This window comes from Zingiber officinale, chromosome 10A (assembly GCF_018446385.1).
Source record: "Zingiber officinale cultivar Zhangliang chromosome 10A, Zo_v1.1, whole genome shotgun sequence".
In the NCBI taxonomy this organism is placed as follows: Eukaryota; Viridiplantae; Streptophyta; class Magnoliopsida; order Zingiberales; family Zingiberaceae; genus Zingiber; species Zingiber officinale.
Window position 1 is genome coordinate 29,315,762 of NC_056004.1, and position 72,089 is coordinate 29,387,850.

Consider the following 72,089-nt stretch of genomic DNA (forward strand, 5'->3'; position numbering starts at 1 on the left):
TAGTACAGAAGTTTATCCAAACAATGCCTATTTATTGAGCCCAAAGCTAAACCTGAATCTAACACCAAGTTAAACCAAATCCTATAATTGAACTTAATTCATCTCACAAAATTAAAGGATTCCCTGATTGAAAATTTTAGATCGGGTGAGATGTCTAAGAATTAAATTAATCAAATCAAATTAAATTAATTAATTTAAAATTTTAAAAATTCTATTAAAACTTATTTTAAAAAATCTTTTAAAACACATTTTAAAAATTCCTTTAAAACTTAATTAAAAATCTTTTAAAACTTATTTTAAAAATTCCTTTAAAACTTAATTAAAAATTCTTTAAAACTTATTTTAAAAATTCTTTAAAAACTCATTTAAAAAATTCTTTCAAAACTAATTTAAAAATTCTTTTAAAACTCATTTTAAAAATTCTTTTAAAACTCATTTTAAAAACGCTTTTAAACTCATTTAAAAATTCTTTTAAAACTCATTTAAAAATTCTTTTACAACTTATTTTAAAAATTCTTTTACAACTTATTTAAAAAATTCTTTTAAAACTTATTTAAAAAATTCTCTTAAAACTCATTTAAAAAATTCTTTTAAAACTCATTTAAAAATTATTTTAAAATTTATTTTAAAAATTATTTTAAAAATTATTTTTAAAACTCATTTAAAAAATCTTTTAAACTTATTTTAAAAATTCTTTTAAAACTTATTTAAAAATTATTTAAAACTCATTTAAAAATTCTTTTAAAACTTATTTTAAAAATTCTTTTAAAACTCATTTAAAAAATTCTTTTAAAACTTATTCAAAAATTCTTTTAAAACTCATTTAAAAAATTCTTTTAAAACTTATTTTAAAAATTATTTTAAAACTCATTTAATTTTTTTTTAAAACTTATTTTAAAAATTCTTTTAAAACTCATTTAAATAATTCTTTTAAAACTTATTTAAAAATTCTTTTAAAAGTTATTTAAAAACTCTTTTAAAACTTATTTAAAACTCTTTTAAAACTTATTTAAAAAACTTATTTTAAAAATTCTTTTAAAAATTATTTAAAAATTCTTTTAAAACTTATTTAAAATCATTTTAAAAATTAGTTTTAAAAAAAACATTTTAAAAATCTTTGTCAAAATCATTTTAAAAATATTTTAAAAAATCACTTTAAAAATCTTTTAAAAAATCATTTTAAAAATATTTTTCAAATTCATTTTAAAAATATTTTTCAAAATCATTTTAAAAATTAGTTTAAAATCTTTTTAAAATGATTTTAAAAATCTTTTTGAAAATCATTTTAAAAATTACTTGAATATCATAAATCTTATTTACTTCTATATCATTTCAAAAATCCTATTAATTAATCATAATTAATTTCGAAAAGTTAATTATTAAGGTTCAAATGACAATTAATTTCAAAAGGCTATTTAATTTCAATCAAAGTATTAATAATTTTAATTTTAAAATTCAAAATCATTATCTACGAAATTATATTCAGAGTCTTAATGATAATTAATTTTCAAATTATAACTCAATTTTCATAATTTTAAATGTTTACTCGTTTGAAATTCAAAATTGCAATTTCAATACGTTGAGATATTAATTAAATTAAAAATAAAGTTAACTCCATCTCGCACTCACTCATAAGACGACCATATTTAATAATTTAGAATGGGTGAGATGGAAAATTAGGAAAATATAAAATAACTATTATTATGTTTTTTTTAATTTACATGCTTGGACTTTAGGACCCGGAGATTTTTTTAAGGCATTAATTAAGGGGGAGTGATTTTGAGCTGGTTTTAAAGTTAGGTTTTTTTTAAGTTAGTTTTTCTTTCAAAAAAAATATATATATTTTTGACTTGGTTTTTAAATAAAAATTATCTTTGACTTGACTTCAAAATTTAAAACTATTTTTGACTTGTCTTCAAAAATACAAGTTATTTTTAACTTAGCTTTAAAATTTAAATTATTTATGATCTGACTTTTAAACTATAACTCCACTAGAAGCTAAATGTTTTCAAAGCTAAGTACTTAAACTAAGCCTTTATGTAAAACCTTTTAAGCTAAGTATATACTTAATCAAGTTTTCTTTGACTTAACTTAAGTAAATTCTTTTCTAAACTTAGCTATTTGGCCAAATGTTTTCTCAACGCAATCATTTTTAAGCTGAAAATATAGCTAAGTATTTCAAATTTAGCTAAGTAGTATTTTTTTCAAATTTAGCTAAATATTTTTCAAAAGCATTTAGCTAAGAACTTTTTAAGGCATTTTTTTTTAAAAAAAAATTAGCTAAGTGTCTCTTAAAGCAATTGTTTTCAAAAGCTAAGTTTTGTTGAAAACGCTAAGAATTTTCCAAAGCACTTTCAAAACTTTAGCTAAATGTTTTTCAAAACAATTTTTTGAAAAACTAAGTCTTTTTAAGGGTAAATACTTGACAAAACTATTATCTTCAAAAGTTTAGCTAAGTCTTTGATAAAAGTATTTTCAAAGTAAAATTTTATCTCTTTAAGCCTTTCAATATTTTTTCAAATTTAGCTGAGTTACTTTTCAAAGTCAAAATAATATTCTTTGGCTAAAGTCATTTTTCAAACTTAATCAAGAATATTAATTTCTAAAAGTTAAAAGTTACACTTAGCTAAAAGTTTTACAATAATATTAACTCCTAAACGCTAAGTGTTAAAAGCCTTTATCTTTTCTAAACATGTTTGAAAAGTTAAAAACAAGCTAAGGCCATGAATCACTGTTCCTTTTTTACTCCCTTGTTTATTTTGATATATGACAAAGGGGAAGAGTAGGAAAATTCATAGCAAACGGGGAACTTTGTATGTGCTTATGCTTTATTTATGCTTGTGCGTATTTATGCTTATCTTAATTGTATTTTTTACTTAACTTTAAATTTTGATTGTCATAATCAAAAAGGGAGAGATTGTTGGTGTAGAAAGCATCCGACGATCGAACCCGAGTTTTGATAATGGCAAAGGGTTCAAAGTTAAGATTATTTATTGTCTAATGTACTTGAATAAGTACTTCAGGAAAGTTCTAATTGTGGTTAGGCAGGTGAAAATCCTAAGGGGTGGTAACCTTAGGTCCTAGGGGGTGGTAACCCTAGGTAAAGGAAAATCCTAGGGGGTGGTAACCCTAGGTGGAGGAAAACTCTAAGGGGCGACAACCTTAGGTCCTAGGGGGTGGTAACCCTAGGTGGAGGAAAATCCTAAGGGGGGTAACCTTAGGTCCTAGGGGGTGGTAACCCTAGGTGGAGAAAATCCCTAGGGGGTGGTAACCCTAAGTCCTAGGGGGTGGTAACCCTAGGCGAAAAAAGTTCAGTCGATCTGGAGGATCGTTCTGGCATCAGGTAATCTCTCCTGAGGGGAGTAGGTGAGGAAGCATTTCCTGGAAGAGGGAATAGTAGGCGTCGGTTCGACCTAGGGTTTCTGGTCAGAAATCCGAAATCAGAATCGGACAATCCGGAGACTATCAAATACTGCTTTTACTATATTTTACGTGTGCTAACTTTGTCTTGCAGGGTATGTGTGTGTTTTGTGAACTAACATGCTTTGCAGGGATAAATGAGCAAGGCCAGTCTCAGATGAACAGTGTCCGAGGCGCCTCCATGGAGCTTGGAGGCGCCTTAGGTGCAAGGCAGAATCAGGCTGCGCAGGAAGCTTGGAGGCGCCTCAGACGAAGCTTGAGGTGCCTTGGACCAGGGCTTAGAGGCGCCTTGGAGTGGCCATGGAGGCGCCTCAAGCAGAATAAGAGACGAACTTTTCAGCACTGATCCACGCGGTTGACTCGACGTGTTGGAGGTGCCTTGAATGGTGTTTGAGGCACCTCCATCACTGTTTAAAAGGGGTGTTCGAGCAGCAGGTTAAATCAACACATTCCAAGTAAATTCAAGAAGTTAGCATTGCTTCAAGTTTTCGCTGTGCAAACCAAGAAAATCAATAATTTGAAGTGAGCTATTCCCCCCCCCCCCCCCCCCCCCCTCTAACTCAACTAGTCCTAACATTTTCAACCTCTTGTACCACCTCCTAATAAAAATCAATTACAAACACCACCCCTATGAGAAGCAGTAATCCAGAATCCTCCACCTGCCCGGGGAATGATTAATATTATTTCTGGAGATATCATTGATGGTGATTCCAATCGATATCATAAAAGACATAGTCGAAAGAATGCATGATTGTTCATGCCCCTAAAGTTGAAACTGGTCATATTTTAGGGTTTGGTCCTAGTGACTTGAAAGGTGTCATCCTTCCACACAATGATACTTTAGTAATACATGTTGATCCCGTCTGGAAGCTGAGTCAGACGGATCGTCGGGTGAGGTGGATGGAATGTTGACCGAGTCGTGACGTCCCGGAGGAGGGGTGTGCTGAGATGGCTTCTGTGTTAACTAAGTCTTCAAAAGTCCTTTGGTCAACGCTACCTATAGCTAGCGACTGGGTCTCCCCTAGTCCCTGCTATCCCGAGGCTCGAGGCGGATCCAACGAATATATGAGTAACAGACTAATAATGAAATAATAAAATAAACAAGGGATGAATACGGAAAACATACCCTGGCCCAGGGGCACCCTCGAATGGGACGCTGCTCGAGTTGTTGTGACCTGAAAGAGCAGGCGAACGGGAGTCAGATGTGGAGTTGGGTCTGGCGGCACGGAGCTGAATGCGGCTTGGATCCTAAAGACAATACGTGGACTGGGAATCAAGATCGGCACGCAGGCTGGGAAGCGAGATCGGCACGCAAACCGGGAAGCGAGATCGGCATACAGGCCGGGACACGAGATCGACACACAAGCCGGGAAGCGAGATCGACACGCATACCGGAACACGAGATCGGCACGCGGGTCAGAAAGAGAGATCGGCACGCAGGCTGGGAAGTGAGATCGGCACGCAGGCTGGGAAGTGAGATCGGCACGCAGGCTGAAATAATACACTATCGACGCACAAGCCGGGACACGACACACAAATCAGATCAATGCAAAGGTCAGGACATAACATACACAAATTGGCACGAAGTCCAGGGCATAATGAAAAGGGAACGCCACCAGCTCAGTCACCATAGTGTTGGGTTTTTTGGGCCGCGAAAATCGCTTTTCGCGTCGCGGAAACCCCGAATCACCCAAAGCCGTAGATCCGTGCAAAGAAAATCAAAAGAAAAATTACGAGTACGAGTTTCAAAATATCTAGATCTACTCCTAGATCTATGTGTTAAGAATATACCTTGAAGCGTGCCCTTTCGCGTTCCCGCTCGTCCAAGGAGTTGTCGGATCTCTAGACCGTCAAGCGTCGGTCCTCTAGAAGTATCCACACGGACACGTAGGTGGAGAAAACCTCACACAAAGGTGTGCTAGCACCTTGGTGAGATTCGGCCAAGCAAGGAGGAGAGGGAGAGGAAGAGCTTCAAAAGGAAGAAGAAGAAGATACACCACTAGAATGAAAAATTGAATTCTCATTCAAACCCAAAGTGGCCGGCCACTCTCAATGGTGAAATGTAACGCCCGAAAATTCTCAAACTTGCATTAGAATTATTCTATGATTTTTCTGGAATTTTTAGATATTTTTCCGAAATTTTCCGAGTAGCGGAAGTAGCAAAAATAATTAGAAGAATAAAAAGGCTTAAGCGGGAATCGAACCCGGGACCTCTCGGGTCCGCTAAACCTTTAGTTAACCTTAGTAACCGGTGAACCCAGCAGGGTCGTGCTGAAAGGAAAGGAGAATCAAATATATTTATATTTAAGTTGTGCCTAGTTATCCACTTAATATAAATTAAAAACTTAAGTTGGTTTGGGTTATTTTTAATTGGTTCGGCAACTCCTCCCTCTCCAAACCCTCACCGACGCCACCTCTCCCTCTCTCGGCGCCAACCACAAGGAGAACTAGGGTTCCATCCCTAGGGTCCCAAGGTCACTTTCCGGCGACGATTTCAGCACGAGGACGTTCCCCTCCGCGAGTAGAGCACGTGGACGCGAGCGAATCGTCGAGAAGTCGCCTCCACCGGAATTTCTAGCGAATATATTTGTAAGAAATCTAGCACACAAGGTAAGAAACCCCTCACCTGCGGTATAAGTAGCTCCGTTTGGTTTTATACGCACTAGTTTAGCTATATGCAGTTTTTATCGACGCATAGGGTGAATTTGACCCTCCTCGCAGATTTAGGGATTTAGTGAGTACTTCTAGATGGGCCGGACACGTATTCCCTCTTTAGTGGGAGTTCCTAGACGTTGTCGGGTGCCTAGAAGTGGTCTCCCTAATAGAGGGGAGAGTTGGGGAACACTAGGTGTTCGATAAAATAGCTAGTTAAGTTAAAATGTAAATTAGGCATTTTAATAGCTCAGTTAAATGCATTAGAAGCATTTAAATCAGTAAATTAGTTTATTTTAGCTTATATGGGACTACGGTCCAATGGGTGGGCTCCCACAGTCGCCTCTAGGTTTAGACAACCTAGTTCTAGGTTCAGATAACCTAGATTCAGCAAAATAGTATTAGTTATTTCAGTATTTTATTTTCAGTGGCACTGTACTGGATCAGATATCCATTGGGTTGGACTCCCACAGTCGTCCCTAGGTTTAGATAACCTAGTTAACCCTACTAAATTCGGGACTTGCAAACCCGGGTCTAGTTAGGGATGCCGGGCCCAAACAGCATGATTATGTATTTTCACTTATTATGAAATAGCTTTCAAAGCTCAAATTAGTTATGTCAGTTGAGTTGGAATTCAGTATCAATTTAGCTACAGTTTAGCTTATTATATGTTCAGTTCAGTTATCTTTATTGATTCATATGATTAGTTGACATGCCATGATTGTATGCTTATATGCCATGCCATGTTAGTTTATTCAGTATACTTAGCATATCCTTTCAAACAGCATGATTTCAAATCATATTTGCATCGTATGCATGTTTTAGTGAGGTAGATGGTTTCTTACTAAGCTTTTTAGCTTACAGATACTATTTTCCTTATACTGCAGATACAGGTAAAAGGAAAATGGACTAGCAGAGGAAGCTGGGGGCCAATGCAGAGATGGTGTGTGTGGCAGGAACTGGAATAAAAGATCCTTAGGGGACTTAGCAAGTTTAAACTGTAAAACTCTTTAGTGTTTTACTTTCATGCACGTTTAGTTGTGTAATGCTATGAACCAGTGAACTATGTGTCATGTTAAGTTTAGAATACTAGTTTTATGTTATTAGAATGTTTCTCATGTAGTGTATAACTCATATGTGAGATTTTGGCACGCGTCTGAAATCATAGTTTCGTGAAATCGAGTTTCCGAAATCGAACTACGATCGGTCTGACCGATCGAGGAGTGTCTTCTTTGGATCGGTCACCGATCTATCGACAGAGTTGGCCTCTGTTTTGGATCGATCAGCCGACTGATCCATTATTCGAACAGAGAGCACCGACGCTCACCGATCGGCCACCGATCGGTGAGTCTATCGATCGGCCGATCGATCGGTATGGATCGGTGCTAGACCGATCCAGCCGCATACAGAGGCGAGGGAGCATATGGATCGGTCTGCCGACCGATCCAGAGAGTTGTTCCGTGCCAGTAACAAGCTGGATCGATCACGGGATCGATCCGACAACCCAATCGATCTATAGATCGATTGAAGTGCTTGATTATAGCTAGCAGGTCATCCGAGAGGCATAGATTATCTTACTTTACAGCATTTAGTTCAGTAAAATTTTAAATTAGCCAGTTTTCATTCCGCATTAATAGTCCAGCACAGCATAACTGTAGCGATCGACCTCGCAGCGTAGTCAGTAGGAGGCGGGTCGTTACATGAAAACTCCCAAATTAATTGCATTAATTGCAATTAATATGAAGCCATTAAAGAGAATGACTTTGTAACTTCCATGAGGTGACACCCATGATGATGTGGAGTATCATCATTGGTCCACCTAATGCCAACTCACCAATGAGGTGGCAAAAGGTCAAGTCAAAATTAACCTTTGGTCTTCCTTCTTAAGTCAAGTCAAACTTGACCCAATCTCTTCCATGGTTGATCTAATCTAACCATTTGATTCAAGCCAACTTAATATAATGAATCTAATTCATTTAATTAAATTGATTCAATGAGTCAAAATCTAAATTAGACTCATCGAACACATGAATCAACTTGAGTCGAACTCAAGTTAGCTCAATTAGGATTACTCTTAATCCAATTTGATTCATCAAATGAATCTAATCCTCTTGGTTCATCATATGAACCTAATCTCCACCTAATTATCCTAAGTGTGTGACCCTATAGGTTCTTGTAACGTTGGCAATGCCCTAAACCCATTTAGGAGCATAAGTAATGAGCGGTATCTAGCAACACATCATTACTACCCAAGTTACAAGAATGTCGAGATCCGACATCACCTTGTGACTACTAATTGTGACTCCGCACAATATGTAACATTGTCCTTCTATCCTAGACATCTAGATTGATCAATGTGAGGCATAGACTGTGTCATCCTCTAATCAATCTAAATCTTAAACTCCAAGTAGACTCACTCAATCAAATGAGCTCAACATCTCATGTTGACTCACTTGGGCATGGCCATGCACTTCGTGGTCTAACTCTATCAAGAATATTGATGTCGCTCCCGTCATATGGGAGGGATAGATCCCATCTACATCACTCACATCCCTCTACATAATTTGTTACATACCCAGTAATCGCCTTTATAGTCCACCCTGTTACGGGTGACGTTTGACGAAACCAAAGTACATAACTCCTTATGTAGGGATCCATGGTGACTTCAGGTCAAAGGACTAATAGTCATACTAATAGCCACATGAGAAAGTATATGACACTCATATAACGATCCATGATACTTTCTCATGGCGGGTCATTCAGTATATATTCTCCAATGCATACCCATGTGTCAACTTGATATCTCCATATCCATGACTTGTGAGATCAAGTCATCGAGTTGACCTACATGCTAGTCTTATTGCATTAACATTGTCCCTGAATGTTAATACTCGACTAGGAATGATTTAGAGTAGTGTTCCCTATATCATCTCACTATCGATTCAACTAATCGATTGATATAGGTATAAACATTCTACTCAAGGACGCTATTATACTTAGTCTATTTGGCACTAATATAAATAAGTATAATAACCAAACAAATACCTTTATTAATATACAAGAATATGATACAATTAGTACATACAATTATCAAATGATTGGCTCTAGGGCTCTAACTAACAATCTCCCACTAGCACTAGTGCCAATCAGTATAGGCTCTAAGGCCTAATGACCTAGTATGACCATCATGCTTTCTCTGTGCCAAAGCCTTGGTCAAGGGATCTGCGATGTTAGCCTCTGTAGGTACTCTGCAAATCTTCACATCTCCTCTATCGATAATCTCTCGAATGAGATGGAAGCGCCGTAGAATTTGGTCCTGGTGTGAGCGAGGTTCCTTTGTTATAGCTCCATTGTTGTCACAATAGAGCTCAATGGGGTCAAGAATGCTAGGAACCACCCCAAGTTCTGATGAACTTACGGATACAACCGCCTCCTTCGCCTCGATGCGAATGTACTCGCTTTGTTGTAGAATCGCCATCGTATCCTGCTTCGAACTCTTCCAGCTGACAGCACCACCATTAATGCAAAATACGAACCCCGACTACGATCTATCATCATCCTGGTCGGTCTGGAAGCTAGCATCACTGTAACCCTTTACAGCTAGCTCATTATTGCCTCCATATATCAAGAAATATTCTTTAGTCCTTCTTAAGTACTTAAGAATATTCTTGACCGCTATCCAGTGACTTTCACCTAGATCTGACTGGTATCTACTCGTCATGCTCAAAGCATACGAGACATCAGGTCGAGTACATAGCATAGCGTACATGATCGATCCTATGGCTGAGGCATAAGGGATCTGATCCATGCGGTCTCTCTCCTCTCTAGAAGAAGGACCTTGAGTCTTCGAAAGACTCACGCCATGTGACATCGGCAGAAATCCCTTCTTGGAATTCTGCATGGCAAACCGAAGGAGTAGCTTGTCAATGTATGTACTCTGACTTAGGCCAAGCAATCTCTTAGATCTATCTCTATATATCTGTATCCCTACAATGTGGGATGCCTCACCTAAGTCCTTCATTGAGAAGCAACTCCCTAGCCAGGTCTTGACAGACTGAAGCATAGGGATGTCCTTCCCAATGAGTAGTATGTCATCCACATACAATATGAGGAAGACAACTATGTCTCCTACAACCTTCTTGTAGACACAAGGTTTATCTTCATTCTTGATGAAATCAAACTGTTTGATTGCATCATCGAATCGAAGATTCCAGCTCCGAGAAGCTTGCTTTAGTCCATAAATGGACCTATGCAGCTTGCATGCTGTGGATCTACAAAACCCTCAGGTTGTGTCATGTACACATCCTCGAGTATGTTTCCATTCAGAAACGCGGTTTTGACATCCATCTGCCATATCTCATAATCATGGTAGGCTGCAATAGCAAGCATGATCCGAATGGACTTAAACATCGCTACTGGAGAAAAAGGTTTCATCATAGTCAATACCATGAATCTGCTTGAAACCTTTAGCTACCAAGCGACCCTTATAGATAAGTTCATCCATGTCAGTCTTTCTCTTAAAGACCCACTTGCACCCTATGGGTTTTACCCCTTCAGGTGGATCAACCAAAGTCCATACTTGGTTGGTGTACATGGATTCCATCTCGGATCTCATGGCTTCTAGCCATTTCTCGGAATCTGGTCTCATCACAGCTTCCTGATAGGTGGTAGGCTCATCCTCTATGAGCACAATGTCATCATGTCAGACAAGAGAAATGAGTATCTCTCAGGCTGACGACGTACCCTATCAGACCTGCGAAGAGGTATGTCTACATGAACTGGTTGTTGTTCCTCAACTCCTTGTGGAACAACATCATCCACAACACTTTGTGGTTCCATTTTAATTTCCATCGAGGCATCAGTGCTATTGTTCGCATCTTGAACTTCTTCAAGATCGAACGCGCTCCCACTAGTCTTTCTAGAAACAAAGTCCCTTTCTAGAAAGACCCCAGTCTTTGCCACAACTACCTTGTGCTGACTGGGAATGTAAAAGTAATATCCCTTAGTTTCCTTGGGATATCCAATGAAATAGTACTTGTCAGATTTGGGTCCTAATTTGTTTGAGACTTGACGTCGTACGTAAGCCTCACAGCCCCAAATCCTCATGAAAGACACCTGGGCATCTCTCCCAGTCCATATCTTATATGGTGTCTTTATCACGGCCTTGGATGGAACTCGGTTGAGAATGAAAGATGCCGTGTCTAGAGCATATCCCCATAGATATATCGGAAGATCTGTGTGACTCATCATAGATCGTACCATATCTAATAAGGTACGATTCCTCCTTTCGGATACACCATTCCACTGTGGTGTTCCAGGAGGAGTGAGTTAAGATAAAATCCCACACTCAGCTAAGTAGTCACGAAACTCATGGCTTAAGTATTCACCACCTCGATCTGATCGAAGTACCTTAATACTCTTGCCAAGCTGGTTCTGTACTTCATTCTTGAATTCTTTGAACTTTTCAAAGGATTCAGATTTATGTGTCATCAAATACACATAACCATATCTACTGAAGTCATCAGTAAATGTGATGAAGTACCTATAACCGCCTCTAGCAGCGACATTGAAAGGGCCACATACATCACTATGTATGAGTCATAACAAATCAGTCGCTCTCTCGCTGTGCCCACTAAAGGGAGTCTTGGTCATCTTGCCTCGTAGGCATGACTCGCATATCTCATATGATTCAAAATCAAATAAGTCCAGCAAACCATCCTTATGGAGCTGGGATAAGCGCTTGTCATTTATATGACCTAAGCGACAGTGCCAGAGATAAGTTTGGTTCATGTCATTTGACTTGAACCTCTTGGTACTAATGTTATAGATAGGGCTCTCAAGGTCTAGAATATAGAGTCCGTTTATTAGTGGTGCACTACAATAGAACATATCTTTTAAATAAACAGAACAACATTTGTCTTTTATTATAAAAGAGTATCCTTTCTTGTCTAAACAAGAAACTGAAACTATGTTCTTAGTAAGAGCAGGCACATAACAACAATCATCTAAATCTAGTACAAGCCCAGAGGGCAGAGATAGCTGATAAGTTCCTACAGCAACAGCAGCAACCCGTGCTCCATTGCCTACTCGTAGGTCCACCTCGCCCTTTGCCAATGCTCTGCTATTTCTCAGCGCTTGCACATCAGTACAAATGTGAGAAGCACATCCAGTATCTAATACCCATGATGTAGAAATAGATAGATTGACTTCTATAACATATATACCTGAAGTGGAAGTCTCACTTTGCTTCTTCTTAAGATCCTCCAAGTATACCTTGCAGTTCCTCTTCCAGTGCCCGGTCTGACCGCAGTGGAAGCAGGTAGCATCCTTGGCGACCCCTCCTTTAGGCTTCAGTGCCTTGCCTTGTCCTTGATATAGGTGACAAAGATGTTCAACCATATCGTAAGCACTCATCAACTCATGTTGCTTCTGAAGCTCAGAGTTCATGGTTGCGAACATAAGACAGGACACATCTAATGCGTCATCTTGATGCTTCTTGTAAGCATCCCGGTCAGCTCGCGTGGCAGTGGCAGGAGGAGCCTCCGGAATGGGCTGCTTCAGAACGTACAGTTTACGTTCCTGAGTGAGAACTATTCTCAGGTTCCTGTACCAGTCCAAGAAATTTGCTCCGTTGAGCTTGTCCTTCTTAAGGACAGAACGCAGGGAGAAAGAGTTCGTATTCGACGTCATGGTTATCTACAACAAAAAATTTGCAGAAATAAATATCATATTCTTTTAAAATCATTTAATTAGGCATTTAATTAAATGATGCTCCCACTGAATTCTAGAATTCTTGTGGGACAAGATCCACATCATACTAACCCTTGAGTTAGCTTTGGCTAATACGCCCAAGGCTTAGTATGATCGGTATGTAACGATTACCAATTACATCTCTATGCAACTCTTGTTTATAAAATCAATATCCGCATTTATATTAAAACTCGAGTTAGCTTTGGCTAATACGCCCGAGAGTTAATATAGATGTGATTTTGACCTATCTTTTTCAACCGTTGGAAGAATGCCTATAGTTGACTTGATCTAACCGAGCAACTAGGAATACTCAATCTAATTGAGTTTGTATTCACCCATGCGTTGATAGGCGGGACCAAGATTGTCCCTCCGTACCCTACCAAGATAATATGTATTGCTCTGCTTTGGCATATTCAACAATACATGTGATCGAGGTAGTGATAGGTATCACGGCACGGTTAGGCATTAGAGTTGAGTCGATTGAGATCTAATCTAATCGAAAAGGATGCATCTTGTGCACGACTTAGATCTAATCTAATCGCAAGGGTGCATCATGTGCACGACTTAGATCTAATCTAATCGTAAGGCACTAATTAATTAACTACTTATTAAATATGCATCACATACACAAGCAATTAATTAATCTATTTGTGATTTAGTCATGGCCCTACTACGATCTTCTCAAGCCAATGAGAAGATCGATTGGTCAACCTAGGGTCAACAGCTTCTCCAAGCTCCTCCCTTTGACCACCTTGTGTTGCTCGTGCCCGCCTCGGAACTCCGTCTCGTGTGGACCCTCCACCGCTCCAATTTGTACATTACAATTTGAAACTCGAGTTACATTCGAGTCTAAATCTAATTTACAACAAGAATATAAGAGAAGGCACGACGCGCAGGTCGCGAATATAATACAACACTCGCAAACACATAACGGCACGCAGGCCGTATTATGAATTACAACACAATCCAATCATATTGGGTTTTTGGGCCATGACTATCACAAAATTAATATATAATTCAAAATTATATATTTTTCATAATTTTCTGTAATTTTAAAATTAATTTTTACAATTTTACGAGTAAAATTTCCCGGCGGACCCGTTTAGCGGTTTCGGGCGCAATCGCGGAACGGATCCCCTTGCGGGGCCAGGGGCAGCGCCCCTACCCGCGATCTAACCATCGCGAGGGTTCCTTTGCGATCCAACAGTGCCTAAACCCGCTGTCCCAAAACGATTTGGGCCGAGACATTGCCGTTTCGGAAAAATCTTCCCGGCGGGTTCGTTTTTAGCGATTTCGGGTGCAACCGCGGAGCAAATCCCCTTGCGGGGTTAGCGGCAGTACCCCTACCCTCGATCTAACCATCGCGAGTTTCTCCTAAGCGATCTAATGGCACCCAAGCCCGTTGTCCCCAAAAATTTTGGGGCGAAACGAAGCCGTTTTGGAAAAATCTTTCCGGTAGCCGAAGCCTACAAGTGCCGAGACACTTGTGCTTCGCTTCTATGGAAAAATTACCCATAAAAACTCGAAAATCATAATTTTACAGAAAATTATAGAAACTTTAGTTTTCATAAAACCAAAAATAAACTCGTACAAGCCTTGCACGTGGCTCTGATACCACTGTTGGGTTTTTCGGGCCGCGAAAACCGCTTTTCGCGTCGCGGAAACCCCGAATCACCCAAAGCCATAGATCCGTGCAAAGAAAACCAAATGAAAAATTACGAGTATGAGTTTCAAAATATCTAGATCTACTCCTAGATCTATGTGTTAAGAATATACCTTGAAGTGTGCCCTTTCGCGTTCCCGCTCGTCCAAGGAGTTGCCGGATCTCTAGACCGTCAAGCGTCGGTCCTCTAGAAGTATCCACACGGACACGTAGGTGGAGAAAACCTCACACAAAGGTGTGCTAGCACCTTGGTGAGATTCGGCCAAGCAAGGAGGAGAGGGAGAGAAAGAGCTTCAAAAGGAAGAAGAAGAAGATACACCACTAGAATGAAAAATTGAATTCTCATTCAAACCCAAAGTGGCCGGCCACTCTCAATGGTGAAAACTCCCAAATTAATTGCATTAATTGCAATTAATATGAAGTCATTAAAGAGAATGGCTTTGTAACTTCCATGAGGTGGCACCCATGATGATGTGGAGTATCATCATTGGTCCACCTAATGCCAACTCACCAATGAGGTGGCAAAAGGTCAAGTCAAAATTAACCTTTGGTCTTCCTTCTTAAGTCAAGTCAAACTTGACCCAATCTCTTCCATGGTTGATCTAATCTAACCATTTGATTCAAGCCAACTTAATATAATGAATCTAATTCATTTAATTAAATTGATTCAATGAGTCAAAATCTAAATTAGACTCATCGAACACATGAATCAACTTGAGTCGAACTCAAGTTAGCCCAATTAGGATTACTCTTAATCCAATTTGATTCTTCAAATGAATCTAATCCTCTTGGTTCATCATATGAACCTAATCTCCACCTAATTGTCCTAAGTGTGTGACCCTATAGGTTCTTGTAGCGTTGGCAATTCCCTAAACCCATTTAGAAGCATAAGTAATGAGCGGTATCTAGCAACACATCATTACTACCCAAGTTACAAGAATGTCGAGATCCGACATCACCTTGTGACTCCTCACAATATGTAACATTGTCCTTCTATCCTAGACATCTAGATTGATCAATGTGAGGCATAGACTGTGTCATCCTCTAATCAATCTAAATCTTGAACTCCAAGTAGACTCACTCAATCAAATGAGCTCAACATCTCATGTTGACTCACTTGGCATGGCCATGCACTTCGTGGTCTAACTCTATCAAGAATATTGATGTCGCTCCCGTCATATGGGAGGGATAGATCCCATCTACATCACTCACATCCCTCTGCATAATTTGTTACATACCCAGTAATCGCCTTTATAGTCCACCCTGTTACGGGTGACGTTTGACGAAACCAAAGTACATAACTCCTTATGTAGGGATCCATGGTGACTTCAGGTCAAAGGACTAATAGTCATACTAATAGCCACATGAGAAAGTATATGACACTCATATAACGATCCATGATACTTTCTCATGGCGGGTCATTCAGTATATATTCTCCAATGCATACTCATGTGTCAACTTGATATCTCCATATCCATGACTTGTGAGATCAAGTCATCGAGTTGACCTACATGCTAGTCTTATTGCATTAACATTGTCCCTGAATGTTAATACTCGACTAGGAATGATTTAGAGTAGTGTTCCCTATATCATCTCACTATCGATTCAACTAATCGATTGATATAGGTATAAACCTTCTACTCAAGGACGCTATTATACTTAGTCTATTTGGCACTAATATAAATAAGTATAATAACCAAACAAATACCTTTATTAATATACAAGAATATGATACAATTAGTACATACAATTATCAAATGATTGGCTCTAGGGCTCTAACTAACACATAGGGCCTACATCCATGGTAGCTGAATCGGTGCTTGGGAACAGCGGCAGGAGAGGAGGTTCCGGGGAAACCGGTAGCGCGGGTGTGGGTTTCGACTGTCCATGTAATGGGAGGAGGTGCCTCCTTGGCTGGTTCCGGCGAGAGGAGAAGGAGGAGAGGAGCAGTTTTAAGGTTGTTCGGTGGTCACCGGAAATAGCTATGGGCACTGACAACGAATACTATGGTTGGGTCTGCAAGGTGGCTCGAGACAGCAGCCGATGGGGGTCAGTGCGATGGAGGTGACGATGGAGACGCTGTTGAGCCTGTGCGAGGGAGGAGGAGATGAAGAAGAGGTGGGGGAGCTGGTGTGCGGGAGGGGGATATATGCGGCTTGAATAGTCCTATGGAGGCGATGGCGAAACAAAACACGAACCCCCCAAACAACCCCCTTCTTTTCCGTTCGTGGCGGCGATGGGAGGAGGAGAGGGAGAGGAATGATGGCCAGCGTTGGCAAGGAGAGGAGCGCGAGAGGGAGATGCTATGGTCGGCGTCGCGAGGAGAAGGAGGAAGAGGAGAGACGATCGTCACCGGTGTCATTCGAGGGTGGCGACGAGAGAGGGAGAGGAAGAGTTGGAGGCTAGCGTCAGCGCTGGCAAGGTATCGGAGAGGGAGGAGGAAAGCTGCCTTTTCTGGTTCCTCTGTTGGCGGCAGAAGCTCTACACGAACCAAGCCCCCCCCCCCCTCTCCTCTAAATCCCTAAACAGTGATTTGACGAAATTGCCCTTCCTCCTCACACTATTTCCTCCTATACCCCTCAAGCCATATAAGTATCACAAGCCTCCCCCTCAAGTCTAGTTGAAGGAGGCGCAAGTCCCACTGGCTAGACCAAGCCTGACATAAAACAGAATCACTACAGAATCGGATTATTGGACTCGTCTTATAACATCGAACGAGTAGCTGTGGCAATGATGGACAGGAAATCGAGCGATATCGAGCGGGCGATCGGGTGATGTTAAGCAGAGTGATCGGGCGATTACTGAGCGAAAAGTAAAAAATGAGTGCCGACCTGGCGACGAATGTAGGACAAAGTGATAAGTGAAACACGGGCAGCAGGTGCATGACAGATCGTCAAAAAGAATAGGTGTCGACCGTGCGGCAAAAGCAATACCGAACGAATGTCGAGCGATATCAAGAAGACGGTCGAGAGCTGTTGAGTAAAACGATCAAGTACCAATCAATACCAGGCGACAGAAAAGTATCGACCGAGTGATCGAGAATGCCGAGCGAGTCGAAAGACGATGGGCGAGCGATGTCGAGTGCACGATGGAACGACAATAAATCACGACTGAGCGACTGAAAAAATGTAGACCGGGCAATAGAGAGAAGGATGGACAAGTGAAGCTGTGAGCGCGACTGAGAAAAAATGTCGACCGAGTGACAGTAAATTGCGACCAGGACGGGTAAATCCGTAAGTGCGATTGAAAAAATGTCGTCTGAGTAAATCGCGACCAGTACGAGTAAAGCCATAAGCGCGACCGAGAGAGTGCCGACCGAGCGACAATAAATCATGACCAGGACGAGTAAATCCGTAAGCGCGACCGGGAGGGCGCCGACCGAGCGACAGTCAATCGCGACCAGGACAAGTAAATCCATAAGCACGACCGAAAAAATGTCGTCTGAGTAAATTGCGACCAGTATGAGTAAAGCCATAAGCGCGACCGAGAAAGTGTTGACCGAGCGATAATAAATCGCGACCAGGATGAGTAAATCTGTAAGCGCGACCAGGAGGGCGCCGACCGAGCGACAGTCAATCGCGACCAGGATGAATAAATCTGTAAGCGTGACCGAGAGGGCGCCGACCAAGTGACAGTCAATCGCGCCCTGGACGAGTAAATCCGGAAGCGCGACCGAAAAAATGTCGTTTGAGTAAATTGCGACCAGTGTTAGTAAAGCCATAAGCGCGACCGAGAAAGTGCCAACCGAGCGACAATAAATCGTGACTAGGGCGAATAAATCCGTATGCGTGACCGGGAGAGCGCCGAGTCAAGCGATAGATCGATCGGCATAAAACGAGTAGTCGAGTGGTACCAGTGAATGGTCGAGCAAACGGCCAAGCAACATCGATGAGCGAAAACGCGAACTGAGAGTGCGGGGCAGGGCGGCAAGTGAATAGTAAGTGTCGATCGAGCAACAACGGTGAGCGAAAACGTGAACTGAGAGTGTCAGGCAGGGCGACAAGCGAATCAAGTGTGATGAGTGCCGGTCAGAGCGGCCAGTGAGCGGTGAGTACCGATCGAGCAACACTGGTGAGCGAAAACACGAACTGAGAGTGTCGGGCCGGGCGGCAAGTGAATCAAGTGTGATGCGTGCCGGGCAGAGCGTCGAGTGAGCGGTGAGTGCCGACTGAGCAACATCGGTGAGCAAAACGCACATGATGAGTGTCGGGCAGAGCGATGAGTGAAGCGAGTATGATGAGTGTCGGGCAGAGCGGCGAGTGAAGCGAGTATGATGAGTGCCAGGAAGAGCGGCGAGTGAAGCAAGTATGATGAGTGCCCGTCAGATCGGCCAGTGAACAGTGAGTGCCAACCGAGAGGTCATTGTTCATGAGAGCAGAGCTCACTTATAACTCGCACTAGGGCGAGAGTCTAGGACCCGACCTGCCGGTCATTGGGCGTGAGAGCATGCTCACTTATAACTCGCACTGGGGCGAGAGTCTGGGACACCGACCTACCGGTCGTTGGGCGTGAGAGCATGCTCACTTATAACTCACACTAGGGCGAGAGTCTGGGACACCGACCTGTCGGTCGTTGGGTGTGAGAGCATGCTCACTTATAACTCACACTAGGACGAGAGTCTGGGATACCGACTTGCCGGTCGTTGGGCGTGAGAGCATGCTCACTTATAACTTGCACTGGGGCGAGAGTCTGGGACACCGACCTGTCGGTCGTTGGGCGTGAGAGCATGCTCACTTATAACTCACACTAGGGCGAGAGTCTGGGACACCGACTTGTCGGTCGTTGGGCGTGAGAGCATGCTCACTTATAACTCGCACTACGACGAGAGTCTGGGACACCAACCTGCTAGTCGTTGGACATGAGAGCATGCTCACTTATAACTCGCACTGGGGCGAGAGTCTGGGACCCGACCTGCCGGTCGTTAGGCGTGAGAGCATGCTCACTTATAACTCGCACTGGGTGAGAGTCTGGGACACCGATCTGCCGGTCGTTGGGCGTGAGAGCATGCTCACTTATAACTCGCACTGAGGCGAGAGTCTAGAAGCATGAGAGCATGCTCACTTATAACTCACACTGAGGCGAGAGTCTAGAAGCATGAGAGCATGCTCACTTATAACTCACACTGAGGCGAGAGTCTAGAAGCATGAGAGCATACTCACTTATAACTCGTACTGGGGCGAGAGTCTGGGACTCGACCTGTCGGTCATTGGGCGTGAGAGCATGCTCACTTATAACTCGCGCTGGGGTGAGAGTCTGGAATCCCGACCGGGAGGTGCTCTAGAGGCCTGACCAAGAAATGCTCTAGAGGCCTGACCAAGAAATGTTCTGGAGATCTGACAAGGAATTGATCTGGAGGTCTGACCAAGAATTGATTTGGAGGTCTGACCCAGACTTGATCTGGAGGTCTGACCCAGACTTGATCTTGAGGTCTGACCTAGACTTGCTCTGAAGGTCTGACCAAGACTTGATCTGGAGACCTAACCAGGAATTAGTCTGGAAGCTCGACCGAGAGTTGGTCTGGAAGCTCGACCGAGAGATCGTTAGCAATACTCCGATCCGAGACCGGTGGTGATACTCTGGTTCGAGACCAGTGGTGATAACTCAACCCCGACCGAGGGAGGATAAGTCTTGAAATCCATAGGAGCAGATCCCATAGCAATATGAGAGAACAGAGCCTTTATCATACCTGATGGTGAAGTGATGTCAACCGGCTGGCTCGAATCCCAAATACTCATACAACTAGTAAGAGAAATAGTGTTGATCCCTTGACTCCCAAATGTCCGCGGAGTTAGGGAGAAGAATAATTTGAGCTCCGACCGTCCAAGGGAGTGAAACACATATCCATATAAGGGAGCAGAATCCGTAGCAATAGAAGCAGAGCACCGCGGGTGAAGGGAGCAGAGCTTGTAGACGTAAAAAGCACACAAAACAGGTGGAGAATACAGAGTATATAGTAATAATAGAGTGAAGTGTCTATATCAGTAAAAGAATGCAGAACCCCATGGTGAAAGGTGCAGAGCCTATAGTAGTAAGAGGATGCAGACCCTCATGGTGAAGGGTGCAGAGCCTGTAGCAGTAAGAGGATGCAGACCCTCATGGTGAAGGGTGCAGAGCCTGTAGTACACCTGATCGGGGAGCTGGGCCCCTGGTCCCTGATTGAAGAGTAAGGCCCCTAGCCTGTAATCAAAGAGCGAGACCCCTAGATCCTGATCGAGAAGTCGTACTACGAGTCAATGATCGGGGAGTTGTGTCCCTAGTGTAAGAGCGGGGAGCTGTGTCCCTAGTGTATGAGTGGGGAGTTGGGCCCCTAGTGTCCGATCAAAAATTGAAGGTCCTAGTCTTTGATCAAGTACTAGGATCTTACTCTATTATCAGGAAGCTATAGTAGCTCCTATAACCATAAAAAGGGAGCAGAGTTGGTAACGTACCTGATAGGGGAGTCGTGTCAACCGGCTAAGGGTTTCTCTCGGTCCCTTGACTCCCGAATACCAGTGGAGTCAGGGAAAAATATAATGGAAAAACTAACCTGTCGACCAACTGAAGCTCCACTCGATCTCTCGACTCTCGAATACCGGTGGAGTGAGGGTAAAAGGTAATATGTTCATCGGGATCCTCCGGAATTGTGATAATTGCATAGAACCTCCCGATGTCATCCATCTTCACGTTCCAGAACAGGTGAAGAAGATTCCCACAGATGGCGCCAAATTTAATCCCGTCCGGAAGCTGAGTCAGACGGACCACCGGGTGAGGTGGATGAAATGTTGACCGAGTCGTGACGTCCCAGAGGAGGGGTGTGCTGATATGACTTCTGTGTTGACCAAGTCTTCAAAAGTCCTTTGGTCAACGCTACCTGCAGCCAGCGACCGGGTCCCTCCCGGTCCCTGGTACCCCGAGGCTCGAGGCGGATCCAACGAATATATGAGTAACAGACTAATAATGAAATAATAAAATAAACAAGGGGCGAATACCGAAAACATACCCTTGCCCAGGGGGCGCCCTCAGATGGGACGCTGCTCGAGTTGTCGTGACCTAAAAAAGCAGGCGAACGGGAGTCGGATGTGGAGCTGGGTCTGGCGGCACGGAGCTGAATGCGGCCTGGATCCGGAAGATAATATGCGGACTGGGAATCGAGATCGGCACATAGTCTGGGAAGCGAGATCGGCACGCAGGCCGGGACACTAGATCGGCACACAAGACAGGAAGCGAGATCGGCATGCAGACCGGAACACGAGATCGGCACGTAGGCCAGAAAGCGAGATCGGCACGCAGACCGAAATAATACACTATCGGCGCACAAGTCGGGACACGACACACAAATCAGATCAATGCAAAGGTCAGGACATAACACACACAAATTGGCACGAAGGCCAGAGCACAACGAAAAGGGAACGCCACCAGCTCAGCCACCATAGGGCCTACGTCCATGGTAGCTGAACCGGTGCTTGGGAACAACGGTAGGAGAGGAGGTTCCGGGGAAGCCGGTAGCGCAGGTGTGGGTTTCGGCTGTCCATGTAATGGGAGGAGGTGCCTCCTTGGCTGGTTTCGGCGAGAGGAGAAGGAGGAGAGGAGCAGTTTTAAGGCCGTTCGGTGGTCACCGAAAATAGCTATGCTGACAACAAATACTGTGGCTGGGTCTGCAAGGTGGCTCGAGACAGTAGCCGATGGGGGTCAGTGTGATGGAGGTGACGATGGAGACGCTGTTGAGCCTGTGCGAGGGAGGAGGAGATGAAGAAGAGGTGGGGGAGCTGGTGTGCGGGAGGGGGAGATATGCGGCTTGACTAGTCCTGTGGAGGCGACGGCGAAACAAAACACGAACCCCCAAACATCCCCCTTCTTTTCCGTTCGCGGCGACGATGGGAGGAGGAGAGGGAGAGGAACAATGGCCAGCATTGGCAAGAAGAGGAGCGCGAGAGGGAGATGCTGTGGTCGGCGTAGCGAGGAGAAGGAGGAAGAGGAGAGGCAATCGTCACCGGTGTCGTTCGAGGGTGGCGGTGAGAGAGGGAGAGGAAGAGTTGGAGGCCGGCGTCAGCGCTGGCAAGGAATCGGAGAGGGAGGAGGAAAGCTGCCTTTTCTAGTTCCTCTATTGGTCGCGGAAGCTCTACACGAACCAAGCCCCCCCCCCCCCCCTATTTCCTCCTATACCTCTCAACCCATATACGTATCACATGCTTTAGTGACTAACTATAATGTGTCTAGGGTGTTTGTGAATGAAGCTCAGTCAACATTCTTTATTAGCTAGTTCTAGAGCATATGGAAATCAAAGAAGATGATCTATAAATTATTGTCGCCTCATTATGTGAGTTTTATGGACATGAAGTATGACTGCTTAGTTTAAGCTCATTATGTGTGTTTTATGGACATGAAGTATGACTGCTTAGTTTAAGCTCTGATCGCTTCGTTGATGATTTGTTATAGTAAAAACTTGAAGCAAGGTTAATGCCTCCGTCACTGCTTAATTTAAGCTCTGATCGCTTCGTTGATGATTTGTTACAGTAAAAACTTGAAGCAAGGCTAATGCCTCCGTCATGCATTAAGGCTGTTGTCTGGAAGATGGCTGCTCCGTATCCCTAAATCTAAGTCCCAAGTTCGAGTGGCAAGTCAAGTCAGAAAAGGAAACCATTGAGTGGGCAGTAGTCTTCTTCTATAGCATGCCTCAGCCGACCCTCCCTCCGATCTTACCTGATGGTTGTCCTCCTTTCTCTCGATCTTGTGGATGTCGATCGCCCCAAGATTTCAGTCGCCCTCTCGATCCCGACAACAACGACTTGCAGTTTGTGAAAGAATCTCTCCCTATATATTTATTCACTTCATTAATATATATCCAACAATTTAAACAAATGAACTTGACATGAGATTTTTAACATGGGACTAAAGTCTTATTTACATTGAAATCTCCTTCTTCCTTTCCACCTCTTTTCCATTCACATTTCTAACGCTATGTGCATCAATAGATTTAAATTCAACTCAAATGGTGAAACAGATTAAATGTACCCAATCATCCAAGATGTTTTAGATTAGTGTCATTTGATTGGATTATCCAAGAGATTCAATAGCCAATGATAAACCTAAAAGAGTGTAACCAAAGGGCATAGCCAAAACACAGGATGTCAATTAGTTATTATAAGGGCTATATGAATGAGCTAGAATATTATAAAATCATACCAAACTCAACAATTTTACAAACTCCACAAACCTTAACTATTCGTCCAATCGATTGTCGACTATTACTCGACAATAGAACTCTCTAAAGAGTAGACAAGTGGAAATTAATTATCGATAAGGCGAATGAGTTATCAATTTTTTACCAAATGATAATTAAAATAATCAATAATTTTTAAGTTTCCTCTTGAACAATGAAAATGATCTGTATCCTAATCAATAGGCCCATGCTCATGTGAAGGGTTTTCCACGCCAAGCGGAAAGACACATTAAAAGGAAAAAAAAGAACTACTGATCTTTTTTTTTTTATTATCAATGTAAGTATTTACTTAGCCATTCAAGCTCATCCCTTCTGAACCCAAAGTCGACCCCACTTAATGATTTGTTGTCGAGCCCTCCTCAAGATCTTACGCCGCACACCCAGATTTATTCTGGGCAGCCCGAATTTATCGCAGACTCTCAATCGTGACCGTTGGACGTCCAAATAGGACCGTTGGACGTCCAAATAGGACGGCATGAACAGAAGTGCAATGCATTAGCTTTGCTGACTCTTTGCTTTTTGTTGGTAGGCTGGAACAGAAGTGTCAACTTTGCTTTTCTGTGCAATTTATAGGATTTGTAAATCGCTTCTCTCTTCCAACAGAGTTGCTGTTGAATAGACGGCTTTCTCTATTTCCTTTATATCCATTACTTGCAACTTTCCATGCTTCGCAGTTTTCTGTTTGATAGCAGTGAGCTTGTGTGGAACAGAGGTTTATCCCGTAGGGGTGGCTGGAACTGATCCGTAAGTACCACTGAATTTTGTTTTACAGGGAGACATGAACATATTTTGTAGGTAAAACTAATTAAACATATAATTTTAGATGATGTTTTTATTAAATGCAATTTAAAAAATTCGACATATATTAGTATATATAGTTTATTTTATCATAATATAATTTTGTAGGTAAATTATTGTTATCATAATAAATTACTTTTTGGTAAGACTAATTAATAGTAATCGATCATTTGATAATGGTAATTAAATGGATGTAGCCGTCGCACGTGCCTCGCGTGCTTGCGCGTACCGTCGCAATCTCTGACCTCCGGTCGACTCTGTGACGCGTCGACTATTGGAAGCGTTCAGCATCGCGTATGAAATGAAATTTCATTAATCTACCAACCACTTTCTCATTTACATGATAAACCTTTTTAATTTCACATCGAGCGAGACACGAAATCACTTTGATTTAAGTTCACTCCATAAAATATATAAGAGATCAATAATCTACATCTATCAGACAATCTGCTTTAAAATTTCTTGTTTTTTTCACAAAATAAATCACTAACCTCGCAGACAATTCAAATAATTAATCCACATGTTTGTCGGCGATCCCCTCGCCGCCGCCGTCGCCGTCGCCGCCACTGGCTCCTCTGCTCGCGGTTTGAAGATGATTCCCGCCGATGATTGACGATACGGCGGCGGCCAGCGCTTCGGTGAAACCGGGGTCGGCCGTTATCGCGGCCGTCGCTGCGTCCACCATGTCCGCCATCCCTGAAAATTTAGCCCCGTAGTAGTATTGTGCCGACGGCGGCATGGCGAAACCGCCGAACTGGAGTGCGCTCGCGCTCCGGGTGAGGTCGAGCATCACGGTGGGGAACGGTGCCGACGCCGAGATGGTGGCCATGCTCAACGAATTATACGGAAGACCCAGTTCGGCCGGCGCCGGCGACGACGAGATCGATCCCGAGAGGAGCATGGACCCCGCCGCCGAGGTGGTCGAGGCCATCGCCATGGCGGCCGGCGGCAGAGGGTGGCTGTGCGTCCCCTCGTACGTCGTGGTCAAGATCGAACGGTCCTCCGCGCACCTCTGCACCTGCTCATCGACCAAGAACACAATCAATCCCACCCAAATTATGACAAACTTATTCAATTCATCAAAATTAAAAATCTAAATTAATATTCCGGAAATTACTTGTTTGCGGACAGGACAACCGGCGGCCATGGTGCATCTGTAATAAGCTCGAGGGCATGGATTTCCTTTCGCTAGTTTCTGTCCATACTTTCTCCATTGACATCCATCAATGATCTAATCCGTAATATATATATAACATCAAATTAAACTAGCATAATATATAGATTAATTCACTATTAATTGTGACTTACCATGGGGGCTTCGGAGCGAGCTCGAAGCGAGACACGGACTTTCCTCGTGAACCCCTCGTCGGCGGCGACTTCATCAACGTCTAGTTTTTCTCCGAGAGATCCGCGATCGATGAGCGGCCTAATCGGTCCTCTTCCTCCGCCTAACTCATGCTTCTTAGGCTCCACCTTTTCATCAAGACAAGAATTTAGCGTTCGTTCGATCGATCGAGAATCTGAAGAGTTTTACAAAAAATTTACAGTTTGTGGGCCGTCAGATCTATTGTTCTGCTGCATCAGTGAGATGAACTGAGCATGCAAAGTGTTGTAGTGGGCGACGACTTGACTAAGCATCTGCTTCAGCCTCTCGTTCTCCTCCCTGACGTGCACCAGCTCCGCTTCCGTTGCATCCTTCTGAATCGAATCAATATAGCCAACAATAAATTACTTAATCTCTGTGCACACACACATGTATATACAAATCAAGCAAAATTACCACGCTCCTGCTTTCTTTGCGGTTCTGATCAGCCGGCGACGGCAGCCCGTCGTCGACCGTCGAGTGGTCGCTGCCGGCGTTGACCGCCGGAAGAAGGTTCAATCCGGTCTATACATAATAGCATGATTATTTGTCGTATGCATGAATCGGATTAATATGTAGAGTATATACGAACGATTACATCGACGATTGTGAAATGGTGCTCCGGCTTCTTGACGCAAGAACTCGGCAACAGAGCGAGCTCCATCCCGCGCCGGCGATCTTCGGAGAAGAAGTCCATCTCGTTGACGGCTAGCCGGTCGTCGGCGGTTCCGTCGCCTTTATCCATGTGAATCGCAAAATAAATAAAAAAAAAGAAAGTAACATTGGTCCGAATTAAGCAGAGCTAGCGTTTAATTTGAGAGAAGAAGAACACGACGGAGAAGGAGAAGTCATGAGGGGAATGACGTAAGATGGTGCGTCAGCGAGCGAGCAAGACCGCGGGATGACTTGGATGAGGAGAAGAAATCGGGAGAGAGCGAAGACACCGCCTCCCATTGGACCGGCACCGGCCGAGCCGTGGCCGTGCGAATTGAAGAAACGGTCAACCAAGTTGACTTATCCCGCCATTTTCCATTCCTTCCCTTCAGAGCTACTAATCACGATATTTTCCTTTAAAAAGAAATTAAAAGTTATAGGCTTATAGCGAGGATTTACACAATAACTGCATGCGTGTGGCCGTTCTATTGGACCACCTCAAATTTAGTTTCGTCAATAAACTAAATCTTACTTGTGATTGGACGCTTCCCCAAGTTAACACATCGCCTGCTAGAATTATATTTATTATCATCTATTCAATGATAACGACAAACAAGTCAATTTCTTTGAATGCGAAATGTAATGGATGATGTACAGGATGAGACAGTGAGCCAAGGAAATGGAGAACAAATTAATTAAGTCTAAGTAATGTGAATGTGTAGGTCGAGTCGCCATGTGGTCATGTTGACGTTAAGAGAGCTTCTTTATCTATCACACAAGAGGACAAAGAAGACTCATGTATAAACCGGTTTATTTATTTGAAATTTAAAGATGTAGGATTGCTAGGGCTAAAGACAACACAAAGTAAAATTAATGCCAAATAGTAGAGGATTTGGCACTTTAATCGAGTTTCAAATAAATAATAGTGAATCATAAAAAAGGTGGCTCGTATTGTGAGATAGTTTTAAGAAATTTTAATCCGGGAAGCAATGCACCGATTCCTTTTTCTCATCTACCAACAAGGTGAGTTTGAAAATGTAAAAGCAATTTCTTTCAAATTAATGATTAGTCAAATCTACATTAATTTTGGAATGATCAATTGATATTTATCGATAACTTATCATTTTAATTCATATACTATGGATATAAGTTGGAGTTTTAAAAATTAATTTTAGTCACGTTTAACAAATCATATAAGATCATCTCATCAGTCATATAATTAACTTTCATATCAAATCATCAAATGGGAGGGTCAGATGTCTTCGAGACATATTTTTCAACAAAGAAAGTGTTCCAAGAAGTCATCAATGGACATGACATGAGCTATCATGTGTCGTGCCTAACAGCATTATTGTCCTTATAATTTACATTAAAAAAATAAACACTCTAAGATTATAAAATTTAAAAATTATAATGCTTTAATAAAAAAATTTAAAAATAAATTTATAATTAAATTTATAAAACAATCATGAGCTTTGTTTATAAATGCAGTGATTGACACTTCTAACTCACCAGATTTGGCAAGAGGATCAAATTAAATTATAGAGAATAACACTCACATAAACAATGATAAACCCTTATTAAGATGGTAAATGGAAGGACTGATTAGTCTTCTTTTCACATTGTACTTTATCGACTATCTTGAATAAGAATTTGTCGTAATATATAGTAAAGCTGAAATCGTGTGAGGTAAATATCACGAGTGAAAATAAAACTACATATAATACATTTAATATAATTCGTTTTTTTTAAGTAACAAGAATTTAGTGTGAATGTGAAGTACTTTAGAAGACGAAATCAGTTTCACACATCAGCGTCAAACATTTAAACTCTATCCCACTTGCTGCAATTATTTTCTTGTCTTTCACCCCCAAAAGACAGAAATGAAGCTGTCAAAATTTCCACTTGACAAGTTTACGATTGACTTTCACTCTTCATTCAGAAGTTTAAATGATTTTTTTATTTATTTAAGAAATTTCAATATCCCGAGTGGTGTGAGGATTAAATCGATTTTAGACGGAATGAAAAAAATTACTTTGAGATAAATTTGGATAAAATGTTCCAGCAATTTGTAAAGTTGTTCATCATTAATCGGGCTGAGAGATCGGCCCGCAGGGCTGTTGGGGCACGGCCGTGTCATGACTCGATAGCCGCAATGGAGCCCAATTCCAATATTGAGCTCAGAACATTGTCGCGACTTAGTCGTCCTCCGTCCGTTGCGCATTTTCGCGACCCAATGCAGTGTTGGTTTCTCTCTCGGAGAAACCCTCGCCGTCGTTCTCGAGATCCCGAACCTTTCCTGACGCTCGTTCTCGTGGTCAATTTCTCACAAAATATCTACCGAGGCGTCTCGAGCTCCAACCCTCGAGCTCCAGAACCACAGTCGCTCAAACGTTTTCGAGCTCCACAGCCATCACAGGTTCTTTGATCAACCGCTCAGACGCACTAATTTCAGAGCCCGTGCTTTTTTAGTTGTTGTTGTTCCGTGGTCTTTTGATGGAGTACTCTTCAGTTACATGATTCTTCAATTAAGTTTTCCACTTTTATCATGAATTCTTCAATTATTTTTTAACGACGAGTTGTATGCTCACATAATCTCAGAAATCCCTTTCTCGGACTTATTTTTATTTTTCAAGAAGGATATGGAAGCAACGGAGACAAGTTTCAGGATGTTGTGATGTTGGTTTGTATCCAGTGACAATTTCATAGGATTGGTGCTCAAGAAAAATTTGAACTTTGGGATCTTGTTTTACACAAATGATTTTTGCATTGTAAAAGATTACAATTCATATATGGAAAACTCAATAGCCCCAGTAAATAAGAATATGGAACTACAATCTTTCAATATGTTAGCCAAGATTTGTTTAGATGATGTTTTTATATGAACTGCTAGCTGCAGTTTTGGAAGCCAGTTCAATTTGATACTGAAAATCAATCATTAATCGATAAGGCAGCTAAAGGCAGCTAAGACTATCCGTATATTCTGAATTACAGAAACTGTAAAGATTATGTATTCCAAACGTTATTTTTATTTTAACTGGCTTTCTTCTGTTTACCATTCCACTTAACTATTCTATGTGTTTCCATTAGACATTATTGGTGTGGACAAGTGAAAACACCTTAAATGATAGCTGGCTTGATGCAAAACACTCTAATTGAAACACTACTGTAGTGTTTTAATTAAGTTAGTCTCTCTGCTAAGAAATAATCAAATAATTAGCCACTAATTGCTTGAATGGTTACCATCTGGCATGTAATGTTGGCAGAGCATAAGGAGAGGATAAGAACATGACTTTTATCAGGGAAAATTTTTAATGCTTGTGTATACCTTTCAAATTTCAACACTGATCTTTTACTTTATTCTAATCTTAGGTTTGGCTAAGTGGTGGATAGGGTTGGCAGGATACTGGATCTACTACTAATTTAGACAGTAATTATACCAAATTTTGCAGAAGGAAATTATTCATTTCAGTGAAGCATGATTTCAGTAGCATGGTGGTTGCAGTGTTTTCGTACCAATGGTTTGATCTATGCTGGATTAGGAATATTGAACCATATAGACATCATAATTTGAGTAAACAAAACTATTATACAGAGAGTACACTAGTTTGCACCAGTGACCAAAATAATGTCATTTCATTTGTTTGTTTTTTTAATCAAATTTCCTCACCGAATTCCTCACCATGTTCCTTCACTAGAAAATTTTGAATATATAATATTGTGATTCTTTTATTCTTTTTTCTAATGTATTTGTACTACAATATTGTTTTCTACATTGCCAACATATTATAATTCTTATTTTGTGTTTTCTTATTTTACGCTTCCTTTAAATTTTTACACCTTTATCACAAGAGATGATGAGAGAGGCATAAACAAGTTATAGGATGGTGGTTTAGTAATTCTCTCCTGCCTCTCTCTCCAATTAGACATAGCCTAAGTGAAGAAAATTGTCCTTGTTTTCATATTCATACTTGATTTTGATGAGTGTTGCTGGATTTTATTTTATTTATTTATTTATTTTTATTTTTGCATGTACCCTTGCTTGGCTTGGATTGCTTTAAGGTCAGTGTTTCAACATTTTGGATTTGGGAGTGGCATATGGAAAATCCTCACTCTTTATTTCTAGTAATGCTTGTCCTTTGAACCAGAGCCAGATAGCTCAAGGCAAGTTTTGGGTTAGTATACCTTAGATTCTTGGGGATATGTCGGAAGCAATGCAATGGGAGATTATACGTATTCACAATGAGCCAGATAGCTCCCTTGAAGTGCCTACTGGTATGTATGTTCTTTCATCGTGTATATGAACATGGGAGTTATTCCTTCATTGATTTTGTTTCAAATCTTTGGCCTATTTTTATTCTTCCAGTTGAGGTTTTAGCTTTGAACATTGAGCCAAAGCTTGCAAATAGTATTGTGAGGTCAGCATTCTGTTTTTAGTCATTGTCACTGGAATTATTATGTTGTTGCTCATTTGATGGTTCCTATCTTTCTCCCTCATTGATTAGGGAATTGAATCAAGTGTGTCCACATGATAATCTTCGTCATGTGAAACGGGTGCAAAGAAGAACTTCCCAAGGTTATTCTCTTTCTTTTTTTGTTATTTGGTTTCATGTTCTGGCTAAGAAGTTTTATTTTGTGAACAATTATTGTGTCCTATTGGTAGAAAGATGATGAGCACATATTGATCATATTGGAAATATTTTTCAGTAAATGCGATGGTTTCATATGATCTCTTTGCTATTTGTTGATATTTCAATACATTAGTGTGGTGGGTGCTGATTTTGTATTAAATTTATCTTGATTAGAATGCCTGATACTATTCTTAACTAGATGCCTATAAGACAACCTTTTGTCCAACTATTGAGAACTATGGTTCATTCATATTTCTATAAATTTTTTTCAGTTCACTAGGAAATTGTTCTGTCTAGTTCCCAGTAAGTTCCATTGATTTCTAATCTAAATTTTACTATTAGAATGCATATTTTACGCTTTTAGTTAATTGGTTTTCCAGTTGTGTCCTGAGCTGATACTACTTGGAAATGTTTACTACTGCAATTAATTTACTTTTTCATAATGAGTGCGTTTTCTAAAAATGGTTAAAGTGACTTAGTGATTCCAATATGTAACATAGACTTGACCTTTCTTGCAGGAAAAGTTGAGCTATCTGTCATTTCGTGCTTGGCCGATGAACATGAAAAAGATACAGAAGCAGTTCCAATAGGTATTCAACCTTTTATCAAAGCCTATAATTTATTTCCCATTAGAACAAAAGTGAGTGGCTGTTCTAGCTATTTTTCTCTTTTTTATTATTTGCCTTGGTGCCTTTATTCGTTTAAAATTGGAATTGATTGTTGTTTTATTTAATTTCAAGTTATGGTTTTGTACTTTGATCCTCTCAGGACACATTGGATATTGGGCCATTTCGGACCTTTATTTTAAATTTTTTATAGAGTAGGTAGTATAAAATGACGTGAAGCTATTTGTTCCAACTATTTGGGTATTGACTTTTCCTGCTATTGGTTCTATGTAAAGGCATACGTTGGTAAGACTTAGGTGTTATAGACCTCTCTTAACTATGTGAAGTAGAGCTTGCTTTCTCTTTTACATCTTCAATTTTAATAAATTCAACTTGGTTAACTATTTACCTAAGATTTATAACTATATATAGTCAAAGGTTTCTGAGATTTTTTTTTCAAATATAGCTTAAACCTTGATTGTTTCATAATTATATATATTTAAATTCTCTTATTTTAGTTATAGTTGCACACTTATTGGCACATTATTTTTTGTCTTAGTAGACCTGACGTGTGACACTTTTTCCCTTGGACAGTTGATGAGTAGTATTCACACCAGGCTAGCATAAGTTTACAAATCCAGAGTTTATGAAGGCAGCAACTTAAGAGTCAGGAAATGAATCTGTATTAAGAGTACAGGAGAAGTTATTGCGTTTTTGCTGATTTTACATTTGCCATTTTAGCTGTTGGCAGTGGAAATTTTTTGCAAGTCAAGTCCATAGGCATTACTAATTATCCAGTTAGCAAATAGCCATGGGCCCATGATTGAAATAATAGGGCAAATTAATGTAGACTGTAGAGTAATTAACCCTTTAATCTACTAGGCATCTTTGTATATTTTCATAGTTTTAACTTTCTTCCTCTTTTTATCATCAATTGGAGCTACACTTATTTGCTTGGAAACAGTAGCATTTCTATGTCTGGTAATGAATACTTTTAGTTCTTTCTAACCTCTAAATATGCACTATCATATGAAGCTCACAAATGCTATTTTTTTTTTCTACTTTTCTCTTATGGCAAATATATATTTGTACGTTTTTTTCCCAACCTCTTAACATTGAAACTGTCACAAATTCCATGTTCTGTAATGAAGCACAATTAAAGTGGAATCTTTTGTTTCTCCATGTTTTAGGGCTTCATTTAGTAGATAACTTTGATGCACGAATGACTTATGATAATCATAGTGGACCAAACAACTCAATTTTTTGTTCTTTGTTTTTGTTGCAAAACTATTTCCAGGTTGCAAAGTATGCTGCTAGGTCAAAAGAAGAATGGGAGGAGCAATGCAAGATTCGGCCCACATCATTCATCCATCAACCAAGTCTGAGTTTTTCTTTCTTTTTCCTCTTTTTGATTATATCTATTGATAATGTTTTATAGTTGTTTACCTGATTTATCATTTGCCATTGCCCTGGTTTAGTTCACATGAGTTACTAGCAAGTTTCTCCACCTAAAAATTTCTTGGTTAGCTATCATTCTTAGCATTGGCCAAACTTATATTTTGCTTATTTTAATATTTATATTGCTCTCAAGCAATGACTTTCTCACTTTTTAATTCTACATAAGCATGATGAAAATTTAGTAGCTACTTTCTATTTGCATAAGGTTTTGGATTCAACCAAATAGCTTGAATGCCTTCTGATTTTGAATATGAATTCTCTTACTTTTGGAGGAGGGTTTTTAAGTTTTTAGTCTGTTATTTATTATGAGTTGACCCATATTTTGTTGGGTCTTTCTTCACATCTGTATAACTTCAAATGGCTAAGCTTGATAATTTCATAAACTAAGAAATAAATGAATGACTCCATGATGCCCTGTTGGATTGATTCTTTTTGCTTTTATAAAGAATACATTTTCTTAACATGGTTTTTCTTGTTACCTTGTTCTTCTTGTGATATATAATTATTATCAACCATAGGTAACTTGGGCTAGACGGAGGAAACTTGTCTTCCATAAATTAATTAGACCTTAATATATAAATGTCATGGTTCCTTAACCTTATCTTCTTTCCTTTCATTGTTTTGTGATTTAAAATCAGTATCAAGCAATTATACCAAATCCTATTCCCCTTAACACTTACATGCATCCAGAATTTAAAGTTAAAAGGTCGAGATGTCACCCTCCGCTCCCACCCGCGATTATCTAACCCCATGCGAAAAGGAACCCCTTTTGGATGGCAATTCACAACATAAAATACCGTTCATATTCTTAGTAACATGTGTCAACTCAAAGCAAACTGATACCATATTACACAATTTCCATATATACATCCCCCAATTTAAGGAAGCCAAGTTTGATTTTATTACTTTCTAATCCTATTGGAGTAAAAGGTGATATTGCTCACCCTAAGCGGCCTAGTATCGTCGGCCCCACGACAAGATACACAAGGGGCATTTTACTCTAGCGCAGCGGCCTTTTGTATGAGGAAGGTCAAGAACCCAACGAGACATTTTGCACTTTTCTAATCCTAGATTAGAAACTAAGTGGATAATTTCTCGTCAGGCGATCCTTAGATCGGGAAACAAAAGTTGGACCACCCTAGCCTAAACGAATAACAGATAGTAGGTCTGAAATTAATAATCATTCAACTGCACAACTAAGGAAAATGCTCACTAGGTCCTTATCCAAAATTGAATGTAATCACTGGAGAGGAAGGAAGTCAGGCTTTGTTGCCGTGATGGAGGGGAAGGGAGCTACCACTCGCTGGTGGCTTAGATCATCATGGTGCACAGTAGAGGAATCACAACACCTGACAGTTGAGTGTTAGCATCAGCTTGTGCGAAGGACAGTGACACTAATGTCCTGTGCATGTGAGGGTTGGGCGACAAAAACATTAGATTTGTGCAGCGTGTGCAAGGCTTGCAGCAACGACCAGGTAGAGTTTCACATGCATGTGTGAAGGCCAATTAGCAGTGGTGCTGTGCAAACGTGTGTAAGAGCCACTGCAACGCTTTAACGTTTGAACACGTTAATGGTTTTTTTTATTATTTTTTTTTGAAAGCTGTAGACATTAACGCGTTCAGAACTTTGAACGCGTTAATGCTACAGTGCAATAAAAAGATGTCCATGTCAGCATTAACGATGTCCATGTCAGCATTAACGTTCTAAGTTTAACAGCGTTGCGGTTACTCTAAGGTGTTAGCAGCAGCAGTTGGGTAGTGCTCCTTACATGTGTGCGAAGGTGACAAGTGCAGTAGCAACTCCACATGTGACAAGCGGGGATTGGAGCCACAAATCGCATGGAGATGGAATTGAGGGTGGATAGTGACTGTGAAAGAGAGAAGAGGGGCTAAGTGGAGAAATGAGAAGAGGAGAGGAGTTTATATTATCCTATGAAAATCATCTTTTCCCAAAAATCAAGCAAACACAACTAAAACAGCCATGCCTAAGTATAAATTTGGTTGAGTCCTAGACTGTTTGATATGGATCCAAATTGAACCTGGTTTGAACTCATCTGATCATAACCTCCATATCTTAATTAAACCTCAAATGGTCCCTGGAAATCCAATAGGTTGATTTTGTTCATCTTAATTTGTCATGTAAAATTCAAAACAAATTATGAGCAAATTAAATAGAATTAAAAAATTTAATATTTAATACACGTCTTCTTTAACATGGTTAGCTTGTATTTAGTAGAGTAATAGCTATCCTCATCAACACTTAGCTGTGCGTGTTCTACATTGCAGGTTCTAAATGCTGCTGTCATTGTTGATCCAGTGAGTAGGAAAGTCATTGCAAGTGCTAACGATCAAGCGCATCCTTTGCTCACAACATCAGAACCTAGTGCAAGATATGGCTGCATTGATAGATGTGGAGCAACCACCGTGCCCCACGAATCCCATCCGTATACTGCAGGAAGCAATCAAAACACCACAGTTCAAAAATTCTCACTTTGTACATGCAGTGATATATTTGCTGGAGTTTCTTGTTTAAATCCTTGGGAATGGACAGCTCAAGAACTAGGCAAGCAGAATGCCTTGGTAAAGAGTGAGAATAAATTTACCTGGCATCCTCTGAGGCATGCTGCTCTTGTTGCCATAGAGAATGCTGCAGAAAGAGATAGGAAGCTATTCCCTAATTCAGAAGTATTGAAGTCAAAATCTGAAGCATTGGATGTTCTGTTGCATACTGCTGATAAGTGTCCATCAAAACGTCAGAAGATTGAGGTTTCATTACTAAGTTTACTGTTTGGTTCTATAAAAGTTGAACCTTTGAAAGTGTGCTCTATCCACTTAGACGTGACAAATACTAATTTATTTGTTCAGGAACAGATTATTGACAAGGAAGTTTCAGACAACTTGAAACCTACTGAAATAATGCGACCTTACCACTGGCTTTGACATATACCTAGTCTGGGAGCCATGCCCAATGTAAGGCTATCTTTGATGTACTCATTCCAATCGATCTAAACTTATACGTCAAGTAGATACAAAATAGAGGCCAATTTATCCATCTTGTATGGTTTCTAGTACCCTTTTCTGATATCAGTACCTTTGCATGTTTCAAGGTGTGCCATGGCGCTCGTGCACCAAAGGATACGACGAATATTCTATGCACTGCCCAATCCAAATATTGGTGCTTTGGGCAGTGTTTACAAACTGCAAGCAGAGAAAAGTTTGAATCATCATTATTCAGTCTTTAGAATTTCAGTACCTGAGCAAGACCTTGAAGAGCTGATACTAAACACATCAGATAATACTTCACAATGATGAAAGCCAATAGACAATTAAGTATCTTAACACATTGTTGTGTGGTTATTTCATTTCTTGTGCCAGTGTCAAGCAGCCACTAGTTCCGCTTCTTGACGTTAAGATTCGCAACATTTGGAGTTTCCTTTGCTTAGAAGCATGATTTGCTGAGGTTTTCGTGGGAAGCCAGTACATTAGCAGTCCTGCGCTGCAGTGTTTGCGTCTACATTAAGTCACTTTAAAAATGATCTCATTCCTGTATTTTTCGAGTTGTCTTAGTTATTAAAAAACTAACTGTTAGATTGCATTGAGCCTCAGTATATAATTTAAAATAGTTGATGAAATTTGTTTATTGGAAGGCCGAAAGCGATCTCATATACAAATTTCTAAGCGTATAGTACATTTAAACAATTCTATGCTTGTTTAGTTTGATGCTTAAGTTTGGCAACAACAGTGCTAAGTTAGAAAATGATTTGAATATTGACAAAATTTCAAAATATGGGTAATGTCTCAGCTGGTATAGTGGAATTAATGGATAACGCAATTTTTTCTGATATGACGTGGAACGCAACTAACAAAGTTATAATTTGAAATTGACATCACAGAATTTAAATATATAGATGGTGAATGATCTGTTTATAAATAAATAAATTTTATTTTATTTAAAAACATTAAATTTATTTGATTAAATTTAATGAATTTCCCATTTTATTTGTTTTATAAAATTAATTTTTAAAAAATATATGATTATTCCCTAAAATCCGTTTTTAAATTCTCCCTTAAAAAAAAGAAAAAAAAAAAGAAAAAGGTGATTCCGCATAAAATGATGACAATCCGCAAAATTCCAAAAGCTACGAAATTGATAATTTTTAACGGATGATACATTATCAGAATATGACTAATTTTAATGTTGAAAATCGACTTTATGCTTGCCTTATCATGTGAAGGATTCGACTGATCCATGATTCTGTCCGAAAAGTGAGGTAACGAATATTAGAGATATGGTGCTTCTGCTAACCACATATAGATTTCGCTTGGACCTGTAATCATAACTATGTCAGTGCCGAGCCAAGGAAGGGGGTCCCCTGTATTGACTCTCCGACGCTCAAGTAAGTCACCGACGATGTAGAAGCAGCGGAGCAAGAAAGCAAGAGAATAGTAGCAGCAACAGTAATCGTGCCTACCTTCGTTGAAGCTTGGACCCCCCCCCCCCTTTTATAGAGCTCCTGTAGCACGCGTGCATGCTTTCCAAAGCGTCAATGCTTCTCAAAGCTTTCCCTGAAAAGACGCGTCAATAAAGTGTCTCTGACACAATACCTTAACGAGCCGAGCATATCTCTGAAGTGGCAGTGGAAGCTTCTGTCGTACGATCTTCTTCCTGACCATGCCGCTGACCATGTCGTTTGTCGGCGGCACTAGCTCCCAAAAGGATCTCACCAAGTAATGTTCTATGCCTTTTACTGGACCGAGCGGGATGGCCGCTTGGCTCGAGCCTCTGTTGTCTGTTTGGTTAATGAATTCATCACTGGCCGAGCGGGATAGCCGCTCGGCAGTTGCTCCCACTGTTTGGTTGATGAGTGTATACATTGTCCGAGCGGGATAGCCACTCGGCTGTAAGGTTGTTGTCCGTATACGGTCTGCTCGGTCTTAACTCTACTCTACTGAATTATGGATATCGATGTACGGCCGAGTGGGGCAGTCGCTCGACATGCTTTCGCATGCACTTGGCGCTTTTCCTTTATTGAGCGTCGGATGTTCAGCTGGTTGCCGAGCCTATAAAGTTGTCGGCTCAGGCCCATACTATCCCGGTCGGGCGACCCACTCGCCCGATTAGCCGATGATGACTGGGTGTTGATCACCTTGACTTTGACCTCCACCCGTGGCGCTGACTATCCGTAAGGTAGGATCCCTCCTTATCACCGCATCACATGTCTCCCCCTCAAGTCTAGTCGAAGGAGGCTGCAAGTCCGACTGACTGGACAACTATTTATGAAGTCTTTATCCTGATCAGCTATGGGCTTCCATGGGATTTCGATCGAGACGTCGCGAACTGGCGACTCGTCATGTGACCGATAACTTGTTGGTCAACTGTTGGAAATGGTCGACCGACCGTAGGTCTGACCCCTTAGGACGATCGACACGATAAGCTTTTATACTTGGAAACATTTCTTTTGACCCCTTTGGGAACGCGATCGACACTTACGTCACTAAGATATCTGGGAAGTTGTGCAAATCTCTTTACATTAAGGCTGAGCGTCTTTCCCATGCCTGTTAATGGCGCTCATTAAATGCCGACCCATGGAAATGTGGCACGTGTTGCATCCGCTGCCACCACACGCCTGACGTGACAGACATTGATGCGGTTCAAATTCAACGGCCAGATTTGTGTCTTGGTTTTCATGACCTAGATCTGACGGCTTCGGTCGGCCAAGCCTAATGTTTATAATCTCGCAGCGTCGGCTCATTTCCTACACTTGCGTCTTCAGTGCTCCGACGGCCTCTGCTCCTGTGTGATCCCTTCCCCGGCGATCCTCATCGTCTCTCCCTGGCGATCCTCAGCGTCTCTCCCCGGCGATCTTTCCTTCCAATAAGCTTTCCTTTTCACCGCCTCCATTTTTACGCTTTCCAGCTTTCCTTCCCGTACTGGCGATTCCGGTATCGTTTTTCCTTCCTCGATTTGCCTCTTTTCGTCATTTTCACTCTGTTACAATGGCAAGCTCTTCACAGTCGTCAGCCCCTATTCTTGGACATTGGTATACCACCATGGGGTCCAGGTTCGACGAAGGCAACGCTGTGAATCTTAGAAATGCCTTCGAAATTCCTTTTGACCATGAGATCATTTTACCTTCTCCGTCTGCCCGGCCAAATGCTGCTCCGACTGGATGCATTTGTCTGTTCAGAGACCACTTTGTCGCCGGTCTACGGTTCCCTATCCATTCATTCATCACCGCTGTTTGTAAATATTTTCGTATCTCCCTTCCTCAACTCGTCCCGAACTCCTTCCGTCTTTTGTGTGGTGTCGTCGTCTTCTGTGTGGCGTCGTTGTCTTGTTCCGGCTGCACGACATCCCTCTCAGTCCTCGAATTTTCCATTATTTTTATTATCCCAAGCAATCTGAACTAGGGACCTTCCTTTTCCAGTCTCAGGTCGGCCTAGTTTTCTTTGATAAAATGTCGACCTCTAATAAACACTGGAAGGAATATTTCTTTTTCCTGCGTCTTCCCGAGCAGCCAGATTTCATGACTCGTTAGCAACTTGAAGTGGTGCCCCAGCTTGACCTGAAGCGCTACAAGAGCCGATCGGACTATCTCCATGTTACGTCCATGCTGGTCGACCAAAAGTACCATATCCACAAGTTGCTGCTTGAGGATGTACTGTACATTTTCGACCTGAGTCCGATCCGCACAAGGCTCCCGACCAGCCTAGGTATGAGATTACTTTCCGCTCTTCCTTTGATTATAACTGATTTCTTCTTTTCTTTTGTAGCCAAAGTCATGTTGCGAGCACGGGGTGGCCGACAAGACCAAACTCAAGGATGCCACGATTAACACCGCAACTGTTGAAGAGCTGGTGAGCCGCGACCTACAGTCGGTTGGCTCTCACGAAGACCCGCAGGAAGGGTGTAAAACAGCTCCTATGGCTGTGAGTGGAGGAGCCACTAGCCGAATGCCCAGCCTCTAAGCAGCGAGCGGATCACTCCCACCATCCGAGCGACTACCTTTCACTCCGGACGAGGAGTCAGGCTCGGCCGATGAGCCCCTCGCGAGGCACAAAAGGTGCAATGCGGACACCCAGTCTTGTTCCGCCACTTCTGCCATGAAGGATGCTGATGCGGTGGGAACGACGACCCCCGCTCCAATTCCAGAAACTGTGGAGGCATCCTCATCCAATCGGACACCCTCCCTTGCCGAGCTGCCACCGGATGTCGTCGCTGCTCCGCCTGAGGCCTTCCTGCCGCTACCCTCACAACCCTCAAGGGTTCTGAGGTCTGGTATCCATCCGGCGACAACATCTCGTGTTAGATTGGATGAGTGCGATAGAGGGGTGGAATGAATATCGCGCTTTTAAAACTTTTTCTTTTACTTGTTAAAGACAAAGTCATACAGCAAAAAAATTGAGAACAATTCGGTTACTTGGTTCGGAGCCTAGGTTGACTCATACTCCAAAGCCCGCAATCCTTGACCACACCGATAGGCAATGCACTAAAACCCTTCTTTCTGAAAACCTCGGAAAGAAGCAGTGCGTACAATATGCAAGATAGTAACACCCTACTATCTTGTAAGAGTTTAAGTACAATGCAAGTATTAATAAATGTACCGACAATAGTAAAGAACGAAGCTTTGGTCAGCACTTCTGGATGGAGTAGCTTGCGAGTCGTAGAATAGTAGCACGGTCAGCAGAAACTTGCACGGTGATTAATTTCAAACCAAACACTGTTGTCTTCAGCCTCGGACCTCGAGCACTCTTTTATAAGAATCATCGATGTTCGGTCGACTGATCCTCAAGTTCGGTTGACCGAACTAGCTCCTTTCCTTTCTGGCTGAGATCTGACGCTGATTCGATCTTTGACAATTAATGACCATTAAGGGTTCGGTCGACCGAATAGGCTCCTTCCATGTTCATCAAGATTTATTGAGATACGCTTTTACTGTGCCATTAATGTTGATTATGTTAGGATGTATACTAAAAACCTAGCTTTTTTTATGAACATTTATTTTGAAATAAGAATCACATTGGTCAAATGTCTGCATTTAATTAAATGCAGTTATCCATTTAATTTATATTGTAGATAACATGGTGTGTGGTGTCACATAGAAGATCATGTTATCAGTTTCTTATAAATTATAAATAGTAGCTTACGACTGAGATGGATAGGGACAAACCATTGGAATGATTGTAGTGTAATTTGGTATTAGTTTACTTGACTATAAAATTACACTAGTACACTATGTGTGTATTGAGTAGGATCATTTGAGGTTGTTTCTTTTTATACTAACTGCATAAAAGAACAAAACCTCTGTTATTATGGACGTGCGTACTCTTAATCTCGATATAATAACAAACACATATACTTAGTATTTATTTCTTTAATTTATTAAAGGGTGAGATTTATTCAGTTAAATCAATAGGCCCGATAAGTTGGGAAATAATATTATTTATATGGTGTGTTATTGATTATAGAAGGAAACTGTGTCCTAGTAATCTAGGTTGATGATGCATCCTTGAGGAGCTCATAAGGATTATCATGTAAACCCTGCAAGTGGACTTAGTCGGACATGATAATAAGGTTGAGTGTTACTACTCTTGGAGCTAGATATTAATTAAGTGAGTTGTCAGTAGCTCATTTAATTAACGGGCATACGATATCTTAAACACAAGGAGACTAACACACTCATGATAAGAAGGAGCCCATATTGTAATATGGGATTGGTGCGGTAGTTCAATAATAACTCTTTAGTGGTATGAGTTATTATTGATGAACTTGAGTTGGGTGTTCGGGTCGAACACAGGAAGCTCAAGTCCATCAGGAGGCCAAAATCAATTTCTCTTCTTGGTACCTGTTGTAGCCTCTATAAAGTCTTGCATTCACCCGTTTTGATTTTGCTTCCTACCCAAGAAAGGGGCGGACCACATCCTTGCTTGGTGCCTAAGCAAGGGGTCGACCAAGCCTTGCATCCTACCCAAGAAAGGGGTCGGCCAAGCCTTGCTTGGTGCCCAAGCAAGGGGTCGGCCAAACCAAAAGAAAAAGAAAAGAAAAGAAAAAAAGGGAGATTTTTTCTCAACAGAATTAAAAAATTTTCTAAAAAGAATTACGTTGATTCTTTCTTAGAAATTTTCTAAAAAGAATTACATTAATTCTTTCCTAAGAAATTTTCTAAAAAGAATTATGTTAATTCTTTCCTAGAAATTTTTCTAAAAAGAATTATGTTGATTCTTTCTTAGAAATTTTCTAAAAAGAATTATACTAATTCTTTCTTAAGAAATTTTTCTAAAAAGAATTATGTTAATTCTTTTCTAGAGATTTTTTCTAAACAAAAATCTATTACTTTTTTTCCTTTTTTATCTGGGGTAAAGGGTTATAAAAGGAGAGGAGGTTATGCCACAAAATCAATCAATTAAGAATTAATAAGTTTTTCTGCACAACAAAAAAATCCTTTCCTTTCCCTTAAGGTCGACGCCCCAATCTTTCTTTTCTTTCCTCTAAGGCTGGCGCCCCACTTCTTTTATTCTTCCCTCTAGGGCTAGCGCCCCATCTTCTCTTAGTGGTCGGAGCTTGGAGGAAAAGAAAACGAAGAGACGAAGCACCTTGGTGGCCGGAAATTTGGAGGAGAAGAAGAAGAAGGAGGCGCCTCTTTCTTTGTATCTTTTGTGGTAGGCGGCTTAGAAACAAAAAGGGTTCGAGTGTTTTTATCTTGGTAGATCATTGCCTATATGACGTCCAAGAAGAGGAGAGGAATACGGTAGAAGATCAAGAGGTATTTGTCTATGAAGAAAGGTACAACTAGTTATTTATTCCGCACTAGTTTTGTTTTCTTTGTATGAATCCTGAAATACCAACACAAGAGGCTAGCGATTTCGTATTTTCATTTTTGTGCTTCGATTTTGTGTTTCGATCTTGTGCTTTGATTGAGGTCTTTGTAGTTAAACCTAAGGTTACTGTGAGAAGTTTAACTATTCAATTTCTTTGAGAGGCTTTGTCTAGGAAGTGGTGGATGATCCCATAACCAAGAAGGCCTAGTGCCTCGCCAACGACCTGGAAGCCAATCCTTAAAATAGATATTTAATCAACTTCTGTAATATGGTTTAACTTCTGAAGAACACAAGGGTTGAACTTGGAGGAAAAATGTTAAGTTTCATTTCCAATCCAAGTTTAACTTTGAAGAACGAACTTGGAGTAAAAATGTTAAGTTTCGTTTCTAATCCAAATTTAACTTCTGAAGAGCACATGGGTTGTTAGGAAAAGTTCTGTGCTTGTATAAATTTTTTTTTACAGGGGAAACAGAATGGTATTCCAAGTAGCACCCAACAGATTGTTCGGTTGACCGATCCACTGGTTCAGTCAACCGATTAGTGTAGTTTCCTTCTTCTTCTGATCGTTGTTGATTGAACTGATCTGTGCTGAGTCAACCTTGTTCAGTTGATCGATCCCTGGTTTTGGTCGACCGATAAGGTCGTAACCTGCAGAACAGTATTAGACAATATAATCTTGCAAAATAGATGTTAGCACAGTTATATAAAATACATGAGTAGTAATAATCGATAGTTCAACTATCTTGATCTCAACTTGGAAACCTTCTCGGTTTCTTTAATTGGATCAGCGACCTTAGGTTGTTCCCTTCAGGAATTCGACCTCACTGTCGCTCCTCCAGTTGTTTACCTCAACCTACCTGCCAAACATTAATCCTCCAGATCTTGTTTGGATTTTTCACTTAGCCTTGATCGGCTCACCAGGACTTTTCTTTTGATCTTCGGTCCTCTAAACCTCTTGATCACTCCGCCAAGCGTCGGGTCCTCTTGACCCACTTGGACTTTCACCTAGGTTCCACGATCTGCTAAGACTTCTCCTGCGTAGCCTCTAACTAGGTCTTTCCCGGTTAAGTAAACTGCCTGCACACTTAGTCAACTTGTTAAATCACAATAAAACTTAACTTGAACCTTTGATAACATCAAAACTTAGGTTTGATTCTGGTGCAACCTGCACCAACAATCTCCCATTTTTTGATATTTGGCAACCAAGGTTCAAAATTAAGTTAAAATATACAGAAATAAATAAACAAGCAATTTCGTTCTCCCCCTGAGTTGAACAACTCCACCTGAGTTGAACAACTCCTCCTGAATTCACCAACTCTCCCCTTTTGACACACATCAAAAAATGGGGAAGCTAACAAATAGTTTTTAAAGTAAAGCACAAACTAAATTGAAAGACAAGGACTTAAAAAAAAATTAAAGGAAAGAATCTTTATAAAGTTAGAGATGAAAAGAGATTCCTAAGATAAAGAATTTGTAAGGTTGAAAAATTGAATTTGAAGTAAAAATTTCGCAAAGTAAAATTTGAAAAGATTTGAGGTAAAATTTTCAAAGTTAAAGATTTTCTAAAGAAAATAATTTGAAAATTTGAATGTAAAGTTTAATTGATAAATTTTTTTAACAAAGTTAAAACATGAAAATTTTATAAAGTAAAATTTTCATGAAGCTTTAGCTAGAATTTTATTTCAATGATAAAATTTAAGAAAAACTAGTAAAGCTAAAAAAGCAATCTAAGGAAATAAATAGAAGATGTTTGAAAATATCGATATAATGTTGAAGTTTTGTAAAATATTTTATTAAAAGGAAAAATAGAAAATTTAGTTATTAGCTCCCCTAAAATTGAAAACTTCCTAAAAGTCCAAGCTGGAAACACCGGTCGTCAGTGAATAACCCTCAGCTGCAAATCAGTTCCAGAATTGCTCAACAACACTGGTGGAACGCCTCCGGCAAGTTGGAAACACTCTGGAACTTGTCGATGAACGAAAATCTAGAATTCTGCAAACCCGATTCTCTGAATCTGGATGGAAGCTGCGGATGGTGGATGATCGTCAAATGGAGCTCAGTAACACCGGAGGAACGCCGCCAAATGTTACTGATGGGAAGTGGAACTACAGATCGGAGGAACGTCGCCAAATCTGTGCGAAAATAGAGAATCGCAGAAGCAGATTTCCGCCGGAGGGAATGGCGACCGGTGGTTCCAAATGATCAGGATTTATGTCCAGTAGCTGCCTTAAATCTCTCCATCGAGGTCGTCGCCTGAGAAAATGATCAGAGATGGAATCGGAGTCGGAATCACCGGAGAGGCTCGCACCTCCTTGCTACTTGACGCGAAGCTGTGGAGATTTAACGAACGAAGCCAACACTATAGCTTCTCAATTTAAATCATATCAGATCTATGATGGACGGCTCAGAATGATTTGGATCTTGATCAACGGTAAAAAGTCGCTTAAAATCCAATCCGAAGGTGTTGATCTTTATCAAGGGTCTTGATCTACTCCTCCTTAGGTTGGATGGGCCAGATCTTCAATGGATGGTTCAGATCACTTTTGTTCTTAATGAATGGTCCAAATTGGTTCTAGATCAGTTCTCCTTGATTAGCCCTAGATTTGAGCCTAAACTTGATCTGATCGATTGGGTCCATGATCCTTTTGATGCCTACAAATAATATATTGAATATTAGCATCAAATACCATGATTATAAGCTAATTTGTAATTAAGTCCAGGATTAAATGAAATGCATAAAATGTGATATAAATATGAGTTTAACCTATGAACAAGACATCAAATCATGCATGTATGAATCAAAATAGTGTAACAAAATCATGGTTATCAGCAGGTCGGCCCAAGATGACGTTGTAGGCCGACGGCACGTCGACCACGATGAAGTTCGTGGTTCGCGTCCTCCTGAACGGTTCTTCTTCGAGCGAGATGACCAACCCTTCTTGGCCGATCGGGAGGACCTCGTTGCTCGTGAACCCATACAGCGGGGTCATCATAGGCAGCGACTCGCCCCGGTCGTTTTATAGTTAGTCGAACGCCTTCTTGAAAATTATGTTCACCAAACTCCTTGTGTCAACAAAGATGCGATGAATGGTATAATTGGCGATCACCGCTCGGATGATCAAAGTGTCGTCGTGAGGGACTTCAATTCCCTCCAAGTCTCGAGGTTTGAAGCTGATTTTGGGTCCGTCCGCCTTTTTCCGGCTGCATTTAACTGCGTGGATCTCTAGTCGCCGTGCGTACGACTTCCTGGCTCAGTTGGAGTCGTCAGTGGTCGGTCCGTCCGCTATCATGTTTATTTCTCCCCGAGCGATGTTGCTTCTGTTATTTTCCTCCTGAGTGGAAGGTCTATTTCGATCATCTGAGACCCGAGAGGGGCCAGCGTTCTTCCTCCGCTGGTCTGATGGTGTCGCTCAGGCGATCTTCTCGTGTCCTCCCGTCGCCCGGAGGATTGATGCCTGTGTCGCCGGTCAGGCGATGGGGTTCGGCGGCGATACCCCTTGGAGTCGGTTGACCGACGATCGGCGTCAGGCCACAACAATCACGCGTGTTGTGTGATACCGACTGATAGAAAGAGCAAAACATAGGCGTCCATACCTTGCCATTTGACGCTTTTGGCCGCCCGAAAGCCACGTGCTGCACGGCTTGTGCCCTGGTCTCCTGGTGCGGTCTGCTCCTTTTACCCTTGGCCCCTTGGGCGGCAGATGACTGCTAGCTGGTCGGCACTCGGTTGGCGCCAAATGCTCAGTCGGTGCCTCCTTCCTTCTGGTCGCTTGGGCTTCTTCCACATTGATGTATTCGTTGGCTTTCTTGAGCACGTGGTCGAAGTCTCTGGCGGCTTTCGGATGAGCGACCGGAAGAAATCTCCTTCAGCAAGCCCCTGAGTGAAAGCATTCATCATGGTCTCAGATAAGATCAAGGGGATGTCCATGACCACTTGGTTGAAGTACTGAATGTACGCTTGGAGCGCTTCCTTGGGTCCTTGTTTCAAGGCGAAGAGGCTGACGCTTATCTTTTGGTAGCATCGGCTGCTGGCGAAGTGGTGCTCGAAGGCGGCTCGGAAGTCTTTGAAGCTTCGTATTGAGCAGTTCGACAACCTTCTGAACCAACGCTGTGCCGAAACTGAGAGCGTAGTGAGGAAGACCTGACACTTTACTCCGTCCGTGTACTGGTACAGCGTGGTTTCATTGTCGAATCGATCTAGATGATCATCTAGGTCGATCAACCCGTTGTACGTCTCAATTGCCAAAGGGGTGTAGTGTCGGGGCAAAATGTCTTGTAGGATCTCCTCTGAGAACTACATGTTGATTCGTTCGGGATACGCGACGCGTCAGGGTGCTTTACCTATCCGTGCATCCCGAACGGACGCATCATCTGAAGATGATCCCCTTTCCTGGCTTGCTTGGGCTATCTTAGAGGGAGTCTGGAATAGAGCTCGGTGTAAGGGGATCAGAGCGGGTAGAGCTTCCCCATGAGTGTCGGTCGACAGTTTGTTCTCCTCCCAGATAGAGAGTTGCTCCGAGCGGTCCTCCTGTACCACTCGACCTCCTGCCGCGGAAGTTGCTTGCTGCGCTTGCCGATCGGCTAGCACCTTCTGTTGTTGCTGCTCGACTATTTTCTACACTCGGGCTTCACGAGCAGGTCGAGCTCTTCTTGAGTGAGCGTCACTGTGTGAAGTCATCCAACGTCCTCCATCTCCTCAGCTCAGATGTAGGTTATGTTCCCACAGACGACGCCAAATATGATCTTGTCTGAAAATCGAGACGACGGATGTTGGGGATGTGACGCTCTTGCTGACCGCGTGTAGACTCCGCTCGGACCTGCAACCATAATTACGTCAGTGCCGAGCCAAGGAAGGGGTCCCCGGTGTTGGCCCTCCGACGCTCAAGTCAGTCACCGGCGATGTAGAAGCAGCGGAGCAAGAAAGCAAGAGAATAGTAGTATCTTTTGGTAGCATCGGCTGCTGGCGAAGTGGTGCTCGAAGGCGGCTCGGAAGTCTTTGAAGCTTCGTATTGAGCAGTTCGACAACCTTCTGAACCAACGCTGTGCCGAAACTGAGAGCGTAGTGAGGAAGACCTGACACTTTACTCCGTCCGTGTACTGGCACAGCGTGGTTTCATTGTCGAATCGATCTAGATGATCATCTAGGTCGATCAACCCGTTGTACGTCTCAATTGCCAAAGGGGTGTAGTGTCGGGGCAAAATGTCTTGTAGGATCTCCTCTGAGAACTACATGTTGATTCGTTCGGGATACGCGACGCGTCAGGGTGCTTTACCTTTCCGCGCATCCCGAACGAACGCATCATCTGAAGATGATCCCCTTTCCTGGCTTGCTTGGGCTATCTTAGAGGGAGTCTGGAACAGAGCTCGGTGTAAGGGGATCAGAGCGGGTAGAGCTTCCCCATGAGTGTCGGTCGACAGTTTGTTCTCCCCCCAGATAGAGAGTTGCTCCGAGCGGTCCTCCTGTGCCACTCGACCTCCTGCCGTGGAAGTTGCTTGCTGCGCTTGCCGATCGGCTAGCACCTTCTGTTGTTGCTGCTCGACTATTTTCTACACTCGGGCTTCACGAGCAGGTCGAGCTCTTCTTGAGTGAGCGTCACTGTGTGAAGTCATCCAACGTCCTCCATCTCCTCAGCTCAGATGTAGGTTACGTTCCCACAGACAACGCCAAATATGATCTTGTCTGAAAATCGAGACGACGGATGTTGGGGATGTGACGCTCTTGCTGACCGCGTGTAGACTCCGCTCGGACCTGCAACCATAATTACGTCAGTGACGAGCCAAGGAAGGGGTCCCCGGTGTTGGCCCTCCGACGCTCAAGTCAGTCACCGGCGATGTAGAAGCAGCGGAGCAAGAAAGCAAGAGAATAGTAGTAGCAATAGTAATCGCGCCTACCTCTGCTAAAGCATGGACCCCCTTTTATATAGAGTTCCTGTTGCGCACGTGCATGCTTCCCAAAGCATGCACGCTTCTCAAAGATTTTCCTGAAAAGACGCGTTAGTAAAGTGCCCCTAACACAATACTTTAACGAGCCGAGCATATATCTGAAGTGACAGTGGAAGCTTTTACCTTACGATCTTCCGCCTGACCATGCCATATATCGGCGGCACTAGATCCCAAAAGGATCTCACTAGATAATGTTCTGTGCCTTTTGCTGGACCGAGCAGGATGACTGCTCGACTCAAGCCTCTGTTGTCTGTTCGGTTAATGAATTCATCACCTGGCCGAGCGGGATAACCGCTCGGCAGTTGCTCCCATTGTTTGTTTGATGAGTGTATACATTATCTGAGTGGGATAGCCGCTCGGCTGCAAGGTTGTTGTCCGTATGTGGTATACTTGGTCATAACTCTACTCCTCTGAATTATGGATATCGATGTATGGCCGAGCGGAGCAACCGCTCAGCACGCTTCCGCATGCACTTGGTGCTTTTTCCTTTATTGAGCGTCGGATGTTCGGCTGGTTGCCGAGCCTATAAAGCTGTCAGCTCAGGCCCATCCTATCCCGGTCGGGCGACTGACTCGTCTGATCGATCGGTGATGACTGGCATTGACCGCCTTGACTTTGACCTCCACTATGCTGACTATCTATAGGGCGGGATCCCAACTTATCACTGCATCACTCCACGTGTGTGTTATCGTGCTTTACACTCAAAGGACGGTGCAATGATTGAGATATAAGATATTATCCTATAAAATTTTAGGGTTAAAATTTGACGCATCTAAATATGTCTTCCCTCATATCTTTGCCACTTATACTAATGACTAGTAATCATCCGTGATTTACCTCCTTTGTGTTGGCCTAGGGACAGATTGACGGGGACGCTGGAATGAACTATTAGAATGTATACTAAAAGCCTAGCTTTTGTATAAATTTAAGAATCACATTGGTTAATATCTACATTTATATGCTAAGTGTAGTTGTTCAATTAATTTATATTGTAGATAACATGGTGTGTGGTGTCACACACAGAAGATTATGTTATCAATTCCTTATAAATTATAAACAGTAGCTCACGACTAAGATGGATAGGAACAAACCATTGGAATAGTCGTAGTGTAATTTGGTATTAGTTTATCTTGACTATAAAATTACACTAGTACACTCTGAGTGTATTGAGCATGACCATTTGAGGTAGTTTCTTTTTATACGACTAAATAAAAGGACAATATCTCTGTTATTATGGAAGTGTATGCTCTTAATTCTAATATAATAACAAGTACATATACTTAATATTTATTTCTTTGATTTATCAAACGGTGCGATTTAGTTCGATAAATCAATAGGCCCGATAAGTTGGGGAATAATATTATTTATAGTATGTATTGTTGATTATAGAAGAAAACTGTGTCCTAGTAATCTAGGTTGATAATGTCCCCAAGAGGAGCTTATAAGGATTGTCATGTTAAACCCTGCAGGTGGACTTAGTCCGACACGATAATAAGGTTGAGTGGTACTACTCTTGGACTAAGATATTAATTAAAGTGAGTTGTCAGTAACTCATTTAATTAGTGGACATTCGACGTCTTAAATACAGGGAGATTAACACACTCATGATAAGAAGAAGCCCATATAGTAATATGAGATTGGTGCGGTAGTTTAATAATAACTCTTTAGTGGTATGAGTTATTATTGATGAACTCGAGTTGGGTGTTCGGTGCGAACACGGGAAGCTCGAGTTCATCGAGAGACCAAAATCAATTCCTCCTCTCGGTCCCTATTGTAGCCTTTTATTTATAAAGTATTATACCCACCCATACCCACCTTCTTACCTACCTTAAGGTGGCTGGCCAAGCCTAGCTTGGAGCCCAAGCTAGGCCCGACCAAACCAAGGTTGGTTTGCTTAGGTGGCCGACCCTAGCTTGAACCCAAGCTAAGGTGGTGGCCGACCATAATAAAAATAAAAGGATTTTATTTTTTTAAAATCTTTTCTTATGTGGAAGCATGGTTTTAAAAGAGAGTTTAAAATTTAAATCTTTCCTTTTATAGCTTTCTACAAAAGATTAAGTGAAAGGTTTGATATCTTTCTTTATTTGTAGTTAAAAGGAAGATTTTAATTTTTGATAAAACTTTCCTTTTACGAAACCATCCTCATGATTTTAAAAGAGAGTTTTAAAATTTAAATCTTTCCTTTTATAGTTTCTACAAAAGTTAAAAAAAAAAATTGATATCTTTCCTTATTTGTAGATTGGAAGAAAGATTTTAATTTTAAGAAAACTTTTCTTTTTGGAAATCATCCACATGTTTTAATAGAGAGATTTTAATTTATAAAAGTTTCCTTTTATAGTCAACCATGAAGGGAATTTTTAAAAGAGAAATTTTTATTTTAAAAATTTTTGGAAATAAATTAGGAAAGGAAGTTTTAATTTTGTGATTGAAACTTTCCTTGTGTGGAGGGAAAAAGGTGACCGACCATTAAGAGTTAAAAAAGAAATTTTTAAATAAATTTTTCCTTCTTAAACATTGGCAAAGAATATAAGGAAGTTTTATTTATTAAACTTTCCTTATTTGCCAAGGCCAAGGAATATAAAAGAGAGGGTAGAGGTGCCTCACCTAATACAACAATTCCTCTCTTCTATTCCTTAGTGGTGTGGCCTACCCTTCTCTTCTCCTATTCTTTTTCCTTTGTGGCCGACGACATCTTCATCTCAAGGAGCTTGGTGGTGGCCGGATTTTGCTAGAGGAAGAAGAAGAGATAGGAGGCTTTGTTTCATTGCATCCCTTGGAGCTTGGTTGGTGGCTGAAAGTTTTTCATCTCTTGGAGATTAGGAGTGGTCGAAACTTTCATGGAGAAGAAGGAAGCTTGGGTGGATTATCGTCTCGGTAGATCGTCGCCCACACGACGTCCGAGATAAGAAGAGGAATACGATAGAAGATCGTGAGGTCTATAAGCTACAAAAGGTATAACTAGTTATTAGTTTCCGCATCATAACTAGTTCATCCTTTTGTTTAGATCTTGAAATACCAAACACAAGAGGCATATGATTCTAGGTTTCGAATTTGTGATTCAAGTTTGTGTTTTTTTTGTTTTTCAAATTTGTGATTCGATTGTTCCTTTTGGTTAAACCTAGGGTTACTATAAGGAAATTAAATATTAAATTTCTTTAAAAGACTTTGTCTAGGCGGTGGTGGATGATCTCATACCCAAGAAGTCCTAGTACCTCGCTATGCAGTCCTGGAAGCCAATTTTAGAAATTAATATTTAATTGAATTTGCAACATGGGTGGATTTGGATCAATAATATTAAGCATCGTTTGCGATTCAAGTCTAAACCAATAAGAACAGATAAGTTAAATTTGGAATCAATAATGTTAAGTTCCGTTTGCGATTCCTAATTTAATTTCTAAAGAACATAATAGGTTGTTAATAAAGGTTCAGGACTTGTACAAAATTTTTGTACAGGGGAACCGGTATAATATTCCGCATAGCAACCAACATGAACAAATCACTTTTGCCACATTTACACTCAAATCTCTCCTTTGTGTTTAACGGCTCTTCATTTTTGTATGTTACATTGGATCATTTTTTTATTGCATCCTCTTATTTTAACTAATTCGTGAACCTAATAAGCCTGATCAAACTGACTCATGAACTTAATCAGTCTTTTATTGCATCCTAATATCTTATTCATTTTGTTAATCCAGATATTCAATAATTAGAATTGACTAATCCAAAAGATGACCGGTCTGATCCAACAAAAAATTTTCATTGGCCATTAAGATAAATTCAAGAAGCGCAGATGGGTCCTGACGAACATTCCAACATCATGAGTGGTTTGAGCACCATAGACGTATGTTATGCCCCAAGAGACCCTAATTACGTATTCATTGGAACCAAATGTAATTACACTCACTTCATACATCCTTCCACTATCGGTCCCATAACATGTGAAGAGAGATAAATCACACAGGATATTTTGGTTTGCCAGACGATCTCCTAGGTGAGGGGGTTGCCTGCATGGGGCCGCTCCACAATGCCGTTGTTATTCGAACCTGAGACCCATTGGAGCAACTTCTCATCCGAATTGGAGCAAAAAATAAAAAATTGTCACTTTAACAACCCCTCCAAGGTGGCTCCACATGTAAGTACCCCAAGTGGTTAAGCCATTGTTTTGATATGAGTTCAACATGATTAAGTTAGATCTTGTGGATTTCACTTGTGTGTCTAAGTGTATAGGTACTTAGGAAAGCACACAAACATCCAAGATGACAGAAGATATAAGCAGTGATGAAGGATGACATGAGAAGGAGATGACAAGCTTAGTGCATTCGAGAGACGAAAAATTGAGGAATAGTACTTCGGTGGAGTGAGAAAAATGCCAGGGATACATTCAAGGGACGAGAGCCTAAAGGTTGTCTGCTCGAAGAGAAGACTGGAATTGAGTTGGGGTGAGCTTAATTCTAGGTGATCAAACAATCACCTAGACGATTGGAGAAGAAAATGGTCAAGTCCATAATTGACCATTAATCTAGGCGCTCAGATCACTTTTAGGTGCCCGAATAGCAAGCATTCAGATATCATGCCCACATTAGTAGGAGCCGTTGCCGAAACGGATTAGGACGATGCCCATGTTAGCATATTCCAAGCGCTCGAATTACTTCCAAGCGCTTGGAGAGCGAGGAGTCATTTAGAGTCATTAGGGGACTGTTGCCAAAGTGGATAGAGGTTGACGAGTCCAAGCATCCGGAAAGTGACACATCAGTAAAATGTCAAATTGAAAACGAAGGCTATAAAAAGAAGGCTAAAGCTCAAAGTTGAAACAACACACTCATTTAATTTAACTTATTTTTAGTTCTCCAATTTAGTCTTGTACAAAATTGTTATAAGGGACTTCTTCGTCTCTAACTTGTGTTCAAAGAAGGAGATTTTAGTAGAGTTTTTTTATAGTCTTTAACTAGCAACCTTCTAGTTGTAAGCCAAGTAAATTCGACCTCTTCCTTTTTATGTTTATATTATTTTCCAATTAATATGTGTCCTTGCTAGTTCGTTAGTAAGAGAAATATATTGTTTTTAGCTATAGGTACGTTATTCACCCCTCCCCTCTAGTGATCCAAACTATTTGTAAAATACCGAAAATAGGCGAATATTAATAAGGGAATTTTCTGGAATTTTTGGAAATTTTTCGGGAATTTTTCGGAGCTCATATGGATGAGTTTGCGGGGATAAAAACGGGGTCCGGGAAAGCCTGTTTAGGCTACCCTGTTTTAACGAGGAAAAGTTTATTTATTTATTTATTTATCCTTTATTTTTCATTTTCTCTTGTTTTTTTCTCCCGCGCGCTCCCCTCTTTCTCCCCTTGCCGAACCCGACGCCGTGCCCTAACCTCCTCGCGGCCGTTCCTTCTTCCTCACCCTCTGCCCCTCACGGCGACAGCATCCTCTGCCCTAGCCGACGCCACCACCGGTCGATTCCCTTCCTCGGCTTCCCTCCCTCTCGGCGTCGAACACCTCTTCAATTGCTCTTTCCCGAGCCGCACTAGGCGCCGCCACCGCCTGAGGCGAACGGAGCAGCGCCGATCCACCGTCGGCGTGCCTGTGCCCTAGCACCGACCACGACTTCTTCGGCCTGAGCGCCACTCGGGAGTCTCCTTCCAGAACAACGCCGGTGTGGCGTTGTCTTCCCTGTGCCCTAGCGCCGGCAACCATCTTCCCTCTGCTCTAGTTCCGACTCACGGTCGCCGGTGCAAACCTTCAACCAAGGGCCGAGCCGTGCCCTAGATCTGTCCTTGTGTACCACTGCCGACCGCCGGATCGGGCTGTTCCAGCCTCTCCACGCCGAGCCCTAGTTTCCCGGCGCCACTCCGATCGTCCTCTGCCCTAGCACTGGTCTGCCAGCCGTCCAGTGCCAGCCGCCAGCTTGTTATTGACCTGAGTATCTGGTATTAAGGTTTCCAGCAGCAGCTTCGTCGGGTTCTTGGTCATCGCAGGCGATTAGAGGAAGAGGTAAGGTGCTCAGGTTGTTCTGGGAATTTGGTTGTTGTTTGGATGTCGATTTCTTGAGCTTCATTTTGATCTAGACAGTGCATTGCAGGGCGTGTCTTGATTTCCAATAGCTACCTCTGTTCCGACAGCAAGTTGTCTTTGCTATGGATTTGTTGGGCTGTGGATTAAGGTATGAAGTAGGGAAATTGATTCATGTTGTTGATGAATTAGGTATGTATTGAATTAGGGCTAAATCAAGTAAGATACTATGATTGGTTATTTTATTGCAAGCCCTAATTCGAATGAATTAATTAGAATTGATTGAGGAGTTAAATGATCCAATTAGGGTTTATAATTGGATTTGGATTTATGTTAGTTTCTCGAGGATTTGATTTAGCTAATTAATTGGTATTTAATTAGCTAAATCTGTATACTATGTACTACAGGACTGTGACGCGAGATGAGCAACTCGACGTTGGATTTGGATCGGATGCGACCCTTTCTATTGGAGGCGGGTACCTCTTGACTTATCTTTTATGATATCGTCATTTGGATATGCATAGTACTTTATAGCTGCAAGCAATGAACATGTTTGTCTTTGGTATGTCACTGTTTGATATCCATAGCATGTTAGGTTTGTCGTTTGTTATGTATCTGTGCTTATATCTCGTGATTTGTTACCATGAGTATCTTATTGCCATGAGTACTTTATTACCATGAGTACCTTAGTTCCTAGAGAAAGTGACATACCATGTTTTACTGAGGTTAGGACTAGGTTCTGGACTTTTGGTTTCAGTCATGTGTATCGAGACTGTCTGATACTTAGGTTTTATGCCATGACTGGCTTGTGTACCTCTATTTGTATATCATATATGATTCGTGTACCTAGACTTTGATTCTTGATATGTGCATATTGTTGGTACATATGTTATGGAAGGAGATATGTTTAGGATCTAGGTTGCTATACCATAGAGGACCTGTATGCCCTAGATCCATGGATTGACCTACTGATACTGTAGTACCCATTTTGTATATATGGATATAGTTATGTTGATCAGTTTTTGTTATGCATAGTGACATGCATCATGATTGCATGCTGTGCGATTATCGGCTCCACTATGGTTGAGCCCATCGCCAGTTACATGCACACACCCCCACTCGTGGTTTAGTGGTATATCGGTGTGTGGCGGTTACTTGTTTAGCTCCGTTGGTCGTATGACTCGGCGTGGTAGCCGTGATCGATTCACTTCTGTTTAGCTCGGCATTTAGTGTAGCAACAGTAGTAGCCGTGACAGTGGACTCTTTAGCTCCGTTGGTCGGTGACTCGGGTGGTGGCAGAGATACCTCCCGTCATCGTCGGGAGTTGAGGCATTGAGCTCCCCATTTATGATTTGGGGTCAGGACAGGACCGACAGCATCCCGTCCACTCGGCCACTCATCAGGAGTGTGCACAGTTGTCATAGCGCTACCCACTCGGTCTCGCCTTTTGTGTGTGAGAGGACTGACCGGCGTGACAGGACGCATCATTAGCATCATATACATTGATGTATTTATATTCTTATGATTGTGTTTCTGCGTTTGGTTGATGCGTTTTGGTTGGATCGTACTTTGACCTGCATCTGATTATTGACACTTCGGTTTGTGACCCTTTTGTCTGGATAGGAGTTCCTGGTGAGTACAGTTTCCTCAGTTACCTTTCAGTTTTGCATATTCTCTATATATGATTAGGAAGCTGTATTCCATGTTTGTTGCTGTTAGATATATCTTACTACTCATGTCCATTGGTATTCGCTGAGTTGTTGAACTCACCCCCGTTGACACTATCTTTTCAGGTACCAGGTTATTTATGGTGTCGCTTGGAGCATCCTGTCTGCTGGTCCCCACGTCACATCAGAAGACATACCTCCGCCTGTTTGTTATTTTGTCTTGGTATATGAGATGTATGTATTTGACTTTGTGTGTTCCGGTTTTGTGTTCAGAGTATTGATGTTGTTATGTGGTATTTTGTATTTGTTATTGGTTGTGTAAGTCTAGCCGGCTAGCAGTTTTTGTGCTTTAGTTAGTATTGAGTTTCTGTCATTTTCGTTGTGTTGGTTTTGTTTCAGCCGTGTGGGCTGAAGATATATATATTAACTGCGTGGTGTTTGTTTTCTTTTATTGTTATTATTCCAGCCGCATGTGGCTGAGGTATATAGTGCTTGTAGAAAAGTTTCAGATTGTCCGCCGTACAGGGGAGATGCTGCCGAAATTTCTTCGGACAGAGACTCCTCCGGGGCGTGACACTATTTTTGCTGTACTAACATTAAGAGTCTGAATTGCTGGAAGGAGTAGTTGAGGACTGTATAATAACAAAGAGGGGATCAAGTAATGACCGAATCAAACATCCGCTCACCTAAGTTTGAGAATGAGTTCACTATATGAAAAAAGAAAATGACGATGTTTTTTAAAACTGATTCGAAATTATGATTTATATAAAACATGGTTTTGAAGTGCCCAGAAATCAGGATGGAGTAAAAATTGATGAATAACGATGGAACAACAAATAATGAGACGAATTCATGGTTAATGGTAAAATAGAGTTTCTTCTTATTGATATGTTACCAGTATAGGAGATGAATTGAATATATGAGATATGATAATTAAATAAATGAGAGTCAACTAAGAAATTACCTTATAGATTTTTTTATAAATTTTATATGAGTTATTTTATATTTTATATGGATAAACAGGATATAAGGGCGCCTCCTTTTAGATATCTATGAAAATCGAGAAATATTTAATTTTTAAAATTCATATTTATTTATTAACCTTAATTCCGCCCACTCAATCTCGCGTCCCCCCCCACCCCCACACCCCACACCCCCACCCTGCCCCCCCCCCTTCCTTTCTCGGTCTCAGGACCTCGCCCCGCCGCCGACGTCGCCGACCGTCGCTGCTGTCCACCCGAGACGCCGGTGCCCCGAGCCCTACTCCACGCGCGCCGCCACCCCGATTGCCCCGGCGCATCTGCACCTATTCGCGTGAGGCCGCAGGCGACGCCGCAGCCACTGCCGTCGCGTCGCCTCTCTCCCCTCGACCTCCGTCTCTCTTCGCGGACGTCGGCCGCCCCTATCACTGCCGGCCGTGAGCACCCCTGAAGGCCAGCCACCGTCCCGAAGAGTTGTTGTTGCCCTTCCCTCGTGCTGTCGAAGCACCCAGCGCACTCGACGCCGCCTGCCATTGCTAGAGCGCCGGTCACCCTGAGTACTGTCACCCTTCGTCAGTGCCGAGCCCATCCATTGCTCTGTCAACATAATCGCCCCTGCTGGACCTCCGCTGAAGAAGAGGAAGAAGAAGGAAAGCGTAGGGTAACAAATTCCTTTACCTAATTAGTCCTATTCATTCTATTTAGCTAATTAATCATTGTTAGTATGGTTAACTAACTAGTTAAAGGATTAATGAGCAATTGGATTTATTTAGGGTGTCCTAATCGGATTAGGAGTAGGTTTAGTTACTCAATGTACAGTGGAGCATCGCTATAACGTGTGTTCTGTGTTGCAGGATTCTGAGTCGAGACAAGTGTTCCGACGTGGAGACAGTTCTGGACGATCTACATTTTGAGGCGAGTATTTTCTTCCCTTGCTTTCATTAATTATTCGACCCTGGTGCATGATTGTTACGTTGGATGGTAAATTGCATTTACCTTGACTCTATTCCATTTCTTCCTTAGTTGATACTTGCTTTGCTTGATCTTTGAGTTGATCAGTTATATTCATGTAGTCTCATCTTTGCTATTCATTTCATGTAGTGTATGCACGTGTATGGTGTGTACAATAGAATGCTTTTATGTTTGGTTATGCATATCATGTAGTGTACACATGTGTGTGGTGTGTACAATAGGATGATGTTTATGTTTGGTTATGCATATCATGTAATGTACGCACATGTATGGTGTGTACGATGCTTGTCATTATAGCTTTGCATATCCTACTAGTAGTCCACACGCGTGTGGCATGTGCTGATGATAGCCTATCCTATTAGTATTGATTGTGTATTGATGCTTAGAGTTCCTATACTTATGTGATTGGTTACCATTTAAGTAACACTTGCATTGTTTGTTTCCTGTTGACCATGTCTCCCATTTGTGGTTGAGAGTGTGATCAGGATATGTATATTGCTTAGGATGGCAATATGTTTGCTACATTGTCATTTTGGGTTGTGATACCCTAGGCTGCCCACATGTATCCATGGTAGAGTGTTCTCCCGTAATTCGTAGCTAGATAGCTACATCCCGTCTGCCACGGGTATCCGTGGTAGAGTGTTTTTCCGTAGACAAGAACCTTGACATTTCAGACTGCCCATAAATATCAGTGGTAGAGCATTCTTCCGCAGTCCATAGCTATATAGCTAAGTATCTAGGTCACTTATATTTTCTTGTGATGAAACATTGCTCTCACATATGATGATATATTGTTGTTATTTGTGTTGACACATGCTTAGGCTAAGCAGTACTCATGTTGATCTTTTCATGGCACTACTTATGGTATCATTTACAGTTGAGTAGATTAATATATAGTAGATGTATTCATGGTGGCAAAAGGCTATTCGCTCACCCCCATCACCTTAGCCCGTCCGTCTCAGGCCAAGAGATAAATCACGGGTGGCTACTAGCCTTGGGTAGTTGAATAGCTCGTGGGGGAGGGCAGGCACCCGAAACTAGCCGAGATTTGACCTCCAGACCTCATGGTGGCAACACCACCATGTTCTAGCCAACTGTCCGTCCCGAGGGGACTATAGTAGATGTATTCATGTGATATCTTTAGATGGTGAGTATTTTCCTTTGAGATTGTATACCACTTGAACTCTTACATTATGTTGATCATGCACTATCTCTTCTCTATTACCCGCTGAGTCATTTGGACTCACCACCCCATGTATATTTTATCTCCCTAGGAAGCAGATAGAGGATATATGAAGTCGCTTGTAGATTCAATCCCACTTCGTATCGAGAGTTTTATCCACTATTGCTTTTTCTTGCATTTTTGGTTTTCCGAATATGTTTATGTGATAACTAACTTGAGTGTGGATTTTAGTCTTGTGTTAAGTTGTACCGGTACACAACCATGTCGATTTTTTATTGGAGTGGATATGGTATATCTCTTTTTTGTGTAGTTGGTTATCTTTAACTTCTGTTGTTGATTTATTCCTATTTTGTGGTCATATACTAGGTTGTATCAAATATTGCCAAAGGGGTTACCGTCTGTTTCGTCGGACAAGTACACCTCCGGGGTGTGACAATTTATTGGTATCAGAGCTAGGTTTGAGAAACCTATTTTTGTGTTTTAGAGTTCGTGGTCTGTTTTCTCGATGTAACTTTTTGAGTTTTGGGACTATGCAACGGTAGAACATCTCCGAACTATAGGAAGTAAGGTATATCTCTAGTGTTGTTATACCTTTTGGATTCACTACTTTGTTTAGTTTACGGTTAGACCAGTTGAATGTCTATTGGGTACTTACTGACTTGATTTAGCATGATGACACTTAGTGAGATAGTTCACACTTGCAATCATGGTCGAAGTCGACCATGAAAGTGATCGGTTGACATTGCAGGACCTGACCCTGATACAGAAAATGTAGATTCTTCTAAAGCGCCGACTGATACCGAGTCAGAAAGCAAGGGTCTAAACCGTCAACCAAACCGTCAACCATTGTTGGAGATCATGGATTACAATCTCAAAGAATACCATCAATGATACCAACCCCTGCTACTACTAGCTGGGTGAAGGATAGAGCATGCATACTATTGGATACTTACTGACTTGATTTAGCATAATGACACTTAGTGAGATAGTTTACACTTGCAATCGTGGTCGAAGTCGACTACGAAAGTGATCAGTCGACATTGTAGGACCTGGCCCTGATACAGAAAATGTAGATTCTTCTAAAGCGCCGATTGATACCGAGTCGGAAAGCAAGGGTCTAAACCGTCAACCATTGTTGGAGATCATGGATTACAATCTCAAAGAATACCATCAACGATACCAAGCCCTGCTACTACTAGCTGGGTGGAGGATAGAGCATGTATATTATTGTTGTCCCCGTTAGCAAAGGACTGATTTACTTTGTTTTATGAAGATTCCGACTGATTAGATAACTCGGAAGGCACATTCGAGTATAAAACTTGCATTGACTCAGATAAGGCTGAACTTGTTGCATATCATCTACGGGATCAGGCCGTCATCACTTGTTGATGATTTCGAGAGGCTTTAGAGAGATAGTACCTTTCTGCCTCCTGTTCTATAACTTGCCGTCAGATGTTCCTGAACCTTAAGTTGAGCAACTGTAGTATAATGGATTGCAAGATGATGGTTAGTTGACTCGCCTAACATTGCCCCACCAAGTAGCTCAAAATCTTAACCACATGCTCATTCATCCAAGGTCTTGAAGCCTATATACGGACCATAATGTTTGACTCCTTGTCGACACTTGTCGGAAAACATATATGGGCAAGAGTATGAGAGTTGTAGTGATGCCTTCATATTAGATACTAACATCTAGCCAAGAAGATAAGAGTTATCCTTTAGACCTTGGTAGTCACACCCTCACTATTGAGCTACAAGTTTGGAAAAATGATGGAATTTGACATCATTCTAGACATGAATGGGTCATTTGTCATACTACAGTTAGACTATTGAACAAGTAGTAACCATGCAACTCCCGGACTGATTATCTTTAAAATTCGTTGAGACTAACGATGAAGGAATATTTTGTTTCGGCAATATAAGCCAAGTAATTACTATACTATCTCATGATGTCGAAGGTATTTACTATTGTTAATGAGATTTAACAAGGATAGTACGTCACTTCTCTCCGATGTTTGTATAGTTCGAGAATACCTAGATGTGTTTCTAGATGAACTCCCTAGGACTAGTGGAGTTCGTGATTGAGATATTTTCGGGCACGGCTCCGATACTTTTTTTGTAAAAAGGATGGATCAATAACTCCTTTGGTAGGAGGGTGATATAGTTCTACATCTTGATAGTACCTAATGATCAGAGTTGGTCACTTGGAAGCTAGACTTGTGAGCGTATGATAGGGTTTCTCTCACTAAAAATATGCCGCAACAAACTTCCCCATAAGGTATAGTCCCTTTAGTTGGTAGTTGTTCTATGTTGGATGACTTCCTTTTACTCTATTCATTGCTCAGGAAGCTAGTTAATAAGTTTGATTGATGTTGAGAATGAATTGGGATTGACTAATTTTTGTGATATGTTGTTTTCTGATGGACTATTAGTGAATATTTGATTTTGCTGGTTTGATTATTAAGAGTTGTAGTTGATAGTAACATGTGGAGTAGCATGTGGACGATATTTTCAGATTTGGTGATTTGCAGTTGGTGATTAGATTATAAACTTGGGGCCAGTGAGCTTGAGTGTACCTTGTGTGCGATTTTGATAAATCTGGTTAGTTGCGGTTGGATAACAGGATGATAAATTTGACATTTGTTTCCTTTGATAATGGAATTTTATGGATAAATAGGTTTTGACTTAACAATGATGGGACAAAATATCGTAATGGTAAAATATCTACTTCCGGATATTATGCTTTCATGGGTGGAAATCTTGTAAGTTGAAGAAAAAAAATGTCATTTTTAGGTCAAGAATACAGAGAGATAGTGGAATGACAATAAGTTTGTTATCATCTTTTAAAGGAGTATGTGTTGCTATATTATGACAATAAAGCAATTATCAAAATTGCTACCTTGTGTCATAATCCAATTCAATATGATCGTACCAAGCATAAATTGATTGAATCTTTTTTAAAGAAAAAAAAATAGATGATCATAGCCTAAGAATCAGCTAGAGTCGTGTCAACTAGTAAACATAGTTGCAAGTAATATATACCACATTATTTCATTTCTTTGTATATAAGATGTGTATTAGGGATGACAATTTCCCCTAAATCTGACGGGGAATCCAACATCCGACCCGAATGGAGAAGGATATGGAGGAAAATTTTAGACCCGATTATAGTAATCGGATATGGGTATGGAGGCAGATGTGATAAAATCCTATATATATATATATAAGCCTCATTTGTTATTGGGAAAGAAAACACTTTACTCGTTTTCCATCTCGGAAAAAAAACTTAGTTTGCCTCTTTATTCAGTCACCAACACGTATCTCATCTCCTTTTCGACGAGAAATACTCACCCGATTGAAGGAGCGCGAGATGAGGAAGAGCAAACAAGTACATTGAAATAATTTATTATTTTTTTACAAAAAAAAGAGAACGGTAGATAGTAATAGGATGATGGGTAGGATATGGATACCCGATCCTCCGACGGGTATGGAGATGAGTATGAAAGTTAAATACCCGATGGATATGGGGATGAGTATGGGGATGGATACAATAAATGGGGATGGGTACGGAAGATATCAAATCCTATCCAAATCCTATCCATTGCCATCTCTAATATGAATGACACACATACATACACATATCCATTGATAGGAGTACACATGTTTTAGTTATTATTTAGTGGTTTAGTAGAGATATTTTTGTAATTTTTTTATTTTCAAGTTAGTCCAGTGCGTGAAGCTCTCTCCAATACGGGGTCTCGGAGAGGGTCAGACCTCATTGGATTTATTGTACGCAATCTTATCTTGTATTGCAAAAAGGTTGTTTCCATAACGAACACGTGATGACAAGGTCATACGGTAATAATTTTACCCTTGCGCTAAGGCTCCATTGCATTCTCATGTTTATCATATATAAGATTAATTGGATTAGGAAATTGTGTCATATTTTCTTTCACAAGATTCTTTATGCCTGATCTTAAAAATGGAAAATTGCCTTTAAGACACAAGATTGACTTTATATGTGGTTAGTTATACCCTTTGGATTTTTGATCGCTCCTAGTATCTTTATGAGGATGATGGATCAAGTTCGGAAACTTTTTTTTCCCTGTGTGACAATAGTATTCTAACGTTTGTTCGCGTGCATTCATTTAGTATGGTACATCATTAGATATGATCTGGACTAACAACTAGTGGGATTAGATTTACCATGTCATTGGGTCGGTTTGGAGGAGGGAAGTGAGCGATATATATACATTTAAAGAAATAGCTATGGGTGATTAGTTTAGATGAGTGGCAATGGTGCAATGGTGCATGTATAAAGTTGACAGAGAGATAAGGTAGGGGAGGACTCTAACAGAGATGAGAGAATTGAGTGCATTTATTAGTGTCTAATTTCTTTTCTATCATTGTGACATTTTATAGAGAAATTTTTCCATTCGATCTTACAGAATTCTGATTGCCGATTTGTTTCATTATTGAGTTTTTATTTTTGGATTTGATGGTCTTACCAATTCCCCATTTGTGGGGTCCTCAACTGATTCAAAGCTCATATCTCACATTATAAAAATTATGCTCATTCTCAACCATGTGGTTTAGGTCCTCATCTAGTGCTTGGCCTATTCCTTCTATGAGTCTTCTGTTTAGTGTTAATCCTCCTTGCTCTCAAGTAGGTGTTCAAGCTCTTTTGTTGAAGTATTCCTTTGATTATTCATGTTATATTTCTTTAAAGGTTGTTAACTTCGTCTTACTATTTGACTTGTCTTCCTTGTTTAGTGAATTCCATTCTTATGGTATTGACATCTAATAGGATGAGATTCTATGTGCTAAACTATTCAGTTCCTAGTATATAATCAAATTTTGTTAATGGAATACTAGGCCTTATACCTTGGTTCTTAGTAGTAGGTACTTCAATAGATCCTTTAGCCTTAGTCACTCCCCATGAATGACAACTGAGAGGTTAGAATCCTTATTTTGTTTTAACTTCTGTTTGTTGAGCAGGTCCTTGCTAGTGAAATTGCTATCAAGGATAGAAACAGTGTGTAACTTGATGGTGGTTAGAACTTCTATTGTTGAAATTTGTGTGACTTTATGGATGACATTTAGCCAGTATTCAAGAAGTTCTTATGTTTTTTGGTTTCATCAACTCCATCTCTAGTCACAGTGCAGCATGTCACCCTCAGATGGATGGACAGACGAGGCGTATCATTCTGACACTGGGGGATCTATTTAGAGCACGTGTGATGGACTTTGGAGAGTGCATAATTCGATTTAGGTGATCATTGATCAATTAACCAAATTTGTCCATTTTTTGACTGATCCGTTAGACTGACTCTTTGAATCACTTGGCGGAATTTCCAACGTGTCATGCATATAGAACTTTATTTTGTATAGAACTTCTGACATATACACTAACTGACAAGGACAATTTTCTTCACTTAGGCTATGTCTACTTGGAGAGGGAGGTGAGAGAGAATTACTAAACCACCGTCCTTTAACTTGTTTATGCCCCTCTCTCATCATCTCTTGTGATGAAGGTGTGTAAAAATTTATAGGAAGCATAAAATAAGAAAACACAAAATAAGAATTATAATATGTTGGCAATGTAGAAAACAATATTGTAGTACAAATACATTAGGAAAAAGATGAAAGAATCACAATATTAGAAATTCAAAATTTTCTAGTGAAGGAACATGGTGAGGAAATTTGATTAAAAAAACAAACAAATGAAATGACATTATTTTGGTCACTGGTGCAAACTAGTATACTCTCTGTATAATAGTTTTGTCTACTCAAATGATGATGGCTATATGGTTCAATATTCCTGATCCAGCATAGTTCAAGCCATTGGTATAAAAATGCTACAACAACCATGTTATGGCTACTGAAATCATGCTTTCTCTGAAATGAATAATTTCCTTCTGCAAAATTTGGTATAATTAGTGTCTAAATTAGTAGTAGATGCAGTATACTGCCAACCCTATCCACCACTTAGCCAAACCTAAGATTAGAATAAAGTAAAAGATCAGTGTTGAAATTTGAAAGGTATAGACAAGCATTAAAAATTTTCCCTGATAAAAGCCATGTTCTTATCCTCTCCTTATGCTCTGCCAACATTACATGCCAGATGGTAACCATTCAAGCAATTAGTGGCTAATTATTTGATATTTCTTAGCAGAGAGAGTAACTTAATGAAAACACTACAGTAGTGTTTCAATTAGAGTGTTTTGCATCAAGCCAGCTATCATTTAAGGTGTTTTCACTTGTCCACATGAATAATATCTAATGGAATCACAGAGAATAGTTAAGTGGAACTGTAACTAGAAGAAAGCCAGTTAAACTAAAAATAACGTTTGGAATGCATAATCTTTACAGTTTCTGTAATTGAGAATATACGGATAGTCCTAGCTCCCTTGTCGATTAATGATTGATTTTCAGTATCAAATTGAACTAGCTTCCAAAACTGCAGCTAGCAGTTCATATAAAAATGTCATCTAAACAAATCTTGGCTGACATATAGAAAGATTGTAGTTCCATAGTTTTATTTACTGGAGCTATTGAGTTTTTCATATATGAATTACAATCTTTTACAATGCAAAAATCATTTGTGTAAAGCAAGATCCTAAAGTTCAAATTTTTCACAGGCACCAATCCTGGAAATTGTCAATGGATACAAACCAACATCACAACATCCTGAAACTTGTCTCCATTGCTTACATATCCTTCTAGAAAAAAAAAATCTAAAAATAAGCCCGAGAAATGGATTTCTGAGATTATGTGAACATTCAACTCGTCGTTAAAAATAATCAAAGAATTCATGATAAAAATGAAAAACTCAATTGAAGAATCATGTAAGAGCACTCCGTCAAAAGACCACGCAACAACAGCAACAACAAAAGACACGGGCTCTAAAATTAGTGCACCCGAGCGGCTGATCAGAGAAACTGTGATGGTTGTGGAGCTCTAACATGTTTGAATGACTATGGATTTGTAGCTTGAGGGTTGGAGCTTGAGACGCCTTGGTAGATATTTTCTGAGAAATTGACCACGAGAACGAGCATCAGGAAAGGTTCGCGATCTCGAGAACGACGGCGATGGTTTCGGCGAGAGAGAAACCAACGCTAAATTGGGTCACAAAAATGCGCAACGGACGGAGGACGACTTAGTCGCGTCAATGCTTTGGGCCCATGTTGGAATTGGGCTCCATTGCGGCTATCGAGTTATGATAGACGCGGTTCGTTTTCCCTGGGCACGACGCGATCACGGGTCGTGCCACTTCCGCCCCATGGGCCAAGCTCTCTGCCCAATTATTGATGAACAACTTTTGCTAGCAAGAAAATTTATCTACTTGTAATTCTGATTTTGAAGCATTGCTCTGCACTCTTTTGTCTTGTTCATCTTCTCGCTTCAATAAAAAAAAAAAATCATTCAAACTTCTGAATGAAGAATGAACAACTTTTTACCAAATTGCGTAGGTAAAGTTTGAAATTACCAAATCGTGTAGGGTAGTTTTAACATGACCAAATCATATACCCACTTTCCGTTTTACCCATAATTAAAAATTAGTCCCTCCTCTGTGTTGGCCCTGGGACGGGTTGGCGGGGGCGTTGGGGGCGATCGTATTCGCCTTTTGCCACCATAATTAAAAATTAGTCGAATCAATTTCTGTTTGAAAATGACTGATTTTTAACTAGTAGAATTGATTTCTCTCTCTATCGAAATTTTAAAATGTCGAGCAAATCAGTCGACTGATAAAAAAAATTAGTCGATTGATTTGCTTTGGTATCAAAATCGATTTTGGACAAAATCGGTTGATGGACCAAACAACCTTGAATTGACATGAAACTAGTTCTTATGTGTTTGGTTTTTTCTCTTGATCATATCTATGCCCTCAAATATCAATTTAACCCAATATATTAATAACAGTGATTTTTTGAACAAGAATATATTCGAAAATCACTGCTCTCTATATATTGAGTCAAATTGACGTTTGAGGGCATGAATATAATAAGGAGAAGTAGAAGAACACATAGGAGATAGTTTTATGTCAATTCGAGGTCGTTTGGTCCATTAGCCGATTTTGCCCAATATATTAAGAGCAATGTATTAAAAAGCTGTTCATTCTTCATGTTTAAGATCCATTTCTAATGTATTTGTACGACAATATTGTTTTCTACATTGCCAACATATGATAATTCTTATTTTGTGTTTTCTTATTTTATGCTTCCTTTAAATTTTTACACACCTTCATCACAAGATATGATGAGAGAGGCATAAGCAAGTTATAGGATGGAGGTTTAATAATTCTCTCCCGCCTCCCTCTCCAAGTAGACATAGCCTAAGTGAAGAAAGTTGTCCTTGTTTTCATATTCATACTTGATTTTTGATTAGTGTAGTGGATTATTTTTTATGTTTTTTGTATTTAGCCTTTCTTGGCTTGGATTGCTTCAAAGTCATTGTTTCAACATTTTGGATTTGGGAGTGGCACATGGAAAATCCTCACTCTTTGTTTCTAGTAATGCTGGTCCTTTGAACTAGAGCCAGATAGCTCAAGGTAAGTTTTGGGGTAGTATACCTTGAGACTCTTGGGGATATGTTGGAAGCAATGAAATGGGAGATTATACATATTCACAATGAGCCAGATAGCTCCCTTGAAGTGCATACTGGTATGTATGTTTTTTCATCGTGTATCTGAACAATGGGAGTTTATTCCTTCATTGATTTTGTTTCAAATCTTTCGCCTATTTTATTCTTTCAGTTGAGGTTTTAGTTTCGAACATTGAGCCAAAGCTTGCAAATAGTATTGTGAGGTCAGCATTCTCTTTTTAGTCATTGTCACTGGAATTATTATGTTGTTGCTCATTTGATGGTTACTATCTTTCTCCCTCATTGATTAGGCAATTGAATCAACTGTGTCCACTTGATAATCTTCGTCATGTGAAACGGGTGCAAAGAAGAACTTCCCAAGGTTATTCTCTTTCTTTTTTTTTTGTCTTCTAGCTTCATGTTCTGGCTAAGAAGTTTTATTTTGTGAACAATTGTTGTGTCCTATTGGTAGAAAGATGAAGATGATGAGCACACATTGATCATATTGGAAATATTTTTCAGTAAATGCGATGGTTTCATATGCTCTCTTTGCTGTTTATTGATATTTCAATACATTATTGTGGTGGGTGCTGATTTTGTATTAAATTTATCTTGATTAGAATGCCTGATACTACTCATAAGTCATAACTAGATGCCTATAAGACAACCTTTTGTGCAACTATTGAGAACTATGGTTTATTCATATTTCTATAATTTTTTTTTCAGTTCACTAGGAAATTGTTCTGTCTAGTTCCCAATAAGTTCCATTGATTTCTAATCTAAATTTTACTATTAGAATGCATATTTTATGCTTTTAGTTAATTGGTTTTCCAGTTGTGTCCTGAGCTGATACTACTTGTACTTTTTCATAATGAGTGCTTTTTCTAAAAATGGTTAAAGTGACTTAGTGATTCCAATATGTAACATAGACTTGACCTTTCTTGCAGGAAAAGTTGAGCTATCTGTCATTTTGTGCTTGGCCGATGAACATGAAAAAGATACAGAAGCAGTTCCAATAGGTATTCAACCTTTTATCAGAGCCTATAATTTATGTCCCATTAGAACAAAAGTGAGTGGCTGTTCTAGCTATTTTTCTCTTTTTTATTATTTTCCTTGGTGCCTTTATTCGTTTAAAATTGGAATTGATTGGTGTTTTATTTAATTACAAGTTATGGTTTTGTACTTTGATCCTCTCAGGACACATTGAATATTGGACCCTTCAGTACCTTTATTTTAAATTTTTTATAGAGTAGGTAGTATAAAATGACGTGAAGCTATTTGTTCCAACATTTGGGTATTGACTTTTCCTGAAGCAGGCCTTCTCTAGGTAACTTATCATACGCTCGGTCAAGTAAAGGGACAACTGGGCATATGACACTTATACTTATATTATTATCGTCTAAATAGAATTCTAGCACAACATATATTACTATTAAAGGGATTTCCAGAGAGCATGAGGCACTCTACTATTCTCCAGCGAGTATCTTAATGTTGCGCAGAATGTGGTTGAGCGGCTTAATATGATGCATAGTAGTGGAATATATAGAATGCAACTGAACAACTCAATAAAAGCGACCAGCTTAATGACCAGTCAGATTATATTCAGCCAATAATATCATCTTAATAGGGTGACCGGCTTAAGGACTGACCAGATTATATTCAGCTAACGATATCATCTTAACAGGGCAGTCGTCTTATGGACCGACCGTATTATATTCTAACAGGGTGGATAGCTTAAGGATCGATCGAATTGTATTCAGTTGACAACATCATCTCAACAGGGCTGCAGGCTCAGTAGACAATATCCCGACAATTATCATAATAACAACTTTGTGTTAGAGAATATTCTTCTGAAAACTTCTTCTTGGTTCTATGTAAAGGCATGCGTTGGTAAGACTTAGGTGTTATAGACCTCTCTTAACTATGTCAAGTAGAGCTTGCTTTCTCTTTTACATCTTCAATTTTAATTAATTCAACTTGGTTGACTATTTACCTAAGATTTATAACTATATATAGTCGAAGGTTTCTGAGATTTTTTTTTTTTCAAATATAGCCTAAACCTTGATTGTTTCATAATTATATATATTTAAATTTTCTCTCTTATTTTAGTTATAGTTGCACACTTATTGGCACATTATTTTTTGTCTTAGTAGATTTGACGTGTGACACTTTTTCCCATGGACGGTTGATGAGTAGTAATTGTACCAGGCTAGCATAAGTTTACAAAAATTCCAGAATTTATGAAGGCAGCAACTTAAGAGTCAGGAAATGAATCTGTATTAAGAGTACAGGAGAAGTTATTGCGTTTTTGCTGATTTTGCATTTGCCATTTTAGCTGTTGGCAGTGGAAATTTTTCGCAAGCCAAGTCCATAGGCATTACTAATTATCCAGTTAGCAAATAGCCATGATTGAAATAATAGGGAAAATTAATGTATATGATTGAAAAGTCCCATGAACAAATTTAGACGGTAGAGTAATTAACCCTTAATCTACTAGGCATCTTTGTATATTTTCGTAGTTTTAACTTTCTTCCTCTTTTTATCATCAATTGGAGCTACACGTAGTTGCTTGGAAACAATAACATTTCTATGTCTGGTAATGAATACTTTTAGTTCTTTCTAACCTCTAAATATGCACTATCATATGAAGCTCACAAATGCTATTTTTTTTCTACTTTTCTCTTATGGCAAATATATATTTTTACGTTTTTTCCCAACCTCTTAACATTGAAACTGTCACAAATTCCATGTTCTGTAATGAAGCACAATTAAAGTGGAATCTTTTGTTTCTCCATGTTTTAGGGCTTCATTTAGTAGATAACTTTGATGCACGAATGACTCATAGTGGACCAAACAACTCAATTTTTTGTTCTTTGTTTTTGTTGCAAAACTATTTCCAGGTTGCAAAGTATCCTGCTAGGTCAAAAGAAGAATGGGAGGAGCAATGCAAGATTTGGCCCACATCATTTCATCCATCAACCAAGTCTGAGTTTCTTTCTTTTTCCTCTTTTTGATTATATCTATTGATAATGTTTTATAGTTGTTTACCTGATTTATCATTTGCCATTTCCCTGGTTTAGTTCACACGAGTTACTAGCAAGTTTCTCCACCTAAAAATTTCTTGGTTAGTTATCAGTCTTAGCTTTGGCCAAACTTATATTTTGCTTATTTTAATATTTATATTGCTCTCAAGCAATGACTTTCCCACTCTTTTCATTCTATAAGCATGATGAAAATTTAGTAGCTACTTTATATTTGCATAAGGTTTTGTATTCAACCAAATAGCTTGAATGCCTTCTGATTTTGAATATGAATTCTCTTACTTTTGGAGGAGGGTTTTTAAGTTTTTAATCTGTTATTTATTATGAGTTGACCCATATTTTGTTGGGTCTTTCTTCACATCTGTATAATTTCAAATGACTAAGCTTGATAATTTCATAAACTAAGAAATAAATGAATGACTCCATGATGCCCTATTGGATTGATTCTTTTTTGCTTTTATAAAGAATACATTTTCTTAACATGGTTTTTCTTGTTACCTTGTTGTTTTTGTGATATATAATTATTATCAATCATAGGTAACTTGGGCTAGACGGAGGAAACTTGTCTTCCATAAATTAATTAAACCTTAATATATAAATGTCATGGTTCCTTAACCCTATCTTCTTTCCTTTCATTGTTTTGTGATTTAAAATCAGTATCAAGCAATTATACCAAATCCTATTCCCGTTAACACTT

At 40.5% G+C, this 72,089-nt stretch overlaps 2 protein-coding genes, 1 long non-coding RNA gene and 1 pseudogene across 5 annotated transcripts in view; 3 read left to right on the forward strand and 1 right to left on the reverse strand.

Moving 5' to 3' along the window:
* Positions 1-24,867: 24,867 nt before the first annotated feature.
* On the reverse strand, positions 24,868-26,881 carry LOC122027329 (WRKY transcription factor 6-like). The gene is made up of 6 exons (XM_042586274.1): positions 26,444-26,881; positions 26,263-26,370; positions 26,028-26,180; positions 25,791-25,955; positions 25,600-25,713; positions 24,868-25,500 (listed from the first exon to the last, which is right to left on the reverse strand). The coding sequence occupies exons 1-6, from the start codon at positions 26,588-26,590 to the stop codon at positions 24,994-24,996; spliced, it is 1,194 nt and encodes a 397-aa protein (XP_042442208.1). The 5' UTR covers positions 26,591-26,881; the 3' UTR covers positions 24,868-24,993.
* Positions 26,882-28,689: 1,808 nt separating this feature from the next.
* Positions 28,690-36,839, forward strand: LOC122026564 (annotated as a pseudogene).
* A 17,442-nt stretch (positions 36,840-54,281) lies between these two features.
* On the forward strand, positions 54,282-55,414 carry LOC122027384. Its single transcript, XR_006124401.1, has 3 exons — positions 54,282-54,948; positions 55,037-55,117; positions 55,374-55,414. It is a non-coding gene; the product is annotated as an uncharacterized LOC122027384 (long non-coding RNA).
* Positions 55,415-57,793: 2,379 nt separating this feature from the next.
* The window catches only part of LOC122026373 (tRNA-specific adenosine deaminase TAD3-like), a 17,527-nt gene continuing 3,231 nt past the window's right edge, over positions 57,794-72,089 (forward strand). The window contains exons 1-7 of one of the 3 annotated variants that reach the window (XM_042585069.1): positions 57,794-58,274; positions 58,468-58,528; positions 68,282-68,431; positions 68,524-68,575; positions 68,663-68,733; positions 69,299-69,420; positions 71,252-71,334. In XM_042585069.1, the coding sequence (XP_042441003.1) occupies positions 68,359-68,431; positions 68,524-68,575; positions 68,663-68,733; positions 69,299-69,420; positions 71,252-71,334 (401 nt within the window). In that variant the 5' untranslated portion in view covers positions 57,794-58,274; positions 58,468-58,528; positions 68,282-68,358. Of the gene's footprint in view, positions 58,275-58,467; positions 58,529-58,633; positions 65,041-68,191; positions 68,432-68,523; positions 68,576-68,662; positions 68,734-69,298; positions 69,421-71,251; positions 71,335-72,089 lie in introns of those variants that run through there. The other 2 variants (XM_042585071.1, XM_042585070.1) reach the window with 2 other exon arrangements.

Excerpts from the sequence above, each read along its gene's own strand:
- LOC122027329 (XM_042586274.1), bottom strand. The coding sequence starts at position 26,590 with ATGGATAAAGGCGACGGAACCGCCGACGACCGGCTAGCCGTCAACGAG. Across the intron at positions 26,371-26,443 it reads ACCATTTCACAATCGTCGAT|ACCGGATTGAACCTTCTTCC; the intron begins GTAATCGTTCGT and ends TATTATGTATAG. Across the intron at positions 25,956-26,027 it reads GATCTGACGGCCCACAAACT|GTGGAGCCTAAGAAGCATGA; the intron begins GTAAATTTTTTG and ends CTTGATGAAAAG.